The 61,577-nt window shown below is 43.2% G+C and overlaps 2 pseudogenes; both read right to left on the reverse strand.

Moving 5' to 3' along the window:
• Positions 1-29,783: 29,783 nt before the first annotated feature.
• LOC142431686 (zinc finger CCCH domain-containing protein 15-like) lies at positions 29,784-56,381 on the reverse strand (annotated as a pseudogene).
• LOC142432521 (nucleoside diphosphate kinase B pseudogene) lies at positions 53,082-54,024 on the reverse strand (annotated as a pseudogene).
• Positions 56,382-61,577: the final 5,196 nt, after the last annotated feature.

Consider the following 61,577-nt stretch of genomic DNA (forward strand, 5'->3'; position numbering starts at 1 on the left):
ATAGCAACCCAATTGACTTCTGTTTGTTGATTTTCTATCCTGTCACTCTTCCATATTCCTCTATCACTGTTCGTACTCCTATTGTGGAACTTTTGGGATTTTCAATGTATAGAATCATGTCATCTTCAAATAGCAATAGTTTCACCCCCCCCTCTCCTAGTTGGATAGTTTTAATGTCCTTCTGCTCTCTTATGTTGATAGCTAGAACATCAAGTACCATATTGAATGGAAGTGGGGACAAGGGCATCCTTTTCTTGTTCCTTTTTTCAGTGAGATTATTTCCATCTTTTCTCCATTGACTATTATGTTGACTGTTGGCTTTTTGTAGATAGCTTGTATTAACTTGATGAATTTTCCTTCCGTTCCTATCTTCTTGAGTGTTTGAATTAGAATGAGTGTTGGATGTTGTCAAATGCTTTTTCTGCATCTATCACTATTATCATGTGATTCTCATACTTTTTCTTCTCAATGTGGTTTATAGCATTGATATATTTTCAATGTTAAACCATCCCTGGAAAAAACTTTCCCCTAAAGAATTCAAAGGGCAGACTTCCAGGAAGATGGCGACTGAATAACACATACCAGAGGGACTCCGCAGAAATCAGCCCAGGAGACTTACTAAGGGAAGTTCAACACTGCTGTATCACAGGAGGAGCATCATAAATATAAGGAGGCACAGATCCACAAGGTCTTGAGGGGCTGGGGGCTTTTGGCTTACCAGAGTGGAAGCCAGGTAGGGTTATATCATAACCTCACCCTGTCTCGGCCTGAGTCGGGACCATTTGGAGCGGGCCCTGAGACTTTTTCTCAACACAGCCACAGCTTGCTGCCACCTCGGGGCAGGGATTAAACACTTACAGCTCCATGGCCAGAGATCAGAGCTCAGTTACATTGTTACTTTTGATCCCCTCTCTTCTCTCTATCCTCCCACAGCCTCGGTGGGCTTACTTTTAATTTCCCCCCCTGCTCTTTGACTCTTCCCTGTAATCTCACACTCCACTGCTGACCTCCAGACTACTCCCCTTAACCTAGGGAATTTATGCCTGCCCCCCCGCCCCCCAGTTAGGTGAACTCCACCCTGTTCAACTTAGCCCAAGGTTGAGAAAAACCCGGCCAACCTCCACCAGGGGATACTCTGCCCAACTTCTTACCATGGAATTCCTACCTGTGAGGCTGGGGGAGCTCCTGTTTTTCCTCTGTGAGCCCACGTGACTGAGGAAAGTTCCTCTCACCTACCTTAGTGCCTCACATGGCCTAAGGCAGCTCGGCCAACACTCACCATATTCCAAGCTTCTGCAGGAACCTCTGCCCAACCTCCACAGTGATCTACCTGGCCAAGGCAATTCTGGCCACCATTCCTGGTGTGCTGCACCAAACCAGCTTTCTGGGCCACTTCCCTGAGAGGGAAGCCATAGGAGGATAAAGTGGTAAGCTAATTCCGTAGTGAAATTAGGTGGAGGCAATTCAAAGAAGCATTCCTATGAGTCTCCCAGAAAGAGCCAGTGCTCTTTGACTCTCTGGAAATGGCACTTGGCTCCTCTAAAATAACACAATGCAAACAACAATCAGCCCCAATAACCTCAATGAAATAACAGGTGAAACAAAAGGCAACAGCAGAAGATATCCTGAACATAACGACATGCATAGAAGAAGCAGACTTGAGCTGCCACAGAAAGAAATTTTCAGAATGTTGCTTGTAGTCATACAAGATATGAGGGAAACAATACAGAAAAAGGATGAAATAATAGAGGACACAAAGTCCATACAAAAAAGAGAAATACAAGAGTTTATGGAGGAGATAACAAAATCCAGTAGCAGATATATGGAACTCACAAATTGACTGGAGGATGCAGAGAACTGCACGAGTGACTTGGAGGACAGCCAACAGACTTTAGCAAATGCGAACAAAAATCTAATAAGATCGTCAGAGATGCTGAAGGAAATCTAAGAGTTATGGCTGATGTTATGAAGAGGAACATTAGAATTGTTGGATTACTGGAGGGGGACACAACAAAGAAGTCATATGCAACAATAGTGAGCGAATTCTTGGAGGAGATTAATGAATGAAAACCAGAGAACTATTCAGGAGGCTGAAAGAATACCAGCTAGACTGAATCCCAAGAAGTCTCCAAGCCACATAATAGTTAAACTATCCAACTTTGAGGAAAAGGAGAAAATCGTGAGAGCAGCCAGGGAAAAACAAGCAATCACAGATAAAGGTTCCCAAATAAGAATATGCTCAGACCTATCAGCAGAAACTATGGAAAGAGGGGAGAGTGGTGTAACATATTCCTGAAATTGAAGGAAAAAACGCAAACTCAAGAATAGTCTACCCCGACAAATTATCGATCAAGATAGATGGAGAAGTAAGAGTCTTCCCAGACAAGGAAAACCTCAAAGAATACGTTAGAAGAAAGCCATCCTTAAAAAGATCCTTGCTGACCCAGTATGAGTAGAACAATAACACTCACTAAGCATAAATAAGAGACTGCCGCATAGAACAACCTCACCCAAAGGCAACAAAGAGAAAACAGACACCAAGATAGCATTGACTTAAGGATGGAAAGAAGTCAAGAATGATACACACACACACACACACACACACACACACACGCAAAACACACTAATAAGAAAGGAAGATAGGAAAGCACCGAACACAAAAGTTATAAGATGGCATCACAGAGTACGCAGATAGAGATAATAACCCTGAATATCAATGGACTGAACTCAGGCATTAAAACAATGAGACTAGAAGACTGGCTTAGAAAACAATCCATCAATCTACTGCCTACAGGAAAAACATCTCAAGGCTATAGACAAAAATATATGCCGAGAATGAAAGGCTGGACAAAAGTATACCAAGCTAACAGCAATTCAAAAAAAGCAGGCTTGCAATCCTAATCTCAGATAAAATTGACCTCAAAGTGCAAACCATAAAAAGAGATAAGGAGGGACACTATATAATGCTCAAGGGAAAGGTAAACAAAGAACCGCTAAGGATTGTAAAACATACATTCCCTGAATGAGAGACCTGCTAAATACGTCAATCAAACAGGCCAAAAGATGCAAAAAGACATCACAGCCTCAACAATTATAGTTGGCGACTTTAGTACACCACTCTCAGAGAAACAAAAATCACAGGAAAAGAAAGTTAACAAGGAGGCTAGAGATCTAAACACTAAAATTAGACAATCTGAGCTCACAGATATTTACAAAGCTTTTCATCTGAATACAACAAATTCACATTCTTTTCAAGCCTGCATAGCACATATTCGAAGATAGACCACATGCTGGGGCATAAGGCGAATCTACATTAATTTAAACCCATACAAACTTCTCTCTCTGACCACTGTGCCACAAGGCTGGAAATAAACAAAAAGAAGAGCAAGAATACAAGAGGAAACAAATGGAGAATGAATAACTTTATTGCAAAAGAAGTGCATATTGGCACAGATCAGAGATGAAATTAGGAAATTTCTAGAAACCAACGAGAATGAGAACACAACGTACCAAAACTCATGGGACACAGCAAAGGCATTTATCAGAGGAAGTCTCATAGCAATACATGCACACCGTAAAAAGGAAGAAACTCATGATTGATATGCTGGCACAAAATTTACATCAACTAGAACAGAGTCAGCAGGAAAATCCTAGTAATAGCAAAAGAAATGAAATAATAAAAATCAGGGCTGAGATTCAGGAGAGGGGAAATAAGAAATCTATGGGGAAAATTAATGCTACTAAAAGTTGGTTCTTTGAAAGGGTAACAGAATTGACATGCCATTGGAAAGCCTAACCAAATAAAGGAGGGAACAGATTTCAATAGCAAGAATGAGGGATGAAAGAGGGGACATTATAACAGACCCCAAAGAAATCAAAAGGATAATTACACAGTACTACGAAGGATTGTACTCCAATGAATTCAACAACTTGGAAGACATGGACACATTCTTGGAAAAACAATCCCTCCCTAGACTACCCCCAAAGGATGTCAAGAATCTACACACACACACACACACACACACACCGAGAGAGAGAGAGAGAGAGAGAGAGAGAGAGAGAGAGAGAGAGAGAGAGAGAGAGAGAGACATAGAAGAACTAAACAAGATTATCAAGGGACTACTAACAAAAAATACCCTGGACCAGATGGCTTCACAGGAGAATTATACCAATTAAGTAGGAAATAACTAACACCAATTCTATACAAACTCTTCCAGAACATAGAAAAACATGGCAAACTCCCAAAATCCTTCTATTAAGCTAGTATAACTCTGATACCCAAACCGGGCAAGGATCCCACAAGAATCAAAAACTACAGATCAATATCCCTAATGAACATTGATGCAAAAATCCTTAACAAAATACTGGCCAATAGAATACAAAACTATATAAAACAAATAATTCACCATGACTAAGTGGTATTCATATCAGGGATGCAGACATGGTTCAATATATGAAAGGTCAATAGTATCATTTGCCACATTGGAGAGATAAATGGCTTGGTGAGCCTCGCCTTTCTAATTCTCGGCTCTCTTGCTTTGTGATGGTCGGACCAGGGTGCAGCTGCCTTAGCCAGTTCCCTACTTCAGCTGCAAGGCTCAGTTTTTGCAAGGCATCCCCAAGGTAAAGCCCCATGGACCTACCCCGATGCAGCCGTGGGTGCTGGAGCAGCCGTGTGGAGACCCCTGCCAGCGCTGAGATAATATCAATACATGCAGAAAAGCATTCGACAACATCCAACACCAATTCCTGTTTAAGACACTTGAGAAGATAGGAATGGAAGGAAAATTTCTCAAGACAATACAAACTGTATATGAAAAACCAACAGCAAGCATGGTTGTCAATGGAGAAAAGACTAACACAATCCCACTGAAAAGGAAGACCAGACAAGGATGCCCTTTGTCCCCACTCTTTTTTAATATCATACTGCAGGTTTTAGGTAACAGCATAAGGCAAAGAAAAGATATCAATGGTATTCATCTGGGGAAGGAAGAGGAGAGCCTATCATTATTTGCAGATGATATTTCTTATATGGAAAATCCCAAAAGCTCCACAAGGGGAGTACTGAAAGTATGTACAGCCACTCTGAAAATTGATCTGGCGATAACTAAAACAGATGGAAATCAAGTTACCATACGACCCAGCAATCCCCCTACTGGGCATATATCCAGAAGAGGCAAGATACAAACCACAGCGAGACATCTGTGCTCCAATGTTCATGTGGCACAGTTCACAATTGCAAGGAGATGGAAACAACACAAATTTCCATCAGCTGACTAGCGGATTAAAAAAACTGATGCATACATATAATGGAGTACTACGTATTGCTAAAACACAGTGATGAACGTATGAAGCACATCGCTGCTTGGGGAGAACTGGAAGAAATCATGGTAAGCGAAGTAAGCAGAGCACAAAAGGACACGTACAACACGAGTCTGCTGAGGCAAGCTTTAAAAAAAAGTGAAAAGGGGCATACAGAAAAAGCTACTGTATACAAACATTCCTGGGGTGAGGACAAGGTAGCATGGCAGGTGCGAGACCAAATCCAGGCATACATATGGTAGCCTACTATAAAGGAGAGGGGGTGCAGAAAAAATAAAAAAGGAATGGGTAGTGGGGTTGGAGGGTATTGTCTATACCTCCACAGGGAAAGAGGGACCAGACTTGAACTCAGTGCTCCAAAATGTGAATGCAACATGTCGACATGGAGTAGAGAACCAGTGGAGTGGTCTGAGGGGCCGGCCCCAATCCCAATTATGTGGGATTTATTTCAGAAGAATTTATTTCAGAGGACAGCACTGAATCTGCAGCTCTGGGAGAGGGAAATGCCTGATCAGAGCACACAGGAGCAAATGAAGGGGGAGGAAGAGAGAGTGGAGCACATCTTCACCTACCAAGCCTTGAGGATGACATTCTCACTCAGAGCTGCCAGTCAACAGAGAAGACCATATGACTGGCCCCACTATGAGACACGATATATCTCACTGATCCATAACCCTACAGGGGACAACATTGGAGACACAGGGAGTGAATTCCACTGATCTGATCAAGGGTAATGTAACCGAGAGGAATTACTGAAACCAAAATGAAGTCTTAGCATGTTAGTGAGATAAGAGGAAAGTCAAAGGAAATAGAGGAAAGAGTTAGGAGGCAAAGGGCATTTATAGAGGTCTAAATAAAGGCATGTACATATGTAAATATATTTATATATGAGGAAGGGGAAATAGATTTATGTGCATATATTTATAGGTTTAGTATTAAGGTAGCAGATGGATATTGGACCTCCATTCAAGTACTCCCTCAATGCAAGAATACTTTATTCCGTTAAACTGGCATTCCATGATGTTCACCTTCCTGAAACAATCGCTGAAGACAAATGGGTGCATAAGCAAATGTGGTGAAGGAAGCTGATGGAACTGTCAAAAGATAGGCAGTGTGCAGCAGTAAGGTGGGCCCCTCAGTCACATGGGCCCACAAAGGAAAAAATAGGAGCTCCACCAGCCACACAGACAGGAATTCCCCGATAAGAAGTTGGGTGGAATATCCCCTGATGGAGGTCAGCCCAGCTTTCCCCAGCTTTGGGCTGTGCTGCACAGGGTGGAGCTCACCTAACTGGTGGGGTGGGGCAGGCATAAATGTCGTAGGCTGAGAAGAGTGGTCTGGAGGTCGGCAGTGGAGTGTGAGAGAACAGGGAAGAGACAAAGAGGGGAAAGAAACTAAGCCCACGGAGACTGTGGGGGATAGAGAGAAGAGAGGGGAACAAAAGTTACAATATGGCTGAGCCCCATCCCAGCCTTTGGGGCTGCAAAGGTTTAATCCCTGCTCTGAGGTGGCGGCAAGCTTTAGCTGTGTTGAGAAAAAGCCCCTGCTCCCACTCCAAATGGTCCAGGCTCTGGCCAAGACAGTGACTGGGTTAAACCCTAGCCGACCTCCACTGTGGTAAACCCAAAGCTCCCAGCCCCTCAAAACTGTGTGAATCTGTGCCTACTTATCTTTATGATGCTCCTGTGATCCAGCAGGGTTGAATTTCCCTCTTATTGACTCTCCTGGGATGATTTCTGCAGAGTCCCTCTGGTATATGTTACTCAGTCGCCATCTTGTTGAAAGTCAAAATCAGCTTTTTGCTGCATCAATTTTTGCAATGTTCTCTTGTCTTCCCACTGGTATAACTCTGCCCTGATGGGTTGTTCTATTTACTCTGTTCTAGTTGCTGGAGGTTTTGTGATAGTTTTTAAGTCATAAGTCTCTCTTCCTTTTTTATATAGGCACTTATTGCTATCAAGCTACCTTTGGAAACTGCTTTTGGACAGGTTTTGATACGTTGTATTCTTGTTTTCATTCGTTTCTAGAAAGTTCTTAAGCTTTCCTCTACTCTGGGCCAGTACCTGTTTGTGTCACAGATCCTTACTCATCCTCAAATTGTTTGCCCTGTTTTTTTTGGTCATCTTTATATTGATCTCCAGCTTTATGGCATGATGATACAAAAAGAACATCTGAGTAATCTCTATGTGTTTGAATTTGCTCAGGCTCAACTATGCCCCATCATGAGGTTTATTTTTGAAAATGAGCCATGTGCAGTTGAAAAGAATGTGAATTGTTGTACATTGGGATGGAAGGCTCTATAAATGTCTATCAGGTCCAGTTGCCTAATTGAAGTGTTTAGCTCTGTAGTCTCCTTGTTGGACTTCTTTCTCTGATTGTGGTGTGTTTAAGTCACCTACTATTATTGTTGATTCTATGATGTATTTTTTTCATCTTTTAAAAAGTTTGACAAATTTCACAGGTCTTTTGTTAGGCCCATATGTAGTTATTAGCTCACTGGTTGAGCATTATATAGTTCCCCTCCTCGTCTCTTGTTATGCTTTGCACCTCAAGGGTAATTTTGTCATAGATTAATATTACAGTCCCTGCTTTTTTAAAGTTGCTGTTTGCCTGGTATATTTTCCTCCATCCTTTTATTCTTAGAATATTTTTTGTCTATGAGTTTAAGATGTGTCTCTTGCAGGTAACAGATAGATAGTTTATGCTTTCTGGACTACTGTGCTAGTCTTTGTCTTTTAATGGAAGAATTGAGGCTGTTGGCATTCAGAGTTATTAACACCATCTGTGGATTCATTCATTGCTGTCATCTTGTATCTTTTGTGTTGGATGTTTTCCTATCTCCCTTCATATCCTTTTGCTGTATTTGTGTGGGAGGTTTCATTCTGGTCTTCTTTTACCTCTGAGGTCATGTTGTCTTGGCCATTGCTATTGGTGCATTGACTTCTGGGTGGAGTTGGGCAATATGGTGGTCTCCTGCTCGTGCTTGGTGGATATTGGTCTTCTGACCATAGTGAGTCAGCAAGGATTTTCCTCAGGGTCGGGTGTCTTACAGCATATTCTTTGAATTTTCCTTGTTCTGAAAGACTCTTACCCCTTTGTCTATCTTAATGGATAGTTTGGCAGGGTAGAGGATTCTCCAGAAGGCATTTATTTTCTTTCCACTTTCAAAAGATGTTACTCCACTCTCTCCTCCTCATTGTTTCTGCTGATAGGTCTGAGCGTATTCTTACCTGAGCACCATGTATGTGACCACCTCATTTTCTCTTGCTGCTCTTAAAATTTTCTCTTTTTCGTTGAAGTTGGAAATTTCACTATTACATGCCTTGGTGAGGTCTGTTTCCTGTATGCGTGTCTGATTCTCATTCATTAAGGTAGGGAAGTTTGCTTCCAGATATTCCCTCGTGAATTTAGTGTTGACTTCTTCATTGTGTCTTGTTCTGGAAGAGTATTTATTTGAATGTTGTTCCTCTTAACAGCATCTGTCATTGATCACAGGTTTTCTTCTGCCTCTTCTACCTTGTTTGATTGTCTTTCCCGTTTATTGGAGTGTGCCTGATTGTCCTGGAGATCACTAGTATGATTCTCTGCCTCCTCTAGTCTGATCATGAGATCTATGATCTTGTGTTTAGCTTCTGTTACCTCATCCATTGGCTCCTGTATATCCCTTTGGTGTGTGAACTTCATCCCCAATATCTTGGGCTTCATCTCCTCTATCATTGTGTCCTTATTCCATGTTGCTTCCCTCATCTCCTGTATTACTCCAAGTAGCCTTCTGAAGATTTCTTTTTGTGGCAGATCCATGTCTGATTCTTCTATGAGCATTGCAATCTCCACTGTTGTGCTTTGTCTTTCTTGTTTTCTTGTTAAGGGGCTTGTGGTATGTTGCTGTTTGCATGCTATTTTGGAAGACCTGGGCCCCATATTTCTGGGAAATCAAGGGGCCCTGGGCTTTTTCTTTGTGTGACTGGTAAGAGTGTTTTTGAAGATTGTCTGTGGCCTACTATGGTGGTGGATTGGACTGCTTTGTAGGCAGGGTGCCACAGTGACTCAGTGGCTGATGGTGGTGGGTGTCTTCAGAGTCTGGGGTGAGGCTGGTGGCTATAGGTGTGCCCCTGGACCTAGTTGGGGCAGACTTGTAGCTTGGCAGAGGGTCTTTTATTGACTGTCAGGCCAAATTTTCAGCCTTTCAAAGAGTAGAATCTGTTGGCCTTTCCAATTTTGTTATGTTAAAAACCCCTAGACTATGCTCTGGAGATTAGCTTTGGTTACCTTGTTATGTTTATGTATGTTAAAGCACCCAGTTCTGGAGGCTTACATTCAAAGTTACACAAAGAACCACAGCCTGGAATTGAATGTGTCTTTTAAGCGAGAAAATGTCTCCCCTTTTTACATTGGGCTTGTGAAGTGCCCTGATATTGGGGCTGTGCCACACTGGCCCCCAGGGAGGAGGAATAGCTTAGCAGAGAGGATTTGGGGGGTCAATTGGAACTGAATTTGCCCCTCCTCTCAGCTATCCAGCTATGCTCTGTGGAACTCTATTCTGACACAGGTAAATATTCCAGCAGATCTTCAATGGCTACAAATTATTATCTGACTATCTATCATTACCCATGCTGGCAGGGGTAGAGGTGAGGAGGGAATGGCTGGTGTAGTTCCTCCATTCCTGGCTGGGAAGAGGAGTTGTTAACTCCTAAACTGCAAGCACAGGGTGACTAGCAGCACAGGGAACTCCAGTGTGGGGTCTTGTGACGAGCTTGCTTTGGCTGTCTTTGAGCATGGCATTATGACCACTTGTAGACAGCAGTCTGGGGGAATTGCTGCTTGCTGTAGGACTACGGTTCAGGAAGGGGTGGTAGACGCCATCCTTCTGGACCTGGCGAGGGGTTAGCGGAGCCTGCCGTTGGATGCAATGAATTTAGAGTGTTTCAGTACATTCTTGAGTCTCTTCGCGGGTGAAAATCAAAGCCAGAGGTTTCAGCCAGACCCTAAAACTATGAATCTATTTTTAGCACCCAGCCTCCCGGTTTTGGCCTGTTTAACTCTTAATTTTCTTGTCTGGCAGCAGGAGTGCTGGGTGGGTAACCAACCTGGACGCCATCTTGATTCCTATGTCTTGCTTGTGACTTTTTTTTTATGTCTATTAACTTATTAATTGTGTGTTCCTTTAATTCTTTGAGCATATTTAAAGGTGTTGCTTGAAATTCTTCCTTTTTACCAGTATCCTTAAGCCCTTGTGAGTGATTTCTGCTTCTTCATCCTGTTCTTTTAATTGAGCCATCTTGTCTTGCTTTCTTTTGTGTTTTTTAATTTTTTCTTGAACTTGTGGGATTTAATAATTTGATTTTTAGATTCCTTTCAAGATTTCTGTTGTGAACTTTTCTATTTCCACCCTCTCCCTCTAAATTCCACTAGGGGGCACTCTGACATTAGGGTTTTTCCAGTCCTTACTCATGCTTTTTCAGTTTTTGTGTGTGTTTTCTGTCTGCTTCTGGAGATACTTGTGACATTTGCTCTTCCTTGATTGATAGAAGTCTCCAATAGGATTTCAGATGCCCATAAGAACATCGTACAATATTTTCACATAGTGTATGCAATTTGTTTTCGAGGTACTTTTACAGCCTCTTTTCTTTCCCTTTTACTCTAAAAATTTCATGTCTCCGAAGGCAGGTTGAGAAAGTCATTCTATTGATTATAGCTATCAAGTGTAATGGGTCTCTTTTGTTTAATGGAGCTTAGTGTTAATTTGGGCTGTCTTTTTTCCTTTCTCTGACTTGCCTGGAGAGGGGTAAAACCAGGATTTATGTTTCAGTCCCAAGCTTCCTCATTCCTCAGACTGCCCCCATCTCTGCCACTGATAAGAAAGGTCTGAGACAGCACATGATCAATGATCATAAATTTTTACCGTCACTGTTTTGTTTTTAGACAGTGCCACTCACTGATTTCATTCCGCAGTTTACCATTCACCTCTGTTCATGGGGCATCGTTGATGAGAGCACCATAGAACTTCCTTGCAAGACGTTCAACTACCTCAAAAGAAACAAACACAAGAAACTCCACTTTAGAGAAGAAATAAAGTGTGACATTAGGGCCCAGCCAAGAAGTTGGACCATCGCCAAGAAACAACAGATGGTCCAAGGAACCACCTCAAAAGTGTGGGGAACCCCGATAAGACTTGGTTGAACCTGACCGATGCCCCAAAGCCAGCCAAGCCACGTAATGTGTGGGGAAACCCAATAAGACTTGACTGGGACATTGGTGACATCAAAGAGCCAGCCAAGCTGTCCACTGAAACCTGGGTAGAGACACTGACTTTTCAGAGAGCTAGGACATCAACTTCTGCTCTCTCCAACTCTCCCCGCGGAGAGTACACCGATGAAGGCAATGTTTATTGGGAATATGATGCTAGAATAATATGTGTCAAGAGTGCTGTCATTGTGCCCTTGTGGTCATACTTGCCCTAATACTTTTATCCTTAGTAGTTTGAGTTATTTTTAGGTTGTTTGATGTGTGTTTGCAGTGAATAAACCCAGAATTCAAAAATGTCTAAGAGCGTTAAGTAATTATTGATCATGCCACTCATGACAATGGTTTGTAGCTTGAAGCTACAGCTTCCCAGGTGAGAGAATCAAAAAGCTTCCTATCTCACTGGTTGGGGGCACTCACTTTGGGGTTTGTTTCCAGAGTTCTATACTCTGTTTTTTCCTGTCATGTTGAGGGAGAATTGAGGCATACTACTATTTGTACCTCCGTTTAGGGCAGGAGACTCTTGCCTTTATTTTGTTGTAGGATTATTACCTTTCTTTCTTTCTTTTCATTACAATTTAGATTTCTTTGGAATATTCTCATCTGTGTATTTTGGACCACCTGTGTAAGAATTTTTTTTAGGTCCATATTAGTGAGGAAAATGAGAGCATAGAAGTGTGTGTTCATTGGGACAAAATTGTTGCGTACTTTCCAGAAAAGCTCACATTCTAACCAACAGTTATGTGAGTTCCTCTTGGTGTATATATTTATCAATACCCATTAGGCATCTTAATTTGTGCCAGTCTGTAAAGGGGAAATGCTATGTCTCTTCATATCATTAAAAAATACTTTTAGATATACATTAGTAGAGAGAATAGTAAGGAACCCTGGTGGTGGTGTCATTGAACTGCTAACCACAAACTGATGTGGTTCAAACACGTCAGTTGCTTTGAAGGAGAAAGTTGAGGGTCTATTTTCGTACAGATTTACAGCCTCGGGGTCCTATGTAAGGTTCCTGCGAGTTAGATTTGACCCATGGTAGGGCCTGAGAAAGGATAGTAGGATGAGTCCCATGCCCATCTCCCAGCTACGTATATTCAAGTATTTTAAGGCAGATTCTAGACCTATTCATTGTGATCTTCAGCTGCATCTTCTTAATAGCAAATAAAATTGAGAATCTTTTTTCGGGGGGAGCGTGGCGTAATAAGAATGATCCATCTTTGAAACAGGAAGAAAAAATTCCCATGAGCATTAAGAAAGAGAAGCCATCAACAAAGCACATGCAAGGTCTCTGTCTGAAGTAGTGGAGGCAGCAGAGACACCAGAGAATGCAGCACCAGGAATGAGACCATGAGACAGAGGAGAGGAGACATCATGCTGGACTTCCCAGGAGACACTGAAGGAATAAAGTTGAATGTTTGAGGGCTTGCAGGGTTGGGTATTTTGGGCACTTTCTAGCACTGAGGGAGTTGCACAACATTTTCCAGAGTAGGACAGAGGCCAAGGTTACTTGTGGCTGAGAATCCAAGGTCCAGACAGACATGTTCACCTATACAACACAGAAGAAATGCTGCAGACAAAATAATTATATTCTGAATGTTTTCTGGACAAAGGTACTGTATCCTTAATATTTTATGATCTTGACTTGTGGGAACCTGTTAACTTCCCTAATAAACTCCTCTTACTGTGAAAAAAAATTGAACATTAACACATTTTTAACAAAAAATAATAAAATTAAAAAATTTTAAAAAGACATTTAGGAAATTGAAAGTTAAAATTTTTTACATGAAATAACTATGCTTTTGTTTTATTTTTGCCATTTACATTGTATATGTATGCACTCTATAAACTGGGCTATTGGTGGTTTTCTTATTGATATATAGCAGTAATTTACATAATCTGGGTATTAATCTTTCATTATATTTGTTGTAAATATTTTCTTGTATGTTTGCAGTTGTCTCTTCACTTTCCCTATAAATTTTTTCAAATTGTTAAATTTGAAATCATTTGAGACTAATAGGAGACGTGTAAAAAATGTATTGTGGGTTCCCTTGTAGCTTTCACCCAGCTTCTTCCAATTTTAACATCTTGCACAATACCTGTGGTACTTCTGAATGAGCAAAAGTTCTTGACTTTAATGTACACATTTATCAACATTTACTTTTACAGTTGATGTTTTCTGCCTCTTGCTTTAGAAATTTTTTCCTGTTCAAGGCCAGCCATTATTCTGTTTTCTTCTAGATGTTTTAAAGTCTTGTCTTTCAGATTTAAACCTTTAACACATGATAAATTTAATCTAGTCTATAAATGGTCGGGATCCAATTTTATATTTACCTATAGAGTTGGTCCCAACACTATGATTGAGTGATCCATCCTATAATGTGAACTCTGTTCCATTTTTCCCATGTATGTTACTGTGATATGTTAAAGCCTTAACATACATTTTTTGTGTGCACTCGGGATCTGTCTCAGAGAGTTTGGTCGAAATATGGGGTGTAGAGTGGAGCTGCACAATGGCTGAGAACTTGTCATGCACTGGCCCTTCAAGAGGTTCAGATGATCACCTTACTTACTCCAGGGGCCTCATGGGAATAGATATCACCACCTTCCTCAATCATGTTGACCATGAGCTCACAGAGAAAACAAACTGCTGACCGACAACTCAAACCAAGTCTGTTTGGTCCCATGATTCTCTCTCTGGAATTCCTGGAAGTGTTTTACATATGGCCTAGGGACAGAAGCCATGTTAGAAGGTGAGGTGGAGGGCTAGCCAGCGGATAGATAGATCACAGGTCTCCATTAAATGTCAACTTTCTCCTTGCCTGACTTTTTCTAATGACTCCCCATCATAACATTCAGCTTCATTAACAGCCAGAGCTGTGCTTTAAACACACAGACTTTTATAATGTTTCTGAAGAATTAAATCTAATAATCACTATTTTAAAAGTTGAATATAAAAATTCCTGATTTAAGGAAAAAATGATTTTGTTTGACCAGTTAAACTTGAGCTTTTTTGGCTTTATGACAAAAAAAGGGAATTGTAATTTTAAATTGTCCAATGACATATTTTGCATCAATTATTTACATGTTATATCTGTTTAAGCAAATTGGAGATGACACTTATTTGATACTGTAGTACTCTTGAGAAATGTGCTTTTGGTATGTAAATGGTCTAGAACCCTAAGGGTCCAGTTCTGTAGTGCATACAAATTCATCTTTGTTTATTGTGCAGGGAGATAGCCTTAAGCACCATGACAACAATCAGGAAAAAGAATCTTAATGGATGCAAGGGGCTTAAAGAGTGCTTTAATCGGAAATAGATCTATGTGTCTATATTTATAGGTTTAGTATTAAGGTGGTGGAAGGACCTTGGGTCTCTACTCAAGCACTCCCTCAATGCATGAATACTTTCTTCTATTAAATTGGCATTCTATGATGCTCACCCTCCCGACCCAACCGCTGAAGCCAAAGCGGGTGAATAAGCAAATGTGGTGAAGAAAGCTGATGGTGCCTGGCTATCAAAAGAGATAGCTCCTGGGGTCTTAAAGGCTTGAAGATAAACAAATGGCCATCTAACTCAGAAGCAACAAAGCCCACATGGAAGAACACACCAGCCTGTGTGATCATGTGATTCCGAAGGGATCGGTTACCAGGCATCAAAGAATAAAACATCATATCATTGGGTGCACACCTCCATGATATGATCGCTAAGGACAAACAGGTACATAAGCAAATGTGGTGAAGAAAGCTGATGGTGCCCGGCTATCAAAAGAGATAGTGTCTAGGGTCTTAAAGGCTTGAAGGTGAACAAGCGGCCATCTAGCTCAGAAGCAACAAAGCCCACATGGAAGAAGTACACCAGCCTGTGTGATCACGAGGTGTCGAAGGGATCAGGTATAAGGCATCATCAAAAGAAAAATCTTACCATAGTGAATGAAGGGAGAAGTGCAAAGTGGAGACCCAAAGCCCATTTGTCGACCACTGGAGATCCCCTCACAGAGGGGTCTAGAGGAGGAGATGAGTCAGTCAGGGTGCAATGTAGCACCGATGAAGAATACAGCTTTCCTCCAGTTCCTAAATGCTTCCCCCCCCCCCGTCCCTCTCCCCCCTGACTATCATGATCTGAATTCTACCTTGCAAGTCTGTTTAGAGCAGAGATTGTACACTGGTGCATATGGGAGCTGGAGGCACAGGGAATCCAGGGTGGATGATACCTTCAGGACCAGGGGTGTGAGGGGCGATACTGGGAGGGGAGAGGGTGAGTGGGTTGGAAAGAGGGAACCGATTACAAGGATCTACATGTGACCTCCTCCCTGGGGGACGGACAACAGAAAAGGGGGTGAAGGGAGACGCCGGATAGGGCAAGATATGACAAAATAGCAATTTATAAATTATCAAGGGCTCATGAGGGAGGGAGGAGAGGGGAGGGAGGGGAAAAAAGAGGACTTGATGCAAAGGGCTTAAGTGGAGAGCAAATGCTGTGAAAATGATTAGAGCAAAAAATGTACAGATGTGCTTTATACAATTGATGTATGTATATGTATGGATTGTGATAACAGTTGTATGAGTCCCTAATAAAAGGTTAAAAAAATAATAAAACAAAACAACAACAAAAAAGAGTGCTTTAACCTCTGGCTTCTTGTCTCTACACAATGCCCATGATCACATTTTCTTCAATGACACAGACGAGAAACACCAAGTACTTGGGACTATATTAAGTTAAAACTCTAAAGCACTGGGCATGTGGAAGGCTACAGTCTACAGTGGGAGCCCTGACTCCACCTTGATTCTTGACATCAGTTGAGATGCCTTTGATTCTTCATGAACTCGAATGCTGAAAGAATACTACAGGTTTACCCAAAGAACTGGTGTCTCCCTGTGGCACAAAGAATTTACCTGGGGATTTCCTTGCTGAATTTTATGAAAATAGCCAGTCAGGTGCATATTATCTAATTAAAATGAAAACTTGGGGTCTGGTTGACTATGACTCAGAATATCATGATCATGAGTCATATTCTGACCACCATGTAGCTAGGAAACCAACCTCCCGGATCCATTCTTGCTTAGAGGATTAACACGCACAATTATGCATGTACCCTTGAAGCAGGCTCCCTAGTCCCACCAGTGACAGTAATGAACTGACTTACCACCATTCAGGGTTGATTGTGAGGAGTCCCTCCCTCCCCTGTCATGCATCATGAAAGCCATGACCGTGAGTCTGAGTTAGCAGGCTTCACTGGCCTCTGGACTGACAGTTTCCCTAGTTCCGAGGATTTGTTTCATCTTTGTTCTGTCTAATGCTTAATAAAAGTATCTCTATACAGTATGTTTGAATCTAGGGTCTTTCCTCCCTAGCACTAGGCTTCCAATTTCAGCTCTGATGTGTAAGGATATTGGATGTTGTCACTCTTTTCTTACAATAAAAAGCTGAACAAATTGAAAATGAACACTTTTCTTTCTTTTTATAAATCATTTTATTGGGGCTCATACAACTCTTATCACAATCCATCCATCCATCCATTGTGTCAAGCACATTTGTACATTTGTTGCCCTCATCATTCTCAAAACATTTTATTTCTGCTTGAGCCCTTGGTATTAGCTCCTTATTTCCCCTCCCTCTCCCATCCTCCCTCCGTCCCTCCCTCACGAACCCTTGATCATTTATAAAGTATTATTATTTTCCATGTCTTACACTGTCCGATGTCTCCCTTTACCCACTTTTCTGTTGTCCGTTCCCCAGGGAGGGGCTTATACGTAGATCATTGTGATCCGTTCCCCTTTTCTCCCCCACCTTCCCCTTCCCCTCCTGGTACGGCTACTCTCATTATTGGGCCTGAGGGGTTTATCTGTCAACATTTTCCTTAGACCTATCAGAAAATCTATCAAGGCAAACCAGCACTCTGAAACTTAGAGAGACAGACTGAGATCTGCTTATCTGGAGCAGAAGCCAATGAATGGGCCCATAGACTGACAAACACTATTTATTTGATAAACAGTTTTATTGGAACACAGTCCAAATATTATACAAGTCAACAGTTCAATCATATCAAGAAGTTTTACACAATCATTACAACAAACAATTTTAGGGCACTTTCCTTTTTTCTTGTACTTGTTACTATTGATAGGAACACTTAAATGGTGATTTTGGTGAATTTCTGGAGACTGGGTGTGGGCTAATGAAAGAATGAGAAACTCCTAGGGACCCCATTCATTGGGGACTTTACCTCCAGGAATGCTATCAGGTTTTCACAGTTAAGATTCTGGATCCCCTTAAAGCTCTAACAGAGAGGCGAAGAGTAATCACTGGGACATTGCTTCACTGAATTTGTTTAATTGTGAAGCATGCCCAGAGCGTTCTCCACACGGAAGACTGAAATGTTTTGCCAGCTGGGTGAAGATTATTCCTCCCACTCCACTACCTTCCAGCCTTTCTATTTCACTTACAGATGAAAACATAATCAACTGGGGGTCAAGACTTTAAGGGAATCGAGTACATTGCAGCTAGGGAAGGGAATAGGAAGCAGAGAGAGGGAAAAATATAAAGCTGTATCACTGGAGGAATACTTTTGAAAGTACACATAACACGAGCTTACCAAAGTACTGCTATTTAATTGTATGACTGTACAACTCTCTCCCCCCCTAGACCTTATCACGGAACCAGTAAGGCTCTGATATCAGTACAGCGGATTTCAGCTGAAGATCCAAAAGACCCCCTGTTGCGAAGTGTTTAAGAAAGCTCAAATCAATACAAAAGACATTAACAAGGACACTGTTTCTTGTTGTAGCGGCGTGTCACTGAACCCGTTCTGACTCATAGCGACCGTCTGTACAGCAGAATGAGCCACTGCCTAGCCCTGCACCAGTCTCACAAGTGTCCTTATGCTTGAGGGCATCACTGTAGCCAGTGCCAGCTCACCTTGGCGAGGCCCTTCCTCTTTCTCACTGCCCCTCTACTTGGCCAAGCATACTGTCTTTCTCCAGGCACGGTTTCTCCTGACAACACATCGAAAACAGGTCAGATGAGGTCTCACCATCTTTGCTTCCAAGGAGCATCCTGGCTGCGCCTCTTCCAAGACTAATTTGTTTATTCTTCTTGACGTCCATTGTACTTTCAATGTTCTTTCCCAGCACCATAATTCAAACGCATCTATTCTCCTGCAGTTTTCCCTATTCACTGTCCAACTTTCACATGCACATGAGGCAATTAAAATAGCCTGGCTTAGCCCCTAATAAAATGTAAAAAAAAAAAGAAAATGATTAGGAAAAAGAATGTACAGATGTGCTTTATACAATTGATGTATGTATATATATGTATGGACTGTGATAAGAGTTGTATGAGTCCCTAATAAAATGTAAAAAAAATAATTAAAAAAAAAGAAAATGATTAGGGCAAAGAATGTACAGATGTGCTTTCTACAATTGATGTATGTATATGTATGGATTGTGATAATAGTTGTATGAGCCCCCAATAAAATGTTTTTTAAAAATAAAATGCTCTACAATGAAAAAAAAAGAAATTGCTACAATAAACATAGGTGTGCGTTAAAATAAATAAATAGATAGATAGATAGATAAATAAATAAATAAATAAAATAGCCTGGCTTGGTCAGGTGAAGTTTAGTCCTCAAAGTAACCTTTTTGCTTTTCTACACTTTAAAGAGGTCTGTGTGGCAGATTTACCCAATGCAATGTGTCGTGTTATCACACGACTGCTGCTTCTGTGTGCATTGATTATGGTTCCAAGCAAGACAAAATCCTTGACAATGTCCATCTCTTCTCCATTTATCACGATGTTACCTATTGGTCGAGTTGTATTTTGGTCTTCCTCACATTGAGTTGTAATCCGCACTGAAGGCTACAATCCTTGATCTTCAGCAGCAAGCGCTTCAAGTCCTCCTCACTTTCAGCAAGCAAGGTTGTAACATCTGCAGATCAAAGTAAATAAGCCTTCCTCCATCCTGATGTCATATTTGTCTTCACTTAAGTCAGCTTCTCTGATTATTTGCTCAGCTTACAGATGGAATAAGCATGGTATACATACACCATTCCTGGTTTTTAATCATGTGGTATGTCATTGTTCTGTTTACCCAAATGCCTCTTAAGCCATGTACAGGTTCCACATGGGCACAATGAAGTGTTCTGGGATTCCCATTCTTCTTTTACTCCACACGACCAAATGCCTTTGCATAGTCAATAAACATATATAAACATTTTTCTGGAATTAACTGCTTTCAGCCAAGATCCATCTGACATCAGCAATGATATCCCTTTTTCCAAGTCCTCTTCTGAATCCAGCCTGAACCTCTGGTAGTTCTTTGTCAGCGTACTGCTGCAACCATTATTGAATGATCTTCAGCAACTTTTTACTTTCATGTGATGTCCATGATATTGTTCTATAGTTTGAGCATTCTGTTGGGTCACCTTTCTTTGGTATGGCTACAAATATGGATCTCTTCCAGTTAGTTAGACAAGTAGCTGTCTTCCACATCTCCTGGCACAGATGAATGAGTGCTTCCAGCGCTTCCTCAGCGTGTTGGAATATTTCCATTGGTAACCCATCCAATATTGGACCCTTGTTATGGCTAATGCTGTCAGAGCAGCTTGGATTTCCTCCTACTGTAGTGTTCGTTTTTGCTCAGATGCTACTTCCTGAAATGGTGGAAAGTTGACTAGTTCTTTTCAGTACCGTGAGTCTGTGTTTGCTTTTCAACCTTCTCCTCTTGAGCCTCCTCCCTCAGAGTGACCCTGCTGACATTTGAAACACGAGTGACACGGCTTCCAGCATCACAGCAACACACAGGCCAGCACAGTAGGACAAACTGACAGACAGGTGGTGGTCTGAGAGCTAAAGTTACAGTCAATCTTAAATACAGACCAGTTTCTACACAGATTAGCATTCGTCCTTGCACTAAATGCCTCTAAGTTTCTGTTACACAATGTGACACACTCTGCTCTGAACAAAAGATTACAAGGCATGACAAAAGGCAAGAAAAAATAGAATCTGAAGGTAGTCTGAAGAGTCAAGGAAATCATCAGAACCTGTCATTCAAATAACATGCTCTAAGAATTATTCTATGAGGATTTAAAATAACTGACCGATATGCCGATATATCTAATGTAATAATATGCAAAACCAGATAGATTGTCTAGGTCAGAAGAGAGTCTCCAACTTGAAAGTATTCAGAAACAAAAGACACTAATAATTTTTGTCACAAACCATGCCCAACATCTACCCACTACATTTCTAGAGTTTCTTTGACAGATGGTGAGAGCCATTTTTCTCAGTGTTGGAGTGGGAGGCTTTAAATAAGGAGAGGCGTCTTGAATGACCCAAGGTGGTAATGGATTATGCTTAGAGACAAGTATGAACTATTTAGCTTAATGGGACCATATTTTATGCAAATAATATGCATCCTATAGTTTTTTAGCCCTCTTCCCATGAGGTATTTTTTCAAGTGCAGTATGTTCACATTTTTCACACTACTGTAAAAAAAGGTAGCATAATGCACTTAAGAAAATAGGCGTGGGGGGAGGGTAAAGCTGGCACAAAAATATAGAAAATGTACATTACTTCTGTAAAAATACAGTATATATAGTTATCTATGGACATATTTATGAATACTTACAAAGGTAGGGAGTTTGTCCCCATCTTTGAAAAGTTACAAACCCCAAAACTCACTGCCACCCGGTCTGTCTGATGCATGGGGACCCTACAAGGCAGGGTTCTAGAATAAAACTGCCCAGTGGGCTTCTGAGGCTGTGCAGGAGCAGAAAGCCTCGTCTTTCTCCCAAGGACCTGCTAGTGGCTTCACATTGCTGACCTCCAGGGCTGCAGCCCAACTCATAACCAGTACGCCACCAGGGCAGTTAGCAACCCCCCCCCTCCATTTACTTGTCCTGTTGGATAGGAAGGAGAGAAAAGGACACCTCAGTGACAATGAGCATATTTCATGCTCAGATATTGGTTTCAATGCCGTTTGCCAATAAAAGGACCCGAGGCTCCCTGGAGAAACCGCTTATTCTAGCCCTGGGGCAAGAAATATACACAATGAGGCTGGAGCATCTTGTAGGGCCAGAAAATAAGTGCTAATCCAGCAAACAAAACTCTTACAGTGACAAGGGTCAAAGAACACAGGGGTGACCTGAAAGAGGTGTCAGTGATCAAAGCTGTAATAATAAGATTAACAAAATTAAGTAGTATTGGATTATAAACCCAAGGGCAAAATAAATATTCATGAGTCCAGAGTGATGTAAGTGATTGAATAAATAAACAAATGGGAGAGAATAAACAAATCCCCTTGGAGGATCATTTCAAATAATTTATGAATATTTATATAACCCTTCAGAGATGGAGCCACACTGCTCAGTTCTTAAGTGTGGGCTGTGCACAACTTCTCTCTAAAGAGAACAAGTATGGGGAGGAGGGAGAGTAACTTCAGAGTGGAAGAAACCTGATTTCACTGGCATGATCAAAGTCAGCATCGAAAATGAGACGTCTTGTTGATAGTATGAGGTGATGAGCATGGCACTTCCTTCTGGGTTCTGCCGCCCAAGAACTGACAGACAAGTGCTGGTCCCAGAATCCCCAGGAAAACGCAACAACAGAGGAGCCCAACTGAAGGCCAGTCTCAAAGATGCCCGACCGTTTCTCTTCAGATGTGTCAAGGTCATCAGAAACAAAGGAAGTGTGAGGCAGTGTGATAGCCACCAACATCAAATGAGCCTTGATGACTAAATCTAATAAAACATTCTAAATGAGATCTTGGAACAGAAAAAAGGCATCAGGTAAAAATGAGAACTTCTGACTGAAGTGTAGACTTCGGTCAATAATCATCTCTCTGTGCTTGGTCAGGCCTCCTGGTTCAGGGCCAGGCAGCTTCACCCTGTTGTGCAGGGGGTTGTGATCAGAGTCAACTCAATGGCAGGGAGCAACAATGTTGGTTCATTAATTAAGACAAATGTACCCTATTGATATAAGATTTTAATAAAGGAAAAAACTCGGTATAAGATAGGGAGCCATGATGGTGTAGTGGGTTACTGGTTGACAACATCATCCGTTGGAATCCATCAGTCACTGCTCAGAAAGAGGAGGCATCCTGCTCCTGTGAATAACTCTGTCAGAAACCCACAAGGTCCGCTCTGTTCTGTTCTAGGAGGTCACAATGAGTCAGCTATGACTCAACGGCAGTGCATGAGTGAGTGAGCGAGACATGAAGTGCATGGGAATTATCTGGACTAGCTTTGAAATGTTTCTGTAACTGTAAAGTTCTTTCAAAATAAACTATTAAAATAAAACAAAGTCTTTATGCAGGATTTTTTTTAAAGTTCCATGGCATGAAGACAAGGGTGTTCTCTTTTTTCCCCTCAACCGCTGTCCCCTACTTGTGTGGGTTGTGTGGGAAGGGAGGTGCAGGGAACAAGGTGCTGATAATCCCTATCATCTGTGCTCAAGGTGAAGGACTACTGGAACTTCCACAACTTACTAGAAAGCACCGGCGCTTGCTGGCAGCTAATTAAGATACTCCTAGTTCTCCATACTTGAACTCTGCTGAGTGAATTTAAAGGCATTACTCATTGTAAAAAGTTATTAGTGGTTCAGTGGTAGAATTATTTTTTATATATTCTCCTCCTGATTGTTTATACAGCCTATCGTATCTAGATAGACCTGCAGAGATAATAATATGCACAAAAAACAAGACAGAGCAAAACAAAGTGACAAAAGAAAACAAAACAACAACAACATAAAAACCAATGACAAAAAAAAGAAAAACCTGTAAATAGTCCAAGATGTGTTTCTTGATCTTTTTTTTATATCATTTTATAAGGGTCTCATACAACTCTTATCACAATCCATACATACATCAATTGTGTAAAGCACATTTATACATTCGTTACCCTCATCATTCTCAAAACATCTGCTCTCCACCCAAGCTCCTGGCACCAGCTCCTCATTTTCCCCCTCTCTCCCCACTCCCCACTCCCTCAGGAACCCTTGATAATTTATAAATTATTATTTTGTCATATCTTGCACTGTCAGATGTCTCCCTTCACCCACTTTTCTGTTGTCTGTCCCCCTAGGGAGGAGGTTATATGTAGATCCTTGTAATTGGCTCCCCCTTTCCAACCCACACTCCCAGTATCGCCACTCACAGCACTGGCCCTGAAGGGATCATCCACCCTGGATTCCCTGTGTTTCCATTTCCTATCTGTACCAGTGTACATCCTCTGGTCTAGCCAGATTTGTAAGGTAGAATTGGGATCATGATAGTGGGTGGGGAGGAAGCATTTAGGGACTAGAGGAAAGTTGTATGTATCATTGTTGCTACATTGCACCCTGAATGTCTCATCTCTTCCCCAAGACCCTTCTGTAAGGGGATGTCCAGTGGCCTACAAATGGGCTTTGGGTGTCCACCCTGCAGTCCACCCCTAATTCACTATGATAAGATTTTTTGTTCTGATGATGCCTGATACCTGATCCCTTTGACACCTCGTGATCACACAGGCTGGTGTGCTTCTTCCATGTGGGCTTCGTTGCTTCTGAGTTAGATGACTACTTGTTTACCTTCAAGCCTTTAAGATCACAGATGCTATATCTTTTGATAGCTGGGCACCATCAGCTTTCTTCACCACATTTGCTTATGCACCCATTTGTTTTCAGCGATCAATCATGGAGGTGAGCATACAATGATATGATTTTTTGTTCTTTGATGCCTGATAACTGATCCCTTCGTCACCTCATGATCACAGAGGCTGGTGTGCTTCTTCCATGTGGGCTTTGTTGCTTCTGAGCTAGAAGACTGCTTGTTTATCTTCAAGCCTTTAAGACCCCAGATGCTATATATCTTTTGATATCCAGGCACCATCAGCTTTCTTCACCATATTTTCTTATTCACCCGCTTTGTCTTCAGCAGTCGTGTTGGGAAAGTGAGCATCATAGAATACCAATTTAATAGAAGAATGTATTCTTGCATTGAGGGAGTACTTGAGTGGAGGCCCAATGTCGTCTGCTACCTTAATATCTAACCTATAGATCTATATGTCCATGCCTTTATTTAGACCTCTATAAATGCCCTTTGCCTCCTAGCTCTTTCCTCTATTTCCTTTGACTTTCCTCTTGTCCCACTATCATGCTCAGTCTTCATTTGGGTTTCAGTAATTCCTCTTGGTTACATTACCCTTGATCACACCCTATCAGACCTCCTACATTCTCCTAACCACCAATTTGGATCACTTGTTGTTCCCTTATCCCTGGGTTTGTTAATCCCACTACCTTTCTCCCCACCCCACCCCCATGTTTGTTGATCTTTAGGAGTGTTTTGAGTTGAGTCTGATGGGGTGCCATATCCTGGCCCCAAAGTCTACCTTTGGTACTCCCTCGGGACTTCCTTTCTCTGTTCCCCTTGCTGTTCTGTTGCATGCCCTTAGTGTTTTGCCTCGGTTTGGTGGGATCAGATTGGACACAATTCTCTCGCTGTGTCTCCAGTGTTGTCCCCCATAAGGCTAAGGATCAGTGAGGGATGTCATGTCTCATAGTGGGGCCGGCCATGTTATCCTCTCTGTGCTTTGACTACTCTGAGAAAGGATATCATCCTCCAGGCTTGGTGGACCAGGATGTGCTCCACTCTCTTCCTTCCCCTTCATTTGCTCCCATGTGCTCTGATCAGACATGTCCTTCTCCCTGAGCTGTAGCTTCAGTGCTGTCCTCTGAAGTAAATTCTTCTGGGAGGAGGGACGGCTCTCCACATAGTTGGGATTGGGGCCGGCACCACAGTGGTAGAATTCTTTTTTAAAAATCATTTTATTGGGGGCTCGTACAATTCTTATCATAATCCATACATACATCCATTGTGTCAAGCACATATGTACATTTGTTGCCATCATCGTTCTCAAAACATTTACCTTCTACTTGAGCCCTTAATATCTGCTGCTCATTTTCGCCCTCCCTTCCCACTGCCCCCTATAAATGATTAACCCTTCATCATTTATAAATTATTATTATTTTGTCATATATTACACCGTCCAACGTCTCCCCTCGCCTTCTATTCTGCTGTCCCTTCCCCAGGAGGCTATACGTAGATTCTTGTAATCAGTTTCCACTTTCTACCCCACATTCTCTCCACCCTCCAGGCATCGCCACTCTCACCAGTGGTCCAGAAGGAGTCATCTTTTCTGGGTTCCCTGTGTTTCCAGTTGCTATTTGTGCCTATGTACATCCTCTGGTCTAGCCAGATTTGTAAGGTAGAATTGGGAGCATAATAGTAGGGGGTAGGAAGTATTTAAGAACTAGAGGAAAGTTATATGTTTCATTGTTGCTACCCTGCACCCTGCCTGGTTCATCTCCTCCCCACAGCCATTCTGTAAGGGGTGTCCAGTTGGCTACCATTGGGCTTTGAGTCTCCACTCTCCACTCACCCACATTTTCAATGATAAGATTTTTTGTTCCTTCATGCTTGATACCTGATCCCTTCGATAGCTCGTGGTCACACAGGCTGGTGTGTTTCTTCCATGTGGGCTTTGTTGCTTCCGAGCTAGATGGCCACTTGTTTATCTTCAAGCCTTTAAGACCCCAGATGCTACATCTTTTGATATCTTGGCACCATCAGCTTTCTTCACCACATTTGCTTATGCACACATTTGTCTTCATTGATAATATCATGGAGGTAGGCACCCACTGATATGATTTTTAGTTCTTTGATGTCTGATAACTGGTCCCTTCTGCACCTTGTGGTCAGACAGGCTGGTGTGCTTCTTCCATGTGGGCTTTGATGCTTCTCAGCTAGATGGCCGCTTGTTTTTCTTCAAGCCTTTAAGCCCCCAGACGCTCTATCTTTTAATAGCCATGCACCATTAGCTTTCTTCACTACATTTGCTTATGCACACGTTTGTCTTCAGTGGTCATGTCAGGAAGGTGGGCACCCACTGATATGGTTTTTAGTTCTTTGTTATCTGATAACTGATCCCTTCTATACCTCGTAGTCAGCCAAGCTGCTTTGCTTCTTCCATGTGGACTTTGATGCTTCTCAGCTAGATGGCCGCTTGTTTATCTTCAAGCCTTTAATACCCCAGATGCTATATCTTTTGATAGCCGGGCACCGTCAGTTTTCTTCACCACATTTACTTATGCACACATTTTTCTTCAGCAATTGTGTCAGGAAGGTGTACATCCTGGAATTCCAATTTAATAGAACAAGCAAAGTGTTCTTCCATTGAGTAAGTGCTTGAGTAGAGGCAGAATTCTTAATCTCCTATGTGGAAGACCCAGGTTCTATTCCTGGCCAATATGGAACAACCACCCATCTGTCAGGGGAAGCTCCCATGTTACTATGACACTGAACAGGTTTCTGTGGAGCTTCCAGACTAAGGTAGACTAGGAAGAAAGGTCTGGTGATCTACTTCTGAAAGTAAGCCTATGAAAAACTTACAGATCATAACAGTACAATGCCATGTGCATGGGGTTGACAGGAGCCAGACCCTGCTCGATGGCAGCTAGCAATAACAATCCAGAGTAGTTTTTCACTTCTGCTAAAAAGACTTTTTTTCCACTTCACTGTACCCATTTGTTCTCCCTCCAATCCAGCCCTTTTGCGATCCCATCCCCCTCTATACCTCCATCTGTGGGGTAGGACCCTCTCTCAGCTCCCGGGGTGGTACATAAGGTCTAAGCCAGCCACAGCAGTGGTTTCAGAGAAGGAATCTAACTAGAACTGGTACAGCTAGGCCCAATCCCCAAACTGCAGAAGCTCCAGGAAGGGAATATTACTCTTCCTTGCTAGTTTGGCTATGGGAGACGGCATGGCTGAAATGGCTGTATTTTTCCTGCCACAGAGAGGAGGGGCTGGGAGCCAGCAACACAGAGTGTGATGAGCTGAGGTAGAGACAGGAAACCCAGGCTTTGTGTGTAAGCCTGGATTGTGTAGAGAAACAAAACCAGCAGTACTCAGATATAGATATAGACATAGACATAGATATAGATATAGATATAGATATAGACACAGATACAGATATAGACATAGACATAGATATAGATATAGATATAGACATAGACATAGATATAGACATAGATATAGACAGACACAGATACAGATACAGATATAGATATGAAATAACTTTATATCAAGAAGTAATTTTATATCCATGAGGCACCCCATCCATGGCCAACACATGAAGCTGCGGATCCATAAGGCAGAAAGGGGAAGGAGGGTGGAGGAAGATCACAGACTGGTGAGCGCAGAGTCGAATGGATCCAAGACTGGTGGGAACATGACAGGACATCAGTCGCTCCCTGGTCATGTGGGCATACACAGAATCCAAGCAAGCAGGGAGGGTGAAGAGGCCAGAGAGAGAGAAGTCACATCTCAAGAGGCAATCTCCAGACTACCAGCTGATTGACAGATTGGAGTCCACCTCTCCACACAAATCCCATCAAGTAGACGTAAAAATGTAAGCACGACGCTTTGGAAACACTATTTAGACTGCTGACTCAAGCAGTGTTTCTTCAAACCATCTAAGTAACTTCATTGCCCTCTTTGTTTAAATCAGTTTGCGAAAGGTTTTCCATCCTTCACAACAACAATCCACATGGATATTGACATTGTATATTCAGGTTATGGTTTTCCTTAAAGAGCACGTGGTGGCTGGGGTGGCTAAGCTTTGAGCTGCTAACCAAAAGATCAGCAGTTCGAAACCACCAGCGACGTGGTGGGAGAAAGATGCGGTTATTTTACTCCCTGCAGGGGACTAAACCACAGATCTGCCCTGTCCTTTAGAAGATGATTTCTCCCGTGGAGTGGGACACACAATTAGCCCATATGTCTGACACCAATCCACAAAGTCCTCCTCCATCTCACAAAACAGATGCAATGATGCTGACTGCTGGAGGAAAGCCGAGTAAGTGGATGTGTAAGCATCTCAGCGCTGGCAGGGGTCTCCACACGGCTGCTCCAGCACCCAGGGCTGCATTGGGGTAGGTCCATGTGGCTTCTGCTCAGGGATGTCTTGCAGGAAGTAAGCCTTGTCAGCTGAAGCAGGGAACTGGCTAAGGCAGGTGCACCCTGGTCTGACCATCAGAAAGCAAGAGATCTGAGAATTCAAAAGGCTAGGCTCACCAAGCCATTTATCTCTCTGCCCTTCAGTGAACCCCACCTGTGTTTATCGGCCAGGTTGGCACAATAAACTTTAACTATCTCAACTTGAAACAACAGAAGTTTGTTGTCTCACCACTCTGGAGACTAGACGTCTGACCTTGGGGTGTCTGTAAGGTTATGCTCTCTCTGAAGACTCAAGGGAAAATCAGTTCTTGTCTCCCAGCCCCAGGCCTCCCTTGACTTGCAGCAGCACGACTCTCCCCTCACCTAGCTCTGCCTGTCTCCTGGTCTCTTCGGCTCTTATAAAGGACATTACTCAGACTGGGAGGAACCTTGGTGATTTAGCAGGTTACTCATTGGATTATTAACTACAAGGTCAGTAGTTCAAAACCATGAGCTCCTCTGAGGAAAATGGATGAGGCTTTCTACTCCTGTGAAGATTGACAGTCTAGGAAAACCCACAGGGGCAGTGCTGCTGTGTCAGATAGGGCAGCTCTGAGGCAGAATCCACTTGCTGGCAGTGGGTGAGACTCAGACTAGCTTCATTCTGAGTTGGAATTGGCTGGCTGGCAGTGGGCTTGGTTTTCACTTTGGTTTACTCAGATTGGATCAGGCCCTGCCCTCCTCTGGGATGACCTTGTGTTGACTTATCTTCAAAGACCCTATTTCCAAATAAGTCCATGTTGATAAATTCTGGGATTAAGATTTAACCTACCTTCTGGGGACATGCAGTTAAATTCATAACCAGAGGGAGGGAAATAAGAACCAAGGAAGCTTGTTATGTACAAGTGAATCCCAGCTTGTGAGTGGGAGAACATTGATAGCCCACTGCAAGGATCTGACCACCATCATTTTGTCTGTAAAAGATGGGAGAATCCTTTGAGTGTGAGAGTCACGATAAATCCGTGTTTCTCAAACTTTCAAGTGTTTATCAATCTCCTGGCAGCTTGTGGAAGTGTGGGTTGTGATGCATTAGGTCTGAGGGGAAGGCGAAGTTGGCCTCCACGACTCTGAGCCACATTTTGAGATATGAGTTTGCCAATGGCTTGGGCATTAACATTGGAGGTGTTTTTGAATATTCTCCTTTAGGCACTTCAACCATCAACCTTATACTGCCAAACTGTGGCACAGAAGCTAGTCGTGAGGACATAAGCCAGTACTTATGTTCTTTGACTCCCCTATGACGTCCTGCTCACAGAGGAAGCCAGGAGGAGTGAAGCAACAGCCGTAATACTTAGGATTTGGCCCCAGATCCCAGGGCTGAGCCCCAGAGAAGTTGAGTGACCCAAACGGGGACCTCAAGTCATGGGCAGAAGCCTCCCCTGAGAGGACAAAAAGATGCGAACATAGGACTTCTTCTCTTTTCGTGGCTCAGACAGTGCCAAGATGCCCACTCCAGTGCTCTTTTTAAGGAATGAAAACTTTCTATCATTATAAAACACACTTGCAGAAATGTGCATAAACATAATTAGTTATACAGCCTTCAGCACTAGAGACTTTTGTTTGCTTGCTTGTTTGTTAGTGGGGAATAACTTTTATTATGTGTGCCACTCGGCAGTTTTGCTAAAAGATTCAGGAGTTAGAGAGTAATACTTTCGGGAATCTTCAGTCTCAATGGATTCAGTTAGTCTGGCCTTTCTTACTATGTTAGACTTTTTGTTAGATTTGGTTGAACGTTTGCAGAGCATATTGACAATCCTACTCAATAATTCCTGTCCATTTTCTTTAGTGACAGTCATGGCAATCCCCACAGTGTAATAGCACCCTTCCTGCTGCCTCCCTGTGTGTTTATTTCCATTTGTCCTTTTCCTTTTATAGCATCTGACCTTCGTCTGAGGCTAATGCTTCCCTTTTGAGCTCATATGGTTCATTGTTCTAAGGAGTACACACTTCCCTGGCATTATTGCTCATGTTTGGGCAAATCTGCAAAAGAAATCTCTTTAAAGTGTTCAAAAACAATGATGTCACTTTGAGGACTATGGTGTGTGTGACCCAAGCAGTGGTCTTTTCAGTCACTGCACATGCAGTGACCGTGACGAAGGAAGACCAAAGTGGAACCAGTACGTTCGGACTATGGCGTTGATGAAGAATGCAGAATAGACTACGGATTGCCAAAACCAACCCAACAAATCTGTATTAGAAGAAGTACACCCAATGAGCTCCGTAGAAGAAAGGATATTGAGAGTTTTCCTCTTATTTGGGACATGTTATCAGGAGGGAGCAGGCCCTGGAAAGGACGTCATGCTTGGAGACGTAGTAGGTTAGCTCAAAAGAGAAAATCCCCAATGAGATGGAGTAGCAGAGTGGCTGCAACAAACGGCTTAGGCACGCAGGCATTGTGAGGCTGTCATCGAATGGGACAGCGGGTCTTTCCGTTATAGACAGGGTCACTATGAGTCACTACTGACTGGATGGCACTTACTAATAGGGAGGTCATTAAAGGAGGATGGTGAGAAACTAGCTAACCTTGGACAAAGACATCACAGTTGATAAAGAATAAGGCTAATCAACATTATGGAAACCCTCAATGAAGTGGCCAGACACAGTGTATGCAAAAATACCATTTCTCTGAGGATACACCTCTTAGAATTACTGGACCTAGAGCATATGTAGCTTCAGCTTTAGGAGAGAATGACAGTTCTGTGGTTATGTGACTTTACCACCCTACCAGTAGGGTTTAAGAATTTCTACTGCTTCACATCCTTCCGAATACTTGGTATTATCAGGCTTTTACATTGCTGGGGTGGGCAGTGATGTCTCATTGGGTCATGGGTCGTATCAAAGTGACCAATTGCTCTGAGTTAGAAGAAACAGAATCCAATAAGAGATGCTAGATAGTGACTGGGACATGTGGGAAGACTCCTGACCATTCCTGTGATATTGACGGAAGAGGGACACTCTGAATTGTGCCTTCCGACCCTTTGGGGACCCAATTATCTGATAATAAAATTCCCAGCCAGAGTAAGGAAGGAGTAATGCTTTTTACTATTTTATTCCTTGAGGAGTCTGAGGGAGGCAGGGAAGAAGGATCCTATAAGTCCACTAGGAGCCAGCAATTCATGTGATTAATTTTGAGTCTTCATTTTGGACTAGAGAATTATTTGTAAGACACATGGAGCCAGAAGAGTTCTATTTTGCATTTCCTCCCGCCCCACCCCCACCCTCAGTTTCTGGCACAGACTAGAAATATACTGGGGAAATTATGAACCAGCCCTGAGACCAAATAATGAAGGAAAATTAACATGAGAGTTAAAACTGCTATCTCATTTGCAGATGACAATACTGCGATTCTAAACTTCACATCCAATTTCTGGCTTATTTGGAGTCATTGCAGGGCAGGGGAGCAGTTGGTTGGTTTCTTTAATCCTTTCTCTGAAAACCCAAGGCCTCATTCATGAGCAGGGCGCGGAGCATTGGTAACGCCTGTGGGCAGGCGCATTGCACGGTGACAGAGGAGACAGAACCAAAGGAGGGCCTTATGGCCACGCCATCCTTATTTCTTCCCACTGGAGTTTGTAACCTGGAAAAACAGACTGGAAGTGAGGCCGCGAGGAGGAAAATCCCTCGAGAAACAGGTTTGCAGCTCGAGACCAAAGTTTGCTGAGTAGAGAAAAAGAGACAACACTAACCCAAACCTGGGAGAGGTTATAATACATGTAACATATGTATTATAATATATAATATTTATCATATAATACATACAATACTCCCGTTGAGTGGAGCAATTCTGCAATCCTTGCCTCTGGGCTAGCTTTGTTATTGCTTGACCAATAGATTAGAGTGGGAGTAACACTCTGGATTATCCAAGACCAGGTCATAAGAAGCCTTGCGGCTTCCTCCTGCACTCTTTAGAACCTTTGTACTGGAAATAGGGAGCTGTCCTATGACATCACCATACTGTGTTCAAGCCTAAACTAGCCATGTAGAGAGACCACTTGAGAGGGAGCTGCCCCTCCAGCCCTAGCTAGCCTAGCCATCCTGGCACAGGTGCCAGACATAAAGAAGCCCTCAGGCGACTCCAGCCCAGCCACCATCTGATGACGACTGAATTGCTTAGTGAGAACCACCTTGCTGAGCCCAGCCAACCCACAGAGCTACAGAAATTGGTGTTCTAAGCCATTATGTATCCAGGAGGTTTGTAAAGTCAAAATAGGCTTTACCTAGATGTAAGGACTACAGCTATGATGCCTTGCTCACACTACAGAAAGACTTGCCTGATATAGAAGGACAGACCAGTGGAAAAGAGTTGAAGACAACATTCCTAAACCAAGGCAGCTAGTGACTTCACCTCCCTCTTTCACCTGCTCCCCAGCAGATGAAGGAGTGGATAGATATTACAATAGACCCGATTGGTGTTTAGTTCTTTACAGAATGACGTGTGTTCAGACTATCAGGGAAGAGAAGGAGGTGGCATATGTGACTACCAGCAGACTCCAGTTAGAAACGCTCTCGTCCAGCGATGACCAGAGAGGGACTAATAGGGTACTTGGTGGGGGAGGGAAGCTGCATATTAATGCATATTTGAACGAGGATTATTTCACTAAATTGAAGAAACGTTTGGATAAATCTTCCCCAAACACTCAAAGAAATGAAAGAGAACACACACCTATAAAGCAAGAGTTGAAACGAAAGAAGCATGAGGTCAAAGACAAGAGTTCTAAACCATAGAAAGAGGTTTTAAAAAGCAGCTCTTGGACAATGCACTAAGAGGGAAAGCTTTATACAATGAAAACGACCTTAGAGACACCTACACCGTGGATTAGGTGTTGGACTTCTAACTGCAAGGTTATCGGTTCAAACTCACCTTCTGCTCTGTGGGAGAAAGATGAGGCTGGCTGCTCCTGTAAAGATTTACAGTGGTGGGAACACTATAAGGATGAGTCTGCATTTACCTCATGGCAGTGGTTTGGTGGTTAAAAAAAAAAAATTGTTTCTTGTTTTTTGCTCTGGAGATGAGATGTGAGAGGAAAAACCTACCAAGCGTAGGGGTAAAGGTGGAGGAGAGATGGCATGGGACAATGGGTACTGAAGGCTGCAGTAGTGATACAACACACACAGTGGGTTTTCTTGAAGAGCACAGAACAGGTGTCACAAAACCAGGAAGATGATTGGAATGTGCTCAGTAAACAAGCTGTCTTATAGTACCAGAACCAATCAGTGTAAAGCCATCCAGACCAATGCAAAGTTTCTAAGTAGCAGGGGAGGACAAGGTTAGCTTATCATGGAAAATTACAGGTTGAATTCAGACTTTTCTTCTCCAACTTGAGTGGCCAAAAGATAATGGACCAATTATTTGCAAATTATGGTGGATCATAGACTTTGAGCCAAGACAAGAACCAAGATATGATGCTTCTCAGAATACAAACTCGAAGCTTCTTAAAATATGTACTTTAGTTGATGGACTATTTAGGGAGACTCAAGATACAGAACTTCAGACTGCAAAGAATGAAGTGTGTGGTGAGTCTTGAATCTAAATAAGTTTAAAGTTATTAGGTCCAAAAGACTGGAAATGATGACCATAAAACCAGAATTTACTTATTCTAATGTTATTAGTTTTACATTATGTAGCTTATTCAAAAATAAGATAGAACACAAAAATCCTTGGTCATGCCAGCAGAAGTAATTCAAGGAGAAAGTGATGGGAGAAGAGGCTGGTTGGTCATTATTATTATTTTTAATGGGAAATCAAGAGATAATGTTTTATTTATAAGGCTGATAAAGATATCTTATCTTCTTTGTTTAATTTCATGCTTTTTGCTACCCATACATTGTTACCTATAAAATACATAGGTAGATATACTTGCAACTTAGTGGTGTTTCTTTGTTTCAACTATGTATCATATAGATAGCAAAGAATGGGCCATGGTTTTAGACCTAATGTTAACACTGTTCTATTTAATAGATCATTTTATTCCAGAAAACTCATAACTAGAAACTCATAACTAGAAAACTCATATCAAGAAATTGATTCTATAATACAGGTAGCTTTTCAGAGAAATGAGGGGGAAAGTGGCTCATCAATAAATGTCATTGACAAGCCACTTATTTACTTAAAAATATCTTCATAGCAAAATAAAACCTAGAGAATAAGTTGCCAGGCCTGGGGGATCGGGACCATTTCAAAGTCAATTGGCACAACACAGTTCACAAAGTTCTGTCTCCTAATTTGGGGAGTCAAGAGCAGTTATTTAATATTAGTGCATCCAGAGGCAAAGAGTGACGGAAATAAAAAACACATGGAAACAATTATTCCAGTGGACTAATGGACCTTGCAAACATCAGTCTTCACAACCCTGAGGCCAGAAGAACTAGCTGGTGCCCAGCTACCACCGCCAACTGCTGTGAGAAGGATTCTGTGATAGGTAGATTTAGTGTGCCAACCTGGCCAATAAGAACATGTAGGATTAATAAGATCACGGTTTCATTGGAAGGCAAAGAGATAAATGGCTCAGCGAGCCCTGCTTCTCTCTCTTGCTCTCTGGTGATCGGACCAGTGTGCAGCTGCCTTAGCTAGTTCTTTGCCTCAACTTGCAAGCTACACTACCTGTGGGACACCCAACCCAAGGACCATGTCGCTAGAGCTTGAGATTCCTTTGAGACCTGCTTCGCTACATTTCTGGTGTATACATTGCTTGAGCTGGGGACTGTCGGATCCTGTCATCTGGCTGACTGTTGGTGACTGGCCCTGCTGTTTTCTGCCTGTGGCAGGACTCCCTGCATTGCTTTGTGGATGACTCAGCTGTCTGCTTCCTTGACCTTGGACCCAGCAGCCTTCATGAGTTGAAGGACTTCCAGTATACTAATGGTTTCACGAAAGTGAGTTGAACTGAGCCCTCTGTACTGCTGTGTGGATTAATCTATCTATCTATTCATAAGTGTCCTGGTTTTGTTTCTCTAGAGAACCCTAACACAGATCCCATTAGAAGGTCTTGGACAGAAGGGGAGAAAATGTGTCACAAAAATCAAAATCATAACCAAGACAGTGCTTACTGGTTGGATAGAGGCAGGTGGGATACCCTTCCTCTCCTTGTTTAGAACTGAACTTACCTCAGAGTTAGAATAATCAACCATTTAAGATGTAAAAAGACAGCATTCACTCAAGGACAAAGTTTAGAGCACTAGGAAAGCAGGTGTGGAAACAGGAAGTAGAGGGAGGAAGTAGAATAAACAATGGTATATTTGCGGGCTCTGCAATGGATAAGCTGCATCAGAAAGTGTAGGAATTGTTTAATAGAAAATGGACCTGTTCTGTAAACCTTCACCTAATTTCACAGTAAACAGTAAAAAAGAAAAGAAAGAAAACCAGTACAGAGAAAATATTTCAAAGTAAAAATTGATAAAATATGAATAGGTATAACAGAATATGTGTTAAAGCAATAAAAATTAACTTAAAGCAATGAAATAAACTGATTTGCATCTAATTCTAAAGAATAGAACGAGTGATCATAGCAAGTGCTCAGGGCATTATGAATAGGGTCCTCGTGTATTACTAGAAGAAAGCTGATGCACTGGTGTAAACTTCAGGTTTGGCAATCCCATACTGACATATTTTTAATGTATCAATAGATTTTATAGCATTGATAGTGATTCTACTTTTAGGATCATCCTTTATTGCCATACTCAACTAGGTTCAAAGAACATGAAATCTTTCCATGCATTATTTGCAGTAGCAAAAAGTAGCAGGAGAAAACCCTCCAAGTTACCAATAAGTGATTCACTGACTTAATGATGGTAATTCTACCATTTATGAAACACAACATTTCATTTTACTCTTGGTAATGATTTCCCATTCAACAATTTTGATAAAACTGCTCAGTGACATTGCTTACTTTTTGCACAATGCGTGAGCACCCACATTATTTCCAATTTGGTTACTTCATTTCCATTAATCTAGTCTCCCTACACCCTTACATTTTCATATATGTTTGAAAGTGGTTGTTGGTCGTAATTAATATGTCCTTTTAATAGTAAAGGGACAGAACTCCAACTTCAACAAGGCTATTTATAAGGAAAAGAAAATGTATTGGGGAACTTTCTGCTTTACCTACCAGGCTGTGGAGAATCCCCAAGGAGCATGGATTCTGAGACTTGAAGCTGCTAGATTTCTCCCACTCCATTGCTGCCTCTCTTTGCATCCTGCTCCATTATTCCCCCAGGCAGTAGGGCCGCCTCCCTCAGAGGGAACGTGGGTATAGAGAGCACTGGGCTCCTTCTTCACCCATTGCTCTGAAATGTTACCTACAATTCAGTCTTCAAAACACTGAATACTTTGAGGATTGAATCTAGATTCTAGATGCCTCCCAATCATGCACACCAGTGTGAAAATGTTCACAGATGTTTCTTCTGCAAGCAATAGAGCTACGCTTTGGAGGCTTTCTGGCAAGAAAGAGCAGTGAGTGGTCCACCTCATATAAGACCATAGTTCTGGGAAATATGAATGTCCAACCAGCGTATGCTGGGTGAAAATCGGGTCGCAGACTCAATGGCACCCAACAACAAGGATGCTGCCTCCACACCACTCTTAGGAAAGTCTCCCAGAAGTTAGCAGCCAACTCTCCATATGTCCGTTGCTTATATGCTTTCAGACAGAGCAAAAGACACAGAATTCACTGCTGACATGTTTGCCCAGTGGCATTAAAGGAAAGTGACTCTCCTAGAGAGCATGAGATGTTGAACATGTGACTGAAATCAAATCTGTTAGCAGCAGAGGGTGATGGACAGGGTTAAGTATTCAGTGAGCTGTGCCTGCCATTAAAAAGTGAACCTAAAGTGATCAAGATAAATGTCAATAGATTGGGCTATTGATGGGGTACCAAACCAAAAATCTAGCTTTTTTTGTTTGTTTCAAAGGATTTACTTCAGACAGATGGCCCTGAAGAGTCCAAAGTGAAAGGACAGAGAAAGATGTACTAGACACATGCTGATCAAAAGAAAATTGGGGATATAGACAGGGTAGTGGGTATCTTCTGTTTGCCCTTCTACTATCTTTCAAAAATTTCTGTCTCTAGGAAAATAATTTTTTTGAAGGAGACATTCCCACTTCATCCTATTTGAAGAGGTGAAATAATTTACTAGTTATTTCTTGGTACAACCAGGAAGTAATAGGATACTGAATTGTGGGAGGTCTGGACTATCATAGGAGGCCTGTGACACTATGGGTTAGGCATTGGGTTATTACCACAAGGTCAGTGGTTCCAACCCACTAGCCCTTCCAAAAGGAAAGATGAGCCTGTCTGTTCCTGTGAAGATTTTCAGTCTAAGAAATCATATAGTGATTGGGTCACTCTGTTTCATTTTCAGAGTTCCATTTACAAGTAAAACTGTAGGTTTAACTTGCCTCCTGAAAATATGAAAATCATTATTATGATTTAGTATGATTTTGTATTCAAAACAAACAAACAAACAAACTCACTGCGATGAGTTGGTGCAGACTCAGAGTGACCCTACAGGACTGGGTAGAACTGCTTCTGTGAGTTTCTGAGACTGTGACTTTTTATGGGAGTGGAAAGCCCCATCTTACTCCTAAGGCGAGGCAGCTAGTTTCGAGCTGCTGACCTTGGAGTTGATCCCTCCTGATAACATGTCCAAAGATGAAGTCTTGCCATACTTACTTCCAAGGAGTATTCTGTCTGTGTTTCTCCCAAAGCAGATTTATTTGTTCTTCCTTATGCATTGTCTGTTGCTATTCATAAGGTGTTGCTATTCATAAGGCTTTCAGTGGTGAATCCCCCAGAGGCCAATTCCTTTTTCCTAGTCTGCAAGCTCCGCTGAAACCTGCCCATCATGGGTGATCCTGCTGGCAGTTGAAATACCAGTGGCATATAGCTTCCAGAGGGTTCAGCAACCTACATGCCACCCCAGTATGACAAGCTGACAGACGGAAGGTGGTCAGAATCCATAGCATGCTTGTTATCAATTTTAACTATAGTATAATATGTGATAAGTACAGGTGGAAGTTGCTTAAATGTAATATTTCTTAGATTTTATGAGAACTGACAATAAAATTGTCTTTGTAAAATCTTCCTTTCCTTTCTAAAACTGTCCCTTCCTTCCTAAAATTGAATTACCCCATTGTCAGTCATTGAGTGAAAGCCTTTTTAATATTTCTTCCTTTTCCTTTAATTACAAATCCAGTCTAAAAATTATTGATATAGGCTCACAAATACTAATCACAATATTGTACCTAAAATATCAAAAATAATTGACAAAATCAGTATTAGCAAAACACCAGCAGCATGGAAAACTGTTGTGTGCTTGGAGCAAGGACAGGAGAAGCCGTGGGGCTGGAGGTGACCACGTTAATGGGTAATAGTGACAGCTCTGTCCGGGTGCATTCGCCCCACCTGCTACTCTCACGGTGATTCCATAGCACAGTCGCCCTGTGGAACACAGCAAACTGTCCCTAGAGTTGATGAGGCTGTAAATCTTTATGGGAGAAGATAGCCACATATTTTCCCATGCAGCTGGTGAGTTTGAATTGTTGACCTTGCAGTTAGCATCCCCACTTGTAACTCCCTAAGACACAGGACTCATTCTAAAAAGCCAAATTCACTGCCGTTGAGTGTATTTTGACTCATGGCAACTCTATTGGACAGGCTAGAACTGGACCTGTGGATTTCTGAGTCTGTCACTCTTTACGAGAGTAGAAAGGCTGGTCTTTCTCCCACTGAGCACCGGGTGGTTTTTTAAACCGCAGCCCAATGCACCCAGTCCACTTCACCACCAGGGTCCTGCTGTGGACTCAGCAGAAGGTTGAAAACATAAATTAGCTTAGAGATTTGGCCTTCTACGTTAATTGATACAAGTCAACTGGGTTTATGAACTAACTGCAGGAATATTTTTATGAAATAGAATGTTTCTACAGCAACACGTCACCAAAATGTTAAAGACAAGTTATTTGGTGCTGACCCTCTGACAGTATCCATCTGTGTGGTGGGTACTGTCGCCCCGCCCTAGTGACACCGCAGCCACGACCTCTCCTCTGCTTTGCAGCTCCTACGGATCAGGTAAGGAGTTAAAACTCATTTTTTCTGTTCCATCCAGGATTTCACATCTGTGTGGAGAGGGTGGTGTGCTTTGTCGTCTTACCAGAAGTGTAAATGCCCAAAGAGATGCCTTTTAAATATGCAGGTTTCACGAACCTTTAATATACTCCTGGCATTGTAAGTCCCCACAATATAGACTTGGAATGCTGTGCTTATCAAATTTATTCTGTAAAAGGTCTCTGTCTGCAGACCATGCCCACTGAACATACTTCAGGAAAAGAAAAAAATTGAGGAAGGGGATAGTCAGTGAAGGGAATGTTTTATTTATATAAAATCACCTTGCTCGCCACCTCCTGATTTGGGTCAAAATACCAGCTAAAGGCCAAAGTCATACCCAGTTTCTCAGAGTCACACCCATGATTGCTTGGTAAATGTCTTCTTTTTGTTTTTGCCAGAGATTGGCCTCTGTTTGACCAACGTGAGCGCCGTGTAGCTATTATCAGAACATGAATCGGGTAGCCTGCTTTGTAGTGATGGGACCATCAGAGCTCGTCCCTGAGCGGCGGCTCGTTCTGAGACCATGTGGCCAGCTTTATGCTCAGGTGTCACAGCAGGAGCCCCACAAGTGTGGGAATGTGGATGTTTGAAGTGCTGCTGGCAGAACTACTCAGAGGCCATCCTGAAATTCACCACCTTGCGGGATGCTGAAGGGAGGAAGGGGTTTCTTGGGGCACCAGTTCCCAGGGCCATTGGTTTTCTGTCGAGAGGGCAAGGGCCCAGTCAGGTCATTGTGCACTGAATGGTTAGATGAAACCACAGGTCAAGTTCAACATCACGAGCCTTTCAAGTAACTCTTCCTAAATGTTTTACAGATAATTGACTTTGCCTGCTATGTGGCTAAGGCTTCACAGTTTAACGTTTATCCAGAGATTTCATGTTTAATATAGATGCTGTGTTATTTCCACCACCTGCGTGTCAATTTGCAATACTGTGGTGGCTCGTGGGTTGCTGTGATGCTCGAAGTTATGGCACTGGTGTTTCAATTATCAACAGGGTCACCCCACCATGGACAGGTTTCAGGCGAGCTTGTAGCTTCAGAAGAAACCCCTGTAGGTCATAGCAGACTACTGCTTATGGAAGCTGACCTCTGGAGGTGAAAGCATTCAAGATTCGCAGTGGCACTAGCAGGGGAGTTGAGCCCACCTGCAGTCATAACAATGGCACGGGATGGGGCACTGTCTTTCTGTTGTCTGTGTGATTGCCATGAACCAGCTCCATTTCGAAAGCAACTAACAACAACAACCTACTCAGAGTGTGAGAGGGACAGGGGCTAGGCTAGAGTCTTTGAAGAGGGGAAAGATTTTAAATCACTGTTCTGGAAATTGGGAAAGAGAATACATTGATTTAGCAACACAACAGAATTTCTGGGCAATGTTGAGGACCGAGATGAGATGAGCAATCATGACTTTCTAGTAGAATCATCTTGCCTTACATTAAATATGATGAGATTATAGTATTGTTTTCACTAATGATCTCTACTTTAGCTCTAGGTTCTAATACTCATTGCAATGGCTACACAAAACTCATCAGACAATATTCGTGATTGAAGGGTTTATTAAGGAAGTTGACAGGTTATGATCCGATTGAGAAGTGCTCATTTTTTATCAGGACATGATAAATTGTTTATCAGGCCATGTCACAAAGTTCTTTCAGGTCTGCTGATAAATGCCCAAGGGGGCATACCACTCTGCTATAAACCTCAACTCGAAGGCATGCAGCTCAAGCTCTGTGGGTCAACAAACCCAGGTCTCTGAATTAAGTGCCCAGACCCACCTGTTTTAGTTAGCTTTATTGTGCCAACCTGGCCAGTGAACAGATGTAGGATTAATTGAAAGGAAGTTTAATTGAAGGGGGCGAGATAAATGGCTCAGCAAACCTTCCCTTTCTATCTTGCTCTCTGATGGCCAGACCAGTTGTGGTTGCCTTACCTAGTTCTGCACCTTAGCTGGCAAGGCTCACTTCCTTCGAGACATCCATGAGGAGAAGCCACATGGACCTACCCTGATACAACCTTGGGTGCTGGAGTCTCAGAAAACTGAGACACTGATCATGTGTGTTAGATCACACTGTAGGGAAGTGATGAAGCCATGTACAACCCTTCACTCTTGCACACTTTCCTCCAAATCAGAGGGAAGGATAATAGAAAAGGACATGCGCTATGTAACGTAGGCTTGACGACGCGGACTATCTGTGTGAAGGACACATTTATTTCAGCAATGGTAATGTAATAAGTGCTAGATATTTGGCAATCAAATAGATTTTAAAGATGATTTGCTAGTTACTTTACATTTGAATATTTAAAATAGTACATGCTGAGTTTGGATATTAACTTGTAGTTTATATCATTGGGGGCTCTTACAGCTCTTATCACAATCCATCCATCCATTGTGTCAAGCACCTTTGTACATATGTTGTCATCATCATTTTCAAAACATTTCTTTCTACTTGAGCCCTTGGTATCAGCTCATTTTCACCCTCTTCCACCCTTCCTCCCTCATGAACTCTTGATAATTTATAACTTTTAAAATAAATTATCTGACTGCTGCCTCCCTTCACCCACTTTTCTGTTGTCTGTCCCCCTGGGAAAGGGTTATATGTCCAACATTGTGATCGGTTCCCCCTTTCTGCCCCTACCTTCCCCTCCTGGTATTGCTACTCTCATTATTCCACTGATAACTACCTTTGCTGTGTCCCCAAATTTTGGTACATCAAATTCTCATTTCCGTTGGTTTATAGAAATGTCCTAATTTCATCTCTGATCTGGGCCACTATGCACTCCTTTTGCAATAGAGAATTATTTATCCTCCAATTGTTTTGCCCTTGTTTTCTTAATTGGCCTTTTGTTGATTTCCAGCCTTATGGCATAGTTGTCAGAAAAATAAGTCTTGTATGATCTCAGTGAGCTTGAATTTACACAGATTCAACCTGTGTCCCAGCATGTGGTCTCTCTTCGAGTGTGTGTTATGTGCGCTTGAAAGGAATGTGATTTTTTTTGCATTTGGGAGGACAGCACTGAAAGAATCAGGTCAAATAATCTAATCACAATGTTTACTTCTGTAGTCTCCTTGTTAAGCTTCTTTCCCTGTGATCTATCTTTCTCAGAGAGCAGTGTATTAAAGTCACCTACAATAATTGTTGAGTCTGTCATTTCTGTTTTCATCTTTTGGAGTGTTTGATTGATGAGTTTTGGGGGTCTGTCGTTGGGTGCATATATATTTATTATGCTCACCGATTCTAGCCTACTGTTCCCTTGAGCTTTATACAGTGCTTCTGCTTGTCTCTTGTTATGGCTTGCACCTTGAGATCAATTTTGTCTGAGATTATGATTGAAACTCCTAGATTTTTTTTTGAATTGCCACTTTCTTGGAATATTTTCCTCTAGCCTTCGATTCTCAGTCTCTTTTTGTCTGTAATCTTTAGATGAGTCTTCTGTAGGCAGTAGATAAATGGATTGTACTTTCTAAGCCAGAATGCTAGCCTCTGCCTTTTAATGCCTGAGTTCAGTCCATTCATGTTTAGTGTTATTACATCCATCTGTGGACTCTGTGCTGTCAACTTTTACCTTTTGTGTTGGGTGTTTTCCTACCTCCCTTTCTTATCATTGTGTTGTGTGTGTGATTCATTCTTGACTTCTTTGTACCCTTGAGCCAATGCTATATTGGGGGATGTTTTCTCTTTGTTGCCCTCTGGATGGGGTTGTTCTATATGTTGGTCTCTTATTTGTGCTTGGTGAGTGCTTTCATTTGCCCATACTGGGTTGGCATCGATCTTTTGTAGGGCTGGGTTTCTTTTAATTTATTCTTTGTTTTCCCTGGTCTGGGAAGACTCTTACTTCTCCATCTATCTTGATAGATAATTTCTCTGGGTTTGTTGACAGTCCCCTCTCTTTTTCCTGCCTCCCCCTCTCCCGTGTCTTCCCAGAACCATTGGTCTTGTTGTTCTCTCCTCCAGATAGTTTATCTAGCCTCTCTTATCTAGATAGACATGCAGAGAAAATAATAAGCACAAAAACAAGACACAAAAAAAAGAATCACAAAAGAAAACAAAACAGCAACAAAAGAAAAGCCTATAAATAGTTGCAAGTCTGTTTGTTGACATTTAGGAGTGTTTTCCAGTCAAGTCTGACGGGGTGCCACTCCATGGCTCCAAAGTCTATTTTTGGTATTCCCCAGGGACTTCATTGCTTTCCTCCCTTTGCTGCTCTGTTGTGTGCCCTTAGCGTTTTGCTCCGGTGTGGTGGGCTCAGATAGGACAAATCCCACACTGTGTCTCCAGTATTGCCCTCCATAGGGATATGGGTCAGTGAGGGACGTTGTGTCTCATGGTGGGGTTGTCCCTATGGTCCTCTCTGTGCATTGGCTACTCTGAGCAGGAATATTGTCCTTGGGGATTTGTGGGCCAGGATGTGTTCCACTCTCTCTCTATCCCTCTTCGTTTGCTTCTGTGTGCTCTGATCATACGCACTCCTCTCCCTGAGCTGTAGCTTCAGTGCTGTCCTCTGAAGTGCATTCCTCTGGGTGGGGTGGGGAGCAGATATCTTCCATTCTTTTTATTAGTTGGTGTTTCATAGAGGGACTTCTATTCCCTTCTGCTTCCTCATTTGGATAAGCCATTACTTCTCTTTTCTATGTGTTTCTTGTGATTTTGTTGTTATTCAGACATTTGAATTTCTGAAGATGTTAACTTTCTTTTCTTTCTTTCTTTCTTATTATTATTTTGGTTTAACTTACTAGTTCTCAATATTATGTATTTCATCCACATGGCTTCCTCCAAAATGCTTAAGACACACAGTCTTGGTTCTCCCTCTCTTTGATAGCTCCTTCACCCCTTCTAATTTTTTTAAAGATCATTTTATTGGGGGCTCTTATAACTCTTGTTATAATCCATACATTAATTGTATCCGACATATTCATACATATATTCCATCGTTCTTTTCTAGACATTTACTTTCTACTGAGCCCTTGGGATCAGGTCCTTTTTTTTGTCCTCCCCACCTCCCCCACACCCCACCCTTGTGGCCCCTTGGTAGATTGTTAATTATTTTCAAATATCACACCAGCCACTATCTCCCTTCCTCCGTTTTCTGTTGTTCTTCCCCCCGGATGTGGGTGTGTGGTTATGTGCCATTCATTGCAATCGGTACCCTCTTCCTCCCGACCGGTTCCCATCTTCCCTTTACCCTTTTATTATAGCTATTCCCACTCCTGTTCCTGAGTTCCGTGTGTCATGAGCTTTATCTCTTGCCTATACCTATGTACATGCTCCTGTCTAGCCCAGAGTGGGAAGCAGCACTGGGGTCATGATAGTGGAGGGTGAGGAGGCCTCAAGGGATCAGAGGTATATTGCATGATCCATCAGTGCTCTACTGCACCCTGATTGACTCAACCCCTCCCTGTAACCCCTCTGTGGGGGGATATTCCGTTGTCCACAGATGGGCTTTGGGTCTCTGCTCCAATGCCTCTCATTCTCCCCATCATGTTTTTGTTTGTTTGTTGCTATGAATCTTTGATTCCTGTTGCCCAGTCTTGATGCCATGTCATGATTCCACTGGTGGTGTGCTTCTTCCATGTGGGCTGGTTGCTTCACTATTGGATGGGCACTTATTTAACTTCTCGCCTTTAAGACCCCAGATTTTGTATCTTTTAATAGCTGGGAACCACCCTCTCTCTTTACCACATCTGCTTATGCACCCATTTTGTCTTCAGCAATCATGTCAGGGGGGTGGCAGGTGGGGTGGTGAGCATCACAAAATGCCATTTTGTTAGAACAAAGTGTTCTTGTATTGAGTGAGGTATGAGCTGAGGGCCAAGGTCCGTCGATAGCCTTAGTGTATTGCCTGTGTGTACATAGGCCTAGAACTTACATCTGTTTCCTTTTTGCCTCCTCCTGCCCCGCCATCATTTCCCCCCTTCTTCCACCTCTTAATGCTTCCTCTCAGCTAGATTGGTGTTGCTTTAATACACCCAGGATCTCTACACCCTCCTAGATGTTGGTTTCAATTCCCTAGTTGTTCCCCTGTCCATCGTGCTGTCCACTCACCACACCTTTCTCTCCACCTCCTTCTTCCCCCAAGACCCTCTGGGGTCATTGACCCATTGTTTTCTCCCCAAGCGTCCCTCCCATGTCCGTCCCATATAAGTAGGCAAACCAGTAATGTCCTTCTTGGTTTGCTTCCATGCGGGCATGGTAAGTCCATTCCTCCTCCCAACCTGAAGGTCTAGTGTTGCTCTGCGACACACACTTCCAGGGGGAGGTCAGCTTGGCTCTGGTTGGGGTCGGCCCCGTAGCCCAATCTTTTCATGCATTTCTCTGCATGGTTACGTTGCCCTCAAGGTTGGATGCACCATGGTAGGGTCTGTATGCACACTCTAATTCTGTGGAGACATAACCAATATTCTCCCCCCATGTCATCATCTCAGTTTCTCCCCTCCTCCTGCCACACGCACCCTGTTATCCCTCCTCTTCCCCCCCTTTCCCCTTCTGTATGTTGGATTCACCTGGACCTCCTTGGGTTTGGTCTGAACTCCACCCGACTGCCTGTGCCTCCACCCATATATTGTGAGATAAGTGTTTTTTCTTCTATTCATACTGTGCTGATTATACTTACCTCAGGGGACTCATCTTTTACTTGTCCTTTTGTGATTGACTGACCTCGCTTAGCAGAATTTCTCCCAACTCTTCCCATGATACTCCATTGTGTGTACATGCCAGTTTACTAATCCACTCGTCTCTTGATGGAAATTTAGGTTGTTTCCAACTCTATGCCATTATGAATTGCACTGCAATAAACATCGGAGCGCAGATGACTGGTCATGTTTTATTCCTTGCCTCTTCTGGGCATATGCCCAGTAGAGGGATAGCTGGGTCATAAGGTAGATTGATTTCCGTTTTCTTTAAATATCACCAGATTGCTTTCCCCAGTGACTATACATATCTACACAGCCACCAGCAATTAAGGAGCGTTCCTATTTCACCACAGCCCCCCCCCCCCCCACACACACACACATTTTTCCTCTTCGATTTTCTAATTTGGGATATCCTCAAGGATGTTAGATGGTATCTCATGGTTGTTTTAATTTGCATTTCTCTTATGGTACCTTCTAATTTTTCCTAAGCTTCTTTTTCTGATCCATGGAGGGTACCTTAGGTAAAGCATGGGCAAACTTTCCTCCAGAAGGGTTGGCACTCCCCAGAAATACCTCTGAGAATTTTGCCTTGGTCTCAGAGTTCCAGGGCCCCTGTGGTGGTTGGAGGAACACTTTCTTTTTCCGTGACCCATCTCTTGACCCACTGTGGGGAATTTCTTCAGTCAACAGGTATAAGGTAGGGGAGGGACCATGACATTCAGAATGGACCCCCAAGGGAATTTGCCTTATTACTATTAGAGCCACACACTCACTGGGTGTGCTGAGTATGTGTGTAGCCTCCCCTGAAGATGCCTGCTTCCTAGCAGAGTGTAGAAGCAGTATCAGTTTGACATTGCCTGAGAGGGCATGTAGAGATCTCCAAACTGACATTAGTGAATTCTGTCTTGTTGTTTTGAGGGGCCTTAAATCTGAGATGTGCAATGGTCAGAAAGAGCTCTGTCTATGGTAGGCACTGGAAGGGCACCTACTATATCAATTCAGTCATCCATCAGCCACTCATGACCAGGGGAGGAGCTGCCAGATATTGTACCACTATGCCATTATGCCATATGGCTCACAGAATACTCTTGGTAGATTGTTGGCAGTGTGCAACGTCCACTTAAGATACCTTTTTCCTAGCCTTAGTCATTAGACCTCAGAACTGCTTTGAGGTGGGGTTAAGGTAAGCAGACAGACTCACAATGACCTCGTGGAGATTCTTTTCTATTGATTTTGTTTGGGTATGCAGGCCGGCAGGCAGGCAGGCAGGAAGCTGCCTATGGGAGCTACTAGCATGCTCCAAATGGATGTCCAGCACGTATACCTTGTTGATTTTTTCTCTTTTTAAAATCATTTTATTAGGGACTCATACAACTCCTATTACAATCCATACATACATCAATTGTGTAAAGCACATTTGTACATTCGTTGCCCTTGTCATTCTCAAAATATTTGCTCTCCACCCAAGCCCCTGGCATCACCTCCTCACCTTTTCCCTTCCCTTCCCACTCCCACTCCCCCTCCCTCATGAACCCTTGATAATTTAAAAATTATTATTTTGTCATATCTTGCTCTGTCCGTCTCCCTTCCCCCACTTTTCTGTTGTATGTCCCCCAGGGAGGAGGTCACATGTAGATCCTTGAAATAGGTTCCCCCTTTCCAATCCACCCTCCCTATGCCCTCCCAGTATCGCCACTCACACCACTGGTCCACGGGATCATCCGCCCTGGCCTCCCTGTGTTTTCAGTTCCCATCTTTACCAGTGTACATCCTCTGGTCAGTCAGACTTGCAAGGTAGGATTCAGATCATGACAGTCGGGGAGTGGGGGAGGAAGCATTTAGGAACTAAAGGAAAGTTGTGTTTTTCATCATTGCTACATCGCACCCTGACTGTCTCGTCTCCTACCCAAGACCCTTCTGTAAGGGGATTCCAGTGGCCTACAAATGGGCTTTGGGTCTCCACTCCACACTTCCCCACTCATTCACTATGGTAAGATTTTTTATTCTGATGATGCTTAATACCTGATCCCTTGACACTTTGTGATCGCACAGGGTGGTGTGCTTCTTCCATGTGGGCTTTGTTGCTTCTGAGCTAGATGGCCGCTTGTTTACCTTCAAGCCTTTAAGACCCCAGAAGGCTATATCTTTTGATAGCCGGGCACCATCAGCTTTCTTCAGCACATTTGCTTTTACACCTATCTGTCTTCAGCGATCATATCATGGAGATGCGCATGCAATGTAATGATTTTTGTTCTTTGGTGCCTGATAACTGATCCCTTCAGCACCTCATGGTCACACATACTGGTGTGCTTCTTCCATGTGGGCTTTATTGCTTCTTAGACAGATGGCCATTTGTTTACCTTCAAGCCTTTATGACCCCAGATGCTATCTCTTTTGATAGCTGGACACCATCAGCTTTCTTCACCACGTTTAGTTGTTCACCCACTTTGCCTTTAGCGGTTGTGTTGGGAAGGTGAGCATCATAGAATGCCAATGTAATAGAAAAAAGTGTTCTTGCATTGAGGGAGTACTTTGAGTGGAGGTCCAATGTCCCTTTGCTACCTTAATACTAAACTTATAAATATATGTACATAGATCTATTTCCCCATCCCGGTGTATAAATATATTTGCATATGTACATGTCTTTATCTAGACCTCTATAAATGCCCTCTGCCTCCCAGCTCTTTCCTCTATTTCTTTTTACTTCTCTCCTGTCCCACTATCATGCTCAGTCCCCACCAGGATTTCAGCAATTCCTTTTAGTTACATTACCTTAATCATGCCCAACCAGGCCTCCCACACCCTCCTCACCACCGATTTGGATCACTTGTTGTTCCCTTGTCCCTGAGTTTATTAACACCACTACCTTTCCCCCCACCTCCCCGTCTCCCATGTCTCCATGGAACTTTCGGTCCCATTGTTTTCTCTTCCAATTGTTAATCCAGCCTATCTTATTTAGACAGACCTGTGGAGATAATAAGCACAAAAACAAGACAGAGCACAACCAAGCAACAATATACAACAAAACAACAACAAACCAATGACAAAAACAAAACAAGAAAGAAAAGCTTGTAGTTGGTTCAAGGATTGTTTATTGACCTTTAGGAGGCCAGTTTTCCAATCCAGTCTGTTGGGGCTCCATGCCCTGGCCCCAAGGTACATCTTCAGCATTCCCTGGTGACTTCGCCTCTCCATTCCCTTGCTGTTCTGTTGAACCCCATAATGTTTTGCCTCAGTGTGGCGGGATCTGATTGGGTGCAATTCCTTCACTGTGTCTCCAGTATTGTCGCCTGTAGGGCTATGGGTCAGTGAGGGACGTTATGTCTCATAGTAGGGCTGGTCATGTGGGCTGGCTGTTCTAATAGGGAACATCGACCTCCTGGTGGGCCATGATGTGCTCCACTCTCTCTTCCTCCCCCTTATCTGTTCCCATGTGCTCCGATCAGATATGTCCCTCTTCCGGAGCTATAGATTCAGTGCTGTTCTTGGAAATAAATTCTTCTGCAGGGAGGGGCAAATGTCCCTTTAGTAGTTGGAGTTGGGGGCTGACCCTCCAGACCTCTCCACTGGTTTCCTACTCCATGCCGACATGTTGAATTCACATCTTGGAGCATTGGGTTGAAATCTGGTCCCTCTTTCCCTGTGGAGACACAAACAATACCCTCCCCTTGGGTGGGTTTGTGCCCTGTGCCCCTGCTACCCCTTTTATTATTATTATTTTCCTTTGCCCACCTCCTTTTTAGTTGTCTATCATGCGTATCCCTGTATTTGGTGTGGTCCCTGCCATATTACATGGTCCTCACTCCAAGAATATTTGTATACTGTAGTTTTTTCCCTATGCCCCATTTGCCTTTTTTTTTTTTAAGCTTACCTCAGCAGCCTTTCAAGTCTTTGTATATTTAAGTCAATGCTATCTTGAGGTCTGTTTTCTCTTTTTTGCCTTCTGGGTGAGGTTGTTCTACGTGGTGGTCTCTTATTTATGATTGGTGAGTGTTCTGTCTATACTGGGTTGGCAAGGATCTTTTGTATGGCTGGGTTTCTTCTAACATGTTCTTTGAGTTTTTCCTTGTCTGGGAAGACTCTTACTTCTCCATCTATCTTGATCGATAATTTGGTGGGGTATAATATTCTTGGGTTTACATTGTTTTCCTTCAATTTTTGGAATATGTTACTCCACTCTCTCCTCTTCTTCATAGTTTCTGCTGATAGGTCTGAGCATATTCTTATTTGGGAACCTTAATATGTAATTGCTTGTTTTTCCCTAGCGGATCTCATGATTTTCGCCTTTTCCTCAAAGTTGGATAGTTTAACTATTATGTGCCTTGGTGACTTCTTCTTGGGAACCAGTCTTGCTGGGGTTCTTTCAGCCTCCTGAATGGTTGCTTGGTTTTCATTCACTAAGCTGGGGAAGCTTTCCTTCAAGAATTCTCTCACTATTGCTGCAGATGACTTCTTTGTTGTGTCTTACTCCAGTAAGCCAATAATTCTAATGTTGTTCCACTTCATAGCATCAGACATAGCTCTTAGGTTTTCTTCAGCTTCTCTGATGATCTTATTAGATTTTTGTTCACGTTTGTTGAAGTCTGCTTGGCTGTCCTCCAAGTCACTGATGCGGTTCTCTGATTCCTCCAGGCACTTCTCGAGGTCCATGGTTTTTCTTATCTCCTCCCTAAGCTCCTGTATTTCTTTGATTTATGGCTTTTACCTCTTCTATCATTTCATCCTTTTTCTGTATTGTTTCCCTTATATCCTCTATGACTCCAAGTAGCATTCTGGAAATTTCTTTCTCTGACAGCTCAATGTCTGCTTCCTCTATGCATGTCATTATGTTCAGGACATCTTCTGGCATTGCCTTTTGTTTCTCCCATTTTTTCATTGTTGGCTGATGGCTGTTCACATTGCTTTGTTTTAGATGAGCCAGGTGCCATTTTCCAGGGAGAGAGCACTGGCTCTCTGCCTACAGCTTATTTCACTATGGGATTAACCTATCATTTTATCCTCCTGTGGCTTCCCTCTCAGGGGAGTGCCCCAGAAGGCTGGTGGGTTGCCTGCTTTGGTGTTGTGGAGGTTGGGCAGAGGTTCCTGCATCAGCTTGGAATGTTGAGGAGTGTTGGCTGAGCTACTTTAGGACCCCAGGCACACAGTCAGGAATTCCCCGGTAAGAAGTTGAGCAGAGTATCCCCTGGTGGAGGTCAGCGGGGCTTTCCCCAACCTCAGGCTAGCTACACAGGGTGGAGCTCACCTAGCTGGGTGTGGCACAGGTGTAAATGCCCTAGGCCAAGGGGAGTGGTCTGGAGGTTAACAATAGTGTGTGAGTGACCAAGAAAGAGACAAAGAGGAGGGAAAAAAATTACAAAGCAAGCCCACTGAGCCTGTGGGGGCAGAGGAGGGAGAAGTATAGTGAAGAGATGGAAATAAATGCAACAATTTAACTGAGTCAGTGGAGCCAGTGGAGCTCCATGGGTTTAGTCTCTGCCCTGAGGCAGCAGCAGCAAGCTGTGGCTGTGGTGAGGAAAAAGCCCCTGCACAGCGCCCCAAGACTGAGGAGGGCACAGGGAGAAGAGATGGAAACAAGGGTAACAATGTAGCTGAACCCCATCCCTGCCTGTGGAGCTGCAAGTGTCCAGGCAGGTGGTAGCAAACTGTGGCTGTGTTGAGACCCGCCCTACAGGCACGAATGGTCCCAGCTCCGGTAGAGACAGTGGTGGGGCCAAGGTCAAGCCTCAGCTGTCCTCCACTGAGGTAAGACAAAAGCCCCCAGCCCCACAAAACCCCGTGGGTCTGTGCCTACTTATCTTTATGATGCTCCTTCTGCATTCCAGCAGTGTTGAATTTTCCTCTAAGCAACTCTCCTGGGTTGAATTCTGCGGCATCCCTCTGGTATGTGTTACTCCATCGCCATCTTGCCGGAAGTCCCTACCTTGTTGATTTTACAGGGAAAAAAATGGGACCTACCTCTTAGTAGAGAAGAGAATGTGATGGTTAAAGATCCAGGCTCTTTTGCTGGGACTACATCCCAGCTCATGGCAGCTGATGGAAGTGACTGGGGAGGGGCTGGGATGGTGGGAGAAGCAATATTCCTGCTGTCAGAAACTATTGCTACAGAATCATGTTGTTATGTGTCATCAAGTGGGTTTTTACTCATAGCGACCCCTACATGCAGTAGAACAAAACGCTGCCCAGCCTTATGCCATTTTCACAATTGTTGTTTGAGCCCATTGTTGCAGCCACTGAATCAAATCCACCTCCTTGAAGTCTTCCTCCTTTTTGCCGACCTTCTACTTTACCAAATATGACGTCCTTATTCAGGGACTGCTCTCTCCTGATAACAAGTCCAAAGTAGTTGAGACTCTTGCTTCTAAGGAGCGTTCTGGCTGCACTTCTTCCAGGGCCGGCTTGTTTGATTTTTGGCAGTCCACAGTTCTTTCGATAGTCTTCTCTTCTTCCCCAGTACCACATTCCAAATGCGTCGGTTCTTCTGTCATCTGCCTACTTGTTGTCCAACTTTCACATGCGTTTCAGGCAAATGAAAATACCATGGCTCGGGTCAGGTGCATCCTAATCCTCCAAGTGACATCCTTGTTCTTCAAATTTTAAAGAGGTTTGTGCATCAGATTTGCCCCATGAGCTAAGTAATTTGATTTCTTGACTGTTGCTTCTGTTAGCATTGGTTGTGGCTACAAGGAAGATGAAATCCATGACAATCCAATCCCTTCTCCGTTTACCATGTTTTGTATTCATGCAGATTTCCCCCCCCCCCTTTATATCGTGTTGTTATCCATACTGAAGGCTGCAGCCCTTGATCTTAATAAACACTTCATGTCCTCTTCACTTTCAGCAAGCAAAGTTGTGTCATCCACATAGGGCAGGTTGCTAAAATGTCTTCCTCCGAACCTGATGCCATGTTCTTCTTCCTTCTTATGGCCCATATTTAGCTTTTTATGTATGACGGCCTTATTTGCAACTTTTTTTGGCACAAAGAGGAACAAATTCAATAGTTTAACACAAGATATCACAGCCAATCCTATCAAATCAAAGAAGGTCCATCTCGAATGTTCATCTAATTGACCAAAGATGACACAACACTGATTCTTCATATGCAATACCCCCCGCCTTATTTTTTCTCCAAAGGCTTTATTTTATTGGTCAGTGTGCTCTGGAAGGAGACAAGACATCAATCCTACTGCTTCCAACACCTATAGAGCTGTACACAGGACAGGCACAGTGCCAACGGACCCACGGGGACGGGACTGCTTTGCCTGCCTGACTCGCAGCTCCAGTCAGAGTCACGAGATTTGTGGGGCACCAGTTCCTCCGCCGAAACCAAAGGCTGATGTCTTACTCCGCGCTCTTGACCGAGTCACTGCCGTTAGCAAGCTTGAATACAGAAGTCCCTCAGATGGTGCTGGGCTGAGAATCTGCAGACTGGTCTCCCCCAGCATCACCCGGCCTGTCTTCACCACCTTCAGCCCCTCCCAGACCATGGCCACATTGGTCCCGTTCATGTCCTTCACCATCCCTGGGAAGAAGGGATGGCCTTTCAGGTCAATGCAGTGCTATTTCAGGTGTTCCTCAGAGGCCTTAACTACTTTCATGGCCACCAGGAGGAATCCCTTCTGCTCAGTGCTTGATGATGTCACCCACCAAGCCATGCTGCACGCCATCTGGCTTGACAGTGATGAAGGTGCGCTCATTGTTAGCCATGGTGCCAGTCAGGTGGTGAGGGAGGAGGCAGCCAGGTCCATGGAGCTGAAGCAGAGGGCAATTCCCTTTATAAAGTATAGTGTTCATATTTTAGGCACATTCAATATATATAAAAAATTAAATCACTCAACTACAGCATTAAATGAAAGATGTTTCATATTTAGATTTGTCTTCTTCCTGGTAATAACACCTGCCTAATTAAAAACCAAAAGTTGGAAAAGCAGATACAGTTCCTACTTGAGTGGACAGTGGATCGATTGTTGAATTGATTATTTTCTGAGATGACCATTATATGTCAATTTATCATGAACTACTCTGAACTTACTATGAGATATAGTCAAAGTCAGGAGAGAAGATGTGGGCAGAGCATACCTTTTTTTGGAGACGGTTAGACCCTCCACAATCAGCATGGCAAATAAACATACTCTGTTGAAGAATTCTAGGTATAAAAATTATTGTGGTCAATTTCATCCAAATCTTTCCAGTGAAAAGATTTTCAACAAGAACAGCATCAATGACTCCATTTTCTTGTGCTTCCCAGTTAGTCTGGGTTGAGTAGAGAAACAAATTCATAGACACTCATGTGTATAAGAGCTTTATATACGAGCAATTGCATATTGAGAATACATCTGAGCCAAGTCCAGATAAAACCACTAAGTCTGATATTAGCCCATATGTCTGATACTAGTCTATAAATTCCTCTTTAGACTCACATAGTACATGCAATGATGCCGAGTTCATGGAGCTCACAGGCCAGTGGGTAGGTCTTGTGGATCCAGTGGCAGTGGAAGCATCTCAACTCTTGCAAGAGTCTCCATATGTCTTCTCCAGCTCTTTGAGTGTCTCAAAAGCAGGAAAGGGAAGGCAGAGAGACACAGGGTCTGGCCCCTAGTGAGCTTTTTATCACCATCTTGCTTCCAAATGAGGTTATGAAGCTGCGATCTGATTGACAGACTAGACTCCACCCCTTTGCTCAAGTTGACAGGAGATCATGGAACTGCCACACTCCCCCTCATTATCCTTTTCCAAATAACTTCTTTCCCCATTTTCTGCCCAACGGCCAGAAGCTTCACTTTGTTTTCATGCTTTTCTTAAGTGCTGGATCCTTCAAGGCTGGCTACCATAATACCTGTCTCATCTACATCTCTTGGAATGCTTAAATCTGTCATCAACCTCATAACCGCCTGCTCCCTGCATGTAACAGGTATCATCTACTTCATCATTATCATCAACCAGTTCAGGATGAAATTCAAACACCCAGCGACCACTGATCATGAGTGCTTTCCCTGATTTGAAGTCTGCTTTTCTTCTTTCCAGATCCGGTTCAAGTTTGTCCATTTTTTCTCGTCTTTTCCTTTTTTCCATGCAAGGCAAGATTCTAGAGTGATTTTGTTAACATTTGGACCAGAAAGCAGAATGCTTTCTTTAAATGAGATCTTTCTTTTTTTTTTCTTCAATGAGATCTAATGAAATATTCCATCTTCTCTTTGTCTTTTTTCAACACAAATCCAGGGGGAGGGGCATGAGGACGCACATGCACGCCACCCCTGCAGCACGCGCCCCACACCAGCCATTCTTGTTTACAGTAGCTTCCAGGACATGCTCACCCACTATTTGAGCGTTGGGTGTTTTCCTTTCTGCCCCGCTGCTTCTTGTTCACGGCGTCTCCCTGGTTTTTCTCATCCCAATGACCCACGGTATCTTTTCGTGTTCTGCATCTCTTGCACCGATGTAAACATTCACTTTTCACATTTCTCTCCAGAGTCAAGTCATGGCAGAGCTTACACTTCTCTCCCTTAGGGCACTGCCCTTGCTGGAAGATTGCCCGGACCACAGATTTGGGATCTGTGCCTGCACTTAAATGTCTAGTAGCAATGGCAGGTTTGAATAGTTCATTTAGTTCCCGTGATTCTTTCTTCTTGTCATTTTTCTTCTATTTCTTTCCCGCTTCCTTTGTGCTACCTGATGTGGATTTTTTTAAACCAAATTTAACTTGAGAATTAACAGCTTTGATAAACTTCCATTCTTTGCTCCTTTCTTATTCTTTAGACCAAAAGTTTTGTCTTCAATGATCTTCTCTTTCTTCTTCTCCTCTGCCTTTTTGCTGCCCCTGGTCTGAGCCCGTTTCTTGGGGCATTGTGGAGACAGGTGGCACCCGCCAGACTTAAGTACTGTCAGGGGCTCTGGCCCCACAGCAGGAGGAGAAGGAGGAGACCTGGGCCTCTGTCGCTGCCGCCCTGCACGGACGACCAATGCCAAGTTCTGTTTCAGAGTTCACCTTCTGGCATTATTTGTTCAGCATACAGATTGAATAAGTGTGGTAAAAGGATACAATCCGAACACACACCTTTCCTCATTTACAAAAACAGCATTCCTTTTGTTGTTTGTACAAAATCAGATACCCCATTAGATAACAATATCAAAATATGAAGTTACTATTTCTCAACATCCAAGTCTATACAATTGTGAAGGCAGTGTTTCCATCTCTTTGAACACTTCCCAAACAATTCTGCACTCTGATTTATATGTCAAACAGCAGTTTTGTTATCCATGACAAATGTGACTCAAATCACATTCCTTTCAAGCGCTGAGTTTGGGGAACAAAATGAAGTCAGAAGCTGCAAGATCAGGTTGTAGATCTTGAGTTAGGATTTCCCAGTGCTACCCTTGAAACATGAGATGTATTGTTATGATGAGAGAAAATTCCTCAATGCAACTTTTGTGAGGTTTTTATTCTCACTAACGCAGTTTGCAACTTCTTAAAACTTCTCGTAATAAGCCCCATCTGTGTCCTTTGAGAAAATAATGTATCAAGATTAACCATTTGGGGTCCCCTAAACTATAACCTTCTGAGATGATTTCTCTGCCTTGAATTCAACTGGCTCAACAGATCCTCCCTTCACAAGTCACTTTTACTGGACCTCAGTCTCAGAAACCCATTGGAGCAATTCCATTCTGTCCTAAAGGGTCGCTGTAAGTCAGCATTGATTCAATGGCAGTGAGTTTGGTTCTGGTGTGGGCCGTAAGATTTTGTCAAGTGTATTACTGAACAATTTGCCTGCAGCCATCCACTGACCACAGGGATATGCTTAAACACGTTTTTCCTGAATTAAACCTGTGCATGAACTGGAACTTCAGTAGCAGTAGTTTTTAAAATTTGTCCTTGTCTGCAACTTGCTGGTTCATCGGGTCTTTCCCGTCTTCAGTTCCCCATGTGAATTTCTGATCCCGAATTTAGAATTCCTCAAGACTTAGATGGTTCCCTTGTGTTGGTGGGAAAGGGTCCAAAGAGCAGTCCATTTCATCACCATCTTCCCAGAATACGGAGATGTTTCTGCATTTTGTAAAATTATTTGTGAGATGACTTCAAGGACTAGGATCAAAGTAAATTCGTTTGGAGAGGATTTAAATTTGCTTCTGCAGGGCAAATTGATCAGTCTTGGAAAAAGTAAGACCAGTGTGCTCCTTAATGGCAGGATGGCAACACGTCATCTTATATAATTTGGACGTGTCTCCGAGAGAGACCAGCCACTGGAGAAGTACCTGTTTGGTAGGGTGGAGATGCAGCGAAAGAGGAAGGCCCTAAACAAGATGGAGGGACCAGTAGCAATACCTTTTGCTGCAACAATGGGTTCAAGCACAGGGACAATTGTGAGGATGGCGCAGGACCAGGCAGTTTTACTCTATTGGGCATAGGGTCAGAACTGACTTGATAGCGCCAAATAACACCGACCCAGGCTGTACCAGATGGAGACAATTCTTTTTTTTAAAAAAAAAATTCATTTTATTGGGGGCTCATACAACTCTTATCACAATCCATGCATACATCAATCGTATAAAGTGCATTTGTACATTTGTTACCATCATCATTCTCAAAACATTTGCTCTCCACAAAAGCCCCTGGCATCAGCTAATTTTTGCCCCTCCCTCCCCATTCCTCCCTCCCTCATGAACCCTTGATAATTTATAAATTATTTTGTCATAGATTACACTGTCCCACATCTCCCTTCACCTACTTTTCTGTTGTCCGTCCCCCAGGGAGGAGGTTATATGTACATCTTTGTAATTGGTTCCCCTTCTCTACCCTACCCTCCCACAACCATCCCAGTATCACTACTGTCACCATTGGTCCTAAAGGGATCATCCATCCTGGATTCCCTCTGTTTCCAATTCCTATCTGTACCAGTGTACATCCTCTGGTTGAGCCAGATTTGTAAGGTAGGGATCATGATTTGGGATCATGATAGTGGGGAGGAAGCATTTCGGAAGTAGAGGAAAGGTGTATGTTTCATCATTGCTACACTTCTCTCTGACTGGCTCGTCTCCTCCCCGCAACCATTCAGTAAGGGGATGTCCAGTTGCCTACAAATGGGCATTGGGTCCCCAGCCTGCACTCCCTCATTGACAATTATATGATTTTTGTTCTTTGATGCCTCTGACACCTCATGATCACACAGGTTGGTGTGCTTCTTCCATGTGGGCTTTCTTGCTTCTGAGCTAGATGGCCGCTTGTTTACCTTCAAGCCTTTAAGACCCCAAAGGTATATCTTTTGATAGCCAGGCACCATCAGCTTCCTTCACCACATTTGCTTATGCACCCATTTGTCTTCAACGATCATATCTGGGAGGTGAGCACACAATAGGATTTTTTGTTCTTTGGTGCCTGATAACTGATCCCTTTGGCACCTTGTAATCACACAGGCTGCTGTGCTTCTTCCATGTGGGCTTTGTTGCTGCTGAGCTAGATGGCCACTTGTCTTTAAGATGCTAGATGCTGTATCTTTTGGTAGCTGGGCTCCATTAGCTTTCTTCACCACACTTGCTTATTCACCTGCTTTGTCTTCAGCTATCATATCGGGAAGGTGAGCATCATGGAATGCCAGTTTAATAGAGCAAAGTGTTCTTGCACTGAGGGAGTACTTGAGTGGAGGCCCAATGTCCATTTGTAACCTTAATACTAAACCTATAAATGTATGCACATAAATCTACTTCCCTATCCTTATATAAAAATATATTTACATATGTGCATGCCTTTATCCAGACCTCTATAAATGCTCTTTGCCTCCTAGCTCTTTCCTCTATTTCCCTTTACTTTCCTCCCACTATCATGCTCAGCTTTCATTTGGGTTTCAGTAATTCCTCTCGGTTACATTTCCCTACCAGGCCACAGAGACAGTTTTCAAATGGAATCCATTCCTTGAGAGTTTGGGGGACCACTGAGGGATTCAAATCCATGTCAGTGGTTGGTATGTGCCTGACTCAGAGCTAAAACAGTTTTCCTAGCGTCCTTCGGTGGGGAGCATTTGTCTTTATCTGGAAATGGAGTCCTCTGGACTCCCAGCTCTGTGGGAGAAAGAGCTCCTATTTGACCCCATCTGGGTTCCTCTGTCCATTTCCTAGCAGTGCCCAGTTATTTAAAACCATGTTCCCACTACTCTTGCCCCATTTGGGGCTCCAGTGTCAGCAGCATGGCTTCAGACATTGCATGGAGCCCAACATTGGCATCTCTGGGTAGAAATTGCTGGAAACTGCTCTGTATTTGTTTACATTCTATTTCCTAGATGTGTCATTTCCCTCCCCACAGATCTCACAGGTTTTCCACATTGTTGATAAGCTAAGAAAGTGGGTGCAATCACAAACAACTGTCTGGGTGCAATCACTTTGGAAAGTAATTTCATAATATCTTTATAACAGTCATACCCACAACAAAGAAAAACAAAACTGAGGATTTTTATTGCTAGGTCTATGCTCGTTACACACGCATGCCCCAGTTTAAGCCTTACTTGTCACTTCCCTCTGTGCACCTGGCAGCTGCCGGGAGCCCCTCCCAGGCCCTCGCAGGTAGCTCGGGTTCTCCTCTAGGGCCTTCTCTGCAGCCTCCACGCCCTCTCTGCATTTCTAAACTCTACTTAGAATCTCTGCCAGGGTCCATTGTCCTGTTTTCTTCACACTCCTAAAGCGGCTTGATGTGAAAATGGAGAATGATATCACCTTTCCTCTTCACTTGTACTGTGAACATCTGCCCAGGTCACTGGCCGTCACCTCTGCAGTCTTCCAGTGTCAAGGTGCTCCAAATGTTGTCCCCTCTCCGTTCCTAAGGTCCTCTCACTCTGTCACTATATTTTCAGGGCAAGTGGCACAAATCTATACCTCTGTGGGATACAGAAAGATTTCTCCCAAGTTGTCTCCCCCAACTATATGCCAAACCTAGCTGCTTGCTAAATGACTATACACTTCCAGGTCAACGAAAGCAGGTCAGAGGCTATTCTCCCTGGGGTTGTCAGCCATCTAGAGCAATCAGACTGTATAGTCTGTCCCACCCTAAGTAGGGCCCACTCCCTTCTGATAAAGATAGTAGATTGTTTCCCTGAAGGAGAGCCCAGGGAGGTCAAGCCCACTTGAGGATGACCAAGGCTAGGCCGCCATATTGAGTCTAGGGCTCGCCCTTCTTGACACATGTATAGCTAGTCCCTCCCCTTCCTATTATGTGTATACCCCTAGCTCATCCCCTTCCTGTCACGATACTGTAGATCCCCTTCCTGTGACATGTATACCTATTGTACAACCCCTTCCTGGGACGTGTGGTTACCTGTAATCACACCCGTAAGTGTATATGGGGTTTGGCCAGAAACAGAGACTCCTCCTGCCCTCTTGCCTCACGTTGTGCGTGGGTCTGGCTGGTGAGACCATGGCCGCCCAGGAGGTGAGCAAGCTACCATGAAATGTGTCTTACTCTTTCATTTTACTCTCGCCTATCTCTCTTATTCTGTATGATTTTCCTGTAATCTTTATATCTTAGCTGTACAATTGTGTCTGCTGGCCTGTGATTTTTTTTAGGGGCTGGCTCCCCTGACACCCTTCAATGATTCCACAATAACTTTGGTGGGAATTGCAGGAGCTGTCTGCAGCTAGGAGGGTCTAGCTGCTACAGAATGGATACACACTGCCTCCTGGATCCTAACACCAGCCACTCACCCGAGTATTCCTGGCTGGCTCCTTGAGTAGCCCTGCCTCCCTCTGCCCAGGGATTGGCAATGCAGAGCTACCTTTGAGGCTATGCTGGCCAGACCTGGCCTCTGCCCTGAACTGTTAAGTGTAGTTGCCACCAACTGCCACCCACTGACCGCTTGGCACAGGTAGCCTGCCTTGCCCAGGAGGAGCATCAAGGAACAGTAAAGGGCTGCACAGGCACCAGGCAGCTGCTTCCCTGGGCCCAACCTGTGGTCCCACTTCTTCCTTGGCCCCGACAGCCCACTTGCAGGACACAAGTTGCCACTGCCTTGGCCTCAGGCCCCTGTGGGCACCCAGAACCTGCCAGACAGGGTCCCATTCCTGCTGGCTCCACTCCAGCTCTTCATTCCTCTTTGCTCAGCCCTGGGGGCTGGGGAGGTCACACCCCTTTCCTTCATGGGGATTGAAATATCTTGCAATTTAAGCATCCTGTCTCCATGCACATGGAGTTGATGGTCAGGGACATGCCAGACATGTATTGTTATCATGCAAAACAATGGGGGAAAATGGTTTACTATTGTCGTTAACAATAAATGTCAGCT

The sequence above is a fragment of the Tenrec ecaudatus genome, chromosome 18, assembly GCF_050624435.1.
Source record: "Tenrec ecaudatus isolate mTenEca1 chromosome 18, mTenEca1.hap1, whole genome shotgun sequence".
In the NCBI taxonomy this organism is placed as follows: Eukaryota; Metazoa; Chordata; class Mammalia; order Afrosoricida; family Tenrecidae; genus Tenrec; species Tenrec ecaudatus.